General features: G+C 63.9%; 3 protein-coding genes across 6 annotated transcripts in view; 2 read left to right on the top strand and 1 right to left on the bottom strand.

Annotated features, from left to right (window-relative positions):
* The first annotated feature begins 11,289 nt into the window (after positions 1-11,289).
* GNA12 (G protein subunit alpha 12) lies at positions 11,290-48,295 on the top strand. Its single transcript, XM_084886192.1, has 4 exons — positions 11,290-11,728; positions 32,245-32,460; positions 42,883-42,933; positions 45,997-48,295. The coding sequence occupies exons 1-4, from the start codon at positions 11,417-11,419 to the stop codon at positions 46,564-46,566; spliced, it is 1,149 nt and encodes a 382-aa protein (XP_084742318.1). The 5' UTR covers positions 11,290-11,416; the 3' UTR covers positions 46,567-48,295.
* Positions 48,296-54,951: 6,656 nt separating this feature from the next.
* Positions 54,952-64,457, bottom strand: BRAT1 (BRCA1 associated ATM activator 1). Of its 2 annotated transcripts, none has more exons than XM_084883271.1 (14): positions 64,059-64,457; positions 63,502-63,644; positions 61,265-61,419; positions 60,766-60,913; positions 60,074-60,425; positions 59,769-59,885; positions 59,441-59,532; positions 58,815-58,933; positions 58,036-58,228; positions 57,805-57,878; positions 56,868-57,021; positions 56,668-56,826; positions 56,363-56,538; positions 54,952-56,159 (listed from the first exon to the last, which is right to left on the bottom strand). In XM_084883271.1, exons 2-14 carry the CDS (start codon positions 63,626-63,628, stop codon positions 55,470-55,472), a joined length of 2,556 nt encoding a protein of 851 aa, XP_084739397.1. In that variant the 5' UTR covers positions 63,629-63,644; positions 64,059-64,457; the 3' UTR covers positions 54,952-55,469. The 2 variants fall into 2 exon arrangements, with proteins under 2 accessions (XP_084739397.1, XP_084739398.1); XM_084883272.1 differs by having other exon boundaries at positions 54,953-56,159; positions 56,668-56,766; positions 56,919-57,021.
* Positions 64,458-66,466: 2,009 nt separating this feature from the next.
* IQCE (IQ motif containing E) overlaps positions 66,467-67,358 on the top strand; it is a 23,829-nt gene continuing 22,937 nt past the window's right edge. For 2 of the 3 annotated variants that reach the window (XM_084886167.1, XM_084886168.1), the window contains exon 1: positions 66,496-66,651. In XM_084886167.1, the coding sequence (XP_084742293.1) occupies positions 66,616-66,651 (36 nt within the window). In that variant the 5' untranslated portion in view covers positions 66,496-66,615. Of the gene's footprint in view, positions 66,652-67,358 lie in introns of all 3 variants that reach the window. The other variant, XM_084886169.1, reaches the window with a different exon arrangement.

The following is a 67,358-nucleotide window of genomic DNA, read 5'->3' as shown; positions in this document are numbered from 1 at the left end:
GGGGGCTGTTCTCCGGCTCCGGCTTTGTTCTCCGGCCGCCAGGCCCCACCACCTGCCCAGGCAGACACTCCCCAATGCAGGCCCCGGCCACCCGCCCAGGCAGACCCCCCACCATCCAGGCCCCGCCACCTGCCCCAGGCAGACAGACACCCCACCATCCAGGCCCCGGCCACCAGCCCCAACCAGACACCCCACCATCCAGGCCCCCAAACACCCCCCAGGCAGACAGACACCCCACCATCCAGGCCCCCAAACACCCACCCCAGGCAGACAAACACCCCACCATCCAGGCCCCGCCACCCGCCCAGGCAGAGGCCCGAAGCGGTGCCAACACCCAGCTGAAGGCACTGCCGTGTGATCCGTGAAGGAAGGCGTGCCAGAACCCATTTCACAGATGAGCTAACTGAGCCCGGGCCTGCGCACGCCAGGGCTCACAGCTCAGCCTCTGCAGCAGGAAGCACCCGCCCAGGTGCGGCCACTGTGGCCCGGCGCCTGGCAGGCAGCACCGCCTGCGCGGCCTCAGGTCAGAGCAAAAGAGCGGACGCACAGGCCTCAGCCAGAGCCGTGGTGGGGCCGGGCGCCGGGCTCCGGGCTGAGAGACAGACCAGCCGGCGGGTCCCCTGCCAAGCCGGCCAAGGTGCTGGGCGTGGCAGCCGCCCACCGGAGCAGGTGCGCAGAGCAGGCCCCGCGCACAGACGCTGGGGGGAGGGGGGAGGGGGAGAGGGGAGGGGGGAGGGGGAGAGGGGAGGGAAATAAGGAAGAGGGGGGAGGGGGAGGGGGGAGGGGGAGGGAGATAAGGAAGAGGGGGGAGGGGGCGCAGTGGGCAGGGCCCGGCAGGGACAGGGCCAAGGGCAGGCCTGGGCAGCACGGCCCCCTCCTTGCGAAAGGCGGCCCAGCCCCCCACCCCCCACCCCCACCCCCACCCCCGCTCCCGCCCCCACCCCCGCCCCCGCCCCCACCCCCACCCGCAGCCCCCCCGGCCCGCGGCCCCCCCGCCCGCAGCCTCCGGGAAATGGGTGGGCGGTGCCTCCGGGAGGGAGTTCCCAGAACCAGAGCGAAGTATGTGCCCTGCGCCGGGCAGGGCCGGGGCGAGGCAAGGGGACCCCTCCGCTCACGCCTCGTCAGCCCGTGTTTACCAGCAGTTCCGTCCGCGGGCTGCGGTGTCCAGACAGGAGCCCTGCCCTCCGGGCACTCGGCTCAGGGGACGCGGCCAAGTGCTGGGAGGGAGACCGGGACGGGGCGGCCGGGGGCGGGTCCGGCCGGGGAGCCCGGAGCCGGGAGGGTCGGGAGGGGAGGGCCGGGAGGGGCGGCGTGCTCAGGCCTCCGGCTCCATCGCTGGACACAGCTGGGGTCTCTGGGGAGGTCCTCTCTGCAGCAGACGGAACTTTCTAGTATGCACCGGTGTGGCCCGGTCCCTGCCCAGCGCAGACACCTCCGGGCACCCACTGCCCTCGGGGCAGAACCTGCCCTGCAGTCTGGTCTCCACTTCCTGCGCCAATTTGGTCAGCTCACCCTCTCTCTCTCTCTCTCTCTCTCTCTCTCTCTCTCACACACACACACACACACACACACACACGCACACGCACACGCACACGCACACACACACAGGCACACGCAGTCCCACGTGCACACACATGTACACACACTCCAGCCGTGCGAGCTTGGCCGGCCCCTCCCTGTCTGGCGGGTTCCACTCCCTTAAAGCTCAGGGGGCAGAGGCTGCCCTGCGCCCGCACGGCCCCCCCTGCCTCCACAGCTGCTCACGCCCCAGCTGGCCTTTGGCGCTGGCGGACGTCCGGGCGTGAGGGGCGCCCCTGCCCGACCCTGGGCCACCGCCCTCCCCGGAGCCGGCAGCTTCCAGACTCAGCCCGGAGCCGAGGGCGGAGTGGGCAGACCCTGGGCTCGAAGCTGAGGCCCTGGCAGGGGGAGGGCGCTCTGGAGCCGCGGGGGTGACGCTGCCCCCTCGGCCTGCAGCGTGGGGGCGGGCGCCTGGCGGGGCAGGCTGTGCAGCCGGCGCGGACCAGGCCTTGCAGACCCAGCTTTCCCGACGGCCACGGCCAAGGCGGGTGGGCAGGGCTGCTGGCGGGGTGGCACCCTGCCACAGGCCTCCCGGGCCTGGGCCCCAGCCTGCCACCACCTTCCCAGGCTGCCCGGGGCGGGGCTGGGGAGCCCGGAGGCGGTCACACCTGCCTGGTGCCGGGGAGGACACAGGAGCTGATGGGAACAAACAGCAGCTGGAAGCTCATGTGTGGCTCATGCATGAGATTCGCCAACACTCCCCTCCTCTCCCCAACAGGCCTCAGCAAGTGTTCTTGTGTGGTGAGAGCGACACCTGGTGGCTGCAGGTGGAATTTCAAGTCGTGGTCCGGATGCTGGGTTCACCCCCAGCAGGACCCGCCCTTCTCCGGCAAAGGGGAGACCACCCCTGAGCTTAGCGGTGGCCCAGCAGGTGCGGGAAGACTCAGGACAGCGGGACAGCGGCAGTGAGGGGCAGCTGTTGGGCCACACCTCCCAGCCCATCATTCATTCACTCACTCATTCATTCATTAATTCATTCATCCCCCAAACAGATATTAGGTGCATGCAGTGGGCGCCTAATGTTTGTTTGGGGGATGAATGAATTAATGAATGAATGGGATGAACACAGGGTCACGCGTGGGTTTCCGAGCTTACGCCCCAGTAGGGCGGCAGTAGCAGGAGTGTGAGGAATGGGACACTGAGTCCGTGCCCTGAGGATTCAGGAGTGGAGCCCACACCCTCCTCCTCAGGCCTTCCTTCTGTGAACCTGCTGTCAGCCTCGCCTCCCAGCACGCACCTGGACATGGGCCCTGAACCCCAGCCTCCCGGGGCGCCTGCAGGCCCTGGTCACAGGTGAGGGCCAGGCCTCAGGCTGTGCACCGGCTGTTCCCTCTGGCTGCGGTGCCCTCCCACCTCCTCCCGGGACAAGCCCCCTGGCCCTTTTATAGCAACATCCAGGACCACCTCTTCCCTGAAGCCTTCCCTGATACGCCACAGGCAGAGCCCGCCCCGTCCCCTGTCTGTGCCGTGTGCATGAGCCCTGACAAAGCCGGGACGTCCAATGATTGCAAACCCGGGCCTGGGAGCTGGGGGCCCAGACTCCGCTGCCTCCGGCCTGCGCGACCGCGGGCAGGCGTCTAACCCCCCGCAGCCCCCACTCCACCGGTGAAGACAGGACGTGCCATAACCCGCTCCTCCTCGCTGCAAGACTGCAGAGCGTGGAGGTCAGGGGAGGGCTCGCACGGGAGAACACGGGGCAGGGAGCCGGCCGGCTGCTGTGTCGCCGCCCAGAGGCCACGGGGTGCCATCCGCTCCCCACGAGACTCGGGTGTCTTGCTGTGTCTTGCACGGAGTGGGCCCATGAATTTTCCCGGGGCCCTGAATTGTGGTCTGGACCCCCAGCTGGAGGCAGAGGGGGTCAGGGTCCCGCCAGCAGCCAAAGGGGTGTCTTCTCAGAGCTGAAGAGGGGGCCGAAGGCTCCCCGCCACCCCCCACTCCCACACCCCCCCCCCCCCAGCCACACAACAGGAGGCCACCGGGAGGCAGAGGGGGCAGGAGCACGTGGGGTGGGCGGTGGAGAATGAAGAGACACTCGGTTTGGGGGTCCCCTGCCCTGCCCCCGCCCCCCAGGCCCAGCAGAGAGGGACAAAGGGGCGGAGGCGCTGGTCCCCGGTCCCCCCTCCTACGGGCTCGGGCCAGGCTGGCGGCTCTGCGGGCGGGGACAGGCGAGCGGGAAAGTGGATTTGAGGGGAAGTTTCAGACTCAGCCAGACCGGCTTTTACTGCCCCAAGTGCCGGGGAGGTGCCGAGCCGGCCTGCCCGGCGGGGAAGGGGCACGGCCTGGGCCGGGAATGGCAGGGAACACTGACCGCTTCCTGTGCGTCCGAGAGGCCAGGGGTCAGCAGCCGCCGCTGCTCCCCGCCGGGGCCTGAGCGCACAGCCTGGTCCTCCCTCTGCCCCTCCTCCGCCCGGAGTCCCTGCCCCAGACCCGCTGCCCCGAGGTCCGGGCCGGCCGCCCCCGCGCCAGGCTCTCGCAGGCGCTCTGTGCTCTGGCTCTGAGCTGCCATCTGGAGCTCACACCGCTCGACCAAGGGGCCCCCCAAATCCTGTAGCTGGTCCTTGGGGGACTCCTTGCTTCCCACGGGCACCGCCTGGGGTCTCTGATGGGGGCAGGCTCCCACTCTTGTCCTTCCCCAGGAGGCTCTGAGCCCCCCGGAGGCCCGGTGCCCGTGAGCTCTGAGGGCCTCAGGCTGCAGGGGCCAGGGGGCAGGGGCCAGGGGGCAGGGGCCCAGAGAGGGGTGGGGGGGCGTCAGCGCAGGTCTGCACACTCCAGGGGGAGAGGACAAGGGGCTGCGGCTCAGAAGGCTGAGGAAGGCAGGCAGGATTGCAGGCGGCTGCAGGGGGGAAGGCAGGGGGCAGCGGGACAGACCACACCAGAAATAGGGTCAGCAAAGCACCGAGCACCTCAGGGTCCCAGATGCATGCTAAGTCCCAGGCTCAGTGATTTCACCTGCAAGTCACAGAACAGGAGACGGAGGCAGAGAGAGGGACACACCTTGTTTGAGGGTCAGCCGCCGGGAGTGGCAGAGCCGGGCGAGGCCAGGCCGACACTGCAGCCTGGGTGTCCTCCCGATGCCGCCGCTAACCTTGGCGAGGGCTCCACGGGTCAGTAACACTGACCGACGCCGTGTGCCGCCCCGTGTGATGGTACCTCCGGCCCCTGCCAGAGGGGGCAGCGTGGCCTGTCTCAGCGTGGGGCTCTCAGAGCAGCAGAAATAGCAGCAGAGTGTGTGTCTGTGATGTTATGTAACATCCTAGAGAATCCGTGCAGGGTGCGGTCCCCGGCCCGGCCTGCCATCAACCATCTTCCCCAGCTGCCGGAGCCAGCCCTGCCCTCACCGTCACCCACCCCCGGCTCCCCATTGGCCATCGGGTGATGGGTGCCTCTGGCCGGGCAAGGGACCACAGGTGATCAGTGTGCCTCGCTGTGACCTCCATTAGGGTCACTTGCATATCACCTTTGATTAGATAGAATGGTGCACACCGGCTGTGGTGTATTATAGCAGTGGTACAGATCCGGACACTCAGGCCGCGTTTCCGTATGTCAAGAGATTAATTTCAGGACATCGGCTCCTGCGACTGTGGGGCTGGCCGTCAGGAACCTGGGGCCTCCGGCAGCCGGGGACGCGGACCGGACCTGCAGTCTCCAGGCGGGATGCTTCCTTCTCTGGAAACTTCCATTTTTGCTCGTAAGGCCCTTCCGCGGATTGGACGAGGCCCACCCACACCCCTGCGGTTATGTCCTTAAAGTCAGCCGATCGCCGTGGTGACCGCGTCCACGGGACACCCAGCGCCCCGGCGACGCGGACTGGTGTTTGATTCAGTCGCCAGGGACCTGAGCCCAGCCAGCCCCGCACAAAACCGACCAACTGGGGGCGTGACCCTGCACGGCGCTGGCCTGCCGTCGCCAGTGCCAGCCCTCCAGACTCCTGCCCTTCCCGCTGCTCAGTGGCCGCCATGTTCGAGGGAAGGGGGGGCCTGGGGCCTGGAGTGAGGTCACCGCCAAACAGCTGTGACAGACTAGGAGCCGGACGTCCATTCTGGGTCCGGGAGCCTTCTGCGAAGCTAAGCTTCAGCGAAATAAACAGGGTCCCTCTGCGTCACGTGCCTTTGTGTATCACTGGCGGACTGGCTGCTGCCGCCTGAGCGTCCCCCGGGCAGCCCGACCCTTGCGGGAGCCCACGGCCCAGGCAGGAGAGGCCCAGGCAGGAGAGGCCCAGGCAGGAGAGGCCCCGGCGCTGCTGCCAGGGATGGAACGGTAACACCCCCGCGATGTCTGAGCCCCGATCAGTCGGAGCCCGAGCTGGAGGCCCGCAGCTGCCGGCCCGCTGACCTGCTTCTCAGAACTGCTGACTGCTCGTCCCTCTGCATGCTCTCCCCGGGGGCTCGGGGGACAGAGAAGTGGATGCCAGGTCCAAGCAGGGAAGTGCCTCAGCCCGTGATCCTGGTCCCACGGCCACACTTCCTTAAAAACATGCTGACTTCGGGCGAGTAGTCAGTCAGCCCTGGCAGCACCCTGGAGGGTCCCCTTGTCCACTCAAGAGAGAAGTGACAAAGCTCATGCTAAAGAGAGGGCCCTCTGCATTGTTCCCAAGGTCCCTGGGGACTGTGCCTGCCACCCACCCACCATTCATCCGTCAACTCATTTTTCTAATCACCCACCCATCCACTCATCCACCCATCCACCCATCCATCTATCTACCCATCCATCCATCTACCCATCCACTCATCATCTATCCATCCATCCACTCATCCATCCACCAATACATCCATCCATCCACTCATCATCTATCCATCCATTCACTCATCCATCCACCCATCTACCCATCCACTCATTCACCCATCCACCCATCCATTCATCTACCCATTAACCCATCCATTCATCTATCCATTCATCCATTTATCCATCCATCATCCACCCGCCCATTTATCCACCCATCCACCCATCTATCCACCCAACTCTCCATCTATCCATCCATCCATCCATCTATCCAACCACTCATCCATCCATTCATCCATCATTCTTTCATCTCTCCTCACTCCCTTCTTCCCTTCCTCCCTTCCCCCCATCTACCCAGCACACAATGATTGAGTTCCTGCTGTGTACAGGTACAGGGGCTCCAGCCCTCTCTAAGAGACCACACTCTACCTCCTGTATCAGCATATAATCACACAAATGATTTCCAATGTGGTCTACAGTGGGAACAAAAAGGATGGGCCCTGAGAGAAGGCCATGGGGACGGGGCCTGGTTTTAGGGGGTGGGGTTGGGAAGTTTGGGGTGAACAAAGCCTTTCTGAGGAAGTACTATGTAAGCTTAGCGCTAAGGTGAGAGCCTGGGAGAGACTTGAGGGCAGTGCCCGGGCTGCGGGGACACGGGGAGCCAGGCCCCGAGGCAATAGGGATCTCTCCCTGGAATGTGACCCAGAGGGTGGGCTTGTGGGGACGCCGGAAGGAAGGGGTGTGACCTTATTCTTAGTCACCTCACGGGGGGTTGGGTGGGGAGCACGGGTGCCCAGTGAGGACGGAAGACCGGGACTCAGATCCTGGTGTTGCCACTTCTGTATGCTTTTGGGTGAAGACTTGACATTTCTGTGCGCTTGACTTCTGCACCATGAAGATAACAAAAGTGATAAAATAGTAATAATTACTATGGATTGATATCTGAATGTGTGTCGTGCTCCTTAGGGACTGTGCGTGCGACCTCATTCCGTGTTTACTGATTTCAACCTGGTTGTGCTGTCGTAGTGCCATTGTGACGCCCACTTTACAGATGAGGAAAAGTGAGGCGCCAAGAGTGAAGCAGCTCGCTCAGGGTCATCCACCCGCGGAGGACAGGCCGGGACTCCGCGCAGGTTGCCGGCCCAGGGGCCTGCTCGCACCGTCGGACCCGTTGCCGGAGGGCGGCCGTGCTGTGCGGGGAGGATAATCAGATCACGGGGCAGTGACACACCGCCAGGATCTTCTCACCGCGGTGCGGGAACACGCCATCTAACCAGCTGGCTGTTTACTTAGGAGGTGGATGCTTCATTTCCATAACTTTGGGCTTTGCAGGAGAAATATTTATGCTCCTGACAGCAAAGGTAATTGCCACACGGTCAGAGAATTTGGTCAGTATGCCATCGGTCCTTGAACATGCAGTCGCTTGCTTTGTGGCCCATTTTATGGTCATTGGTTGTTGTTGTTTGTTGTTACTCCTCACCTGAGGTTATTTCTCCGATGCTTTTCAGAGAGAGAGTGGACAGGAGGGTGTGAGGAGGGGGAGAGAGAGAAATAAAAACACCGATGTGAGAGAAACACATCCATCGGTCGCCTCCCACGCCTGGGGAGCGAGCCTGAAACCCAGGTACGTGCCCTGGACCAGGAATCAAACCTGTGGCCATTCAGTGCACAGGCTGGTGCTCTAACCATTTAGCTACACCAGCCAGGGCTCCTGTAGTCAGTTTTTTTTAAATGTCCCTTAGTAGATGTTTCTCTCATCGATGTTTCTTTTTTCTTTTCTTTAATATTTTATTTATTTTTTACAGAGAGGAAGAGAGAGGGATGGAGAGTTAGAAACATCAATTAGAGAATCATCGATCAGCTGCCTCCTGCATACCCCCCACTTGGGGTTGTGCCCACAACCAAGGTACATGCTCTTGACCGGAATCGAACCTGGGACCTTTCAGTCACAGGCCGACGCTCAATCCACTGAGCCAAACCAGTTTTGGCTCATCAATGTTTCTAACTCTCTATCCCAACTCTTCCTCTCTATAAAAAAAAAATCAATAAAATATATATTTTTAAAATATATATATTTATTCTCATGAGGACAATTATGTGATACCATAATCAATAAAGAAATTTTTTTTAATTAAAAAAATACACAAACACACACACATACCTAGTGGCCAGATTATTATGAGTTCAGAGATCATCATCATCTGGCCACTCGGTGTACATGTTAGAGATTCCTCCTCTAGCGTTCCTGTCTCGTAGCCTCTCTATCTCTGTATTGGATTCTGGGTAATTTTTTTCGGATCTGTATTTCAGTGCATTCTCTTCATCTGCGTCTGAGTCTGCGCCGTAACATATCTGTTCCGTTTCTCCTTCGATCATCACAGCTTTCATTCTCAGATGTGGTCTTCGGTTCTTCCTCGCCTCCCTGCTCAGCGTGTTCTCTGAATCCCCTTCACTTCTTTTCGCCGTGTGGGGGCTGACGCGGGTCCACTGCTGAGTCCCACGGGCCCCTCCTCGGTGGTTCCACATTCCCCTTTTCCGTCCTCGAAACGTGGCCTTCGGGGCCTCTGCACGCTCCCTCCTGTTCTCAGACAACTAGCATCTAACTTTCCTGTGGAAGGCCGTTTTCAGAAAGAAACCAAACTTTCCCATCGCTGCGAAGGATGACGAAGGACCGCCCAGAGCGTTGGCACGGACTCCCGGTTCTCGGGCAGGAAAGACCGACGGTGACCTGTGCGGCCTGGTGCCCGACGTGAGGGGCACGTTTCTTCCTTTCTGCCTGTTTCTGCTTCTCAATTGTCTCCCAAGGACATTTTCCCAATGATTTTCAGGAGAGTGGACAAGAGAGGGAAAGAGAGAGAGAAATATCCACGTGAGGAAGACACATTGACTGGCTGCCTCCTGCACCAGCCCTGACCGAGGCCCGGGCCGGGGTGGAGCCAGCAACCGAGGTCCATGCCCTTGACCGGAATCGACCCTGGGACCCTCCAGTCCGCAGGCCAGTGCTCTCTCCACGGAGCCACACTGGCTAGGGCTGAAATGTACGTTCCTTGATTTAAAGGTTGCATTTCATTTGTCTTCAGATTGCTCTCCCGAAGCCCTCAGCGCCTGGCATTGTCATAACTCTGCAAAAACCACCTGTAGAGCTGCGTGAGCCCCCGCCCACCCGCGAAGGCGTGCAGGGCGGAGAGGGCAGGTGGCACCTCGGCCAAGTCCTCTGTGGCTGGTCTTTACCTCACACCTGTTCCCGGCGAGGGGGGTGGTCAGGACGATCTTTCAGGCCGTTCCATTAATCCAACGCGGTGGCCCCGAGGCCGAGGCGGCCTTGGTAAGGAAACACGACTCTCAGCCTGCTTATGCCGCCAGCTTACAAGATCACAACGCGGACAGTCAGTCACGAACAGCCCACTCGTTTCCAAGCTACTGCCAATCCGACAACCGCCTTTCTCTGCCACGCCTCCTCCGGGAAGTCTTCCTCCTGCACCCAGCCTGGGGCAGAGTCCCTGTTCCGTTTGGCACTGCTGGACAGGAATCAATTTGTGCTCAAACTCCTAAAATTCTTAATAAGCCGCAGTTTACCTCTCAGCAGACCGAGTTTCCCCTGTCTAGCCAGTCACCTGGAGGTGAGGAGACTGGGTTTCTCGGGAGCTTGACTCACACTAAGACTCGGTCATCAGATGAGCCAACGTTTCGCAGAATCGAGCCTGGATCCGGGCACTGCGCTACGGGTTGTACAAGTTCACGTTCACAGCTTATAGCTTCAGGCCATGTGAGGGAGTTGCTATCTTCCCGGTGTAGCTCAGTTGGTTGAGTGTTAACCCATGAACCAAGAGGGGTCATGGTTCAATTCCCCGTCAGCGTACATGTGGGGGTTGCAGGCCTGGTCTCAGGTAGGGGGTGTGCAGAAGGCAGCCCATCAGTGATGTTTCTCTCATCATTGATGTTTCTGTTGCTCCCTTGCCCTTCCTCTCTCTCTAAAAAATCAATAAAGCCGAAACCAGTTTGGCTCAGTGGTTAGAGGGTCGGTCTGCTGACTGAAAGGTCCCAGGTTCGATTCCCATCAAGGGCATGTACCTTAGTTGTGGGCACATCCCCAGTGAGGGGTGTACAAGAGGCAGCTGGTCGATGTTTCTCACTCATCAATGTTTCTAGCTCTCTATCCTCCCTTCCTCTCTGCAAAAAATCAAATATATATATATATATATATATATATATATATATATATATATATATATATATATATATACACATATATATATATAATTAGAACATTAACTTTGGGGAAAAAAAACACAGATGGGGAAGAAGGAGGGACCGTTTAAGGGTTACTGGACTGGTAACTAGCACGTGGTCCAGTGCAGGTTCCAGCTCTGACCCAGCAGCGCCGGACCCGCTCTCATCGCTGCGCTGCAGAGGCTGGAGCTCGGTGACTGATGGTGCATTTGTCTGAAATGTGTGGCCCAGCCCCTCCGCCGTCCCTGGCAGAAACGTGGTTTAGGAACAGCCGTCTCTCCAGACGCAGGTCCAGCAGCAGGTGAGCCCCTCATCCGTCGGCACTCCCCAGCCTCCGGGCAGCCCGGAGCGCAGACTGCGGAGCTCCAGGTCGCCCAGGTCGGTCCCATCTGGGAGTCCAGGGCGACGTTCTGTACACCTGGCACTTCTGGTCCCGCCCCATTTCGCAAAACCCCCAATCCCAGGCACGTTCGCCGTGATTGACGTGATCCCGGAGCAATTACTATTGGTCATGGCGGACGGCCACTCCGCCTCCTCGGTGACCCCGCCTCCCTTTCATTCTGAAAGAAAGAACCTCAGCCCGGACGCCCAATGAGAAGCGCCGCCACCCCAAAGATCCCGCCTCTTTCGGCCCCGACCACGCCCCCCAAAGCCGGAGGGATGCCCGCCTTTCGGCGTGGCACGGGCCAATCGGAGGGCGCGTTCGTCCGTATGGGCGGCAGCCGGCCCAATCCCCGGGCCCCGGGCCGCGTCGCCCCGCCCCCTCCGCCGGGCCGAGCGGCGGCGAGAGCGGGCCTGCGGGCGGCGGCGGCGGACGGGCCTGAGGGAGCGGCCGGCTCCGCGCGGGGCTCGCCTCGCCTCGCCCAGCGGGTCCATGGCCTGAGCGGCCATGTCCGGCGTGGTGCGGACCCTCAGCCGCTGCCTGCTGCCGGCCGAGGCCGGCGGGGGCCGCGAGCGCAGGGCGGGCGGCGGCGGGGCCCGCGACGCGGAGCGCGAGGCGCGGCGGCGCAGCCGGGACATCGACGCGGGGCTGGCCCGCGAGCGGCGCGCCGTGCGGCGGCTCGTCAAGATCCTGCTGCTGGGCGCGGGCGAGAGCGGCAAGTCCACCTTCCTCAAGCAGATGCGCATCATCCACGGCCGCGAGTTCGACCAGAAGGCGCTGCTCGAGTTCCGCGACACCATCTTCGACAACATCCTCAAGGTGCGTGCGCCCCGCCCGCCCGCCGCCGCACACTGCACCCCGCTGGGCCCCGCTGTGCCTACCTGCGCCCCGGTGCGCCCAGGTGTGTCCCGGTGCGCCAGGTGTGCCCAGGAGCGCCCCGGTGTGTCCTGGTGTGCCCAGGTGTGCCCCGGTGTGTCCCGGTGCGCCAGGTGTGCCCAGATGTGTCCCGGTGTGTCCCTGTGCGCCCAGGTGTGCCAGGTGTGTCCGGTGTGCCCAGGTGTGCTCAGGAGCGCCCCGGTGTGTGCTGGTGTGCCCAGATGTGCCCCGGTGTGCCCAGGAGCGCTCCGGTGTGTCCTGGTGTGCCCAGATGTGTCCCGGTGTGCCCCGGTGTGTCCAGGTGCGGCTCCACAGACCGTGGCGCCCGGCTGGGACCACCGCCCGCCCCTGCCGGCCCCTGGGCTGCCCCCTGGCCTGGGCACAGCCCCCTCCTGCGGCCACGTGCCCCCCGATTCGGGGAGCTGGCCAAGGATGCACGCCCCCCCACCCCACCCCCGCGATGTCGGGGGGCCAGGTCCAGCCGGGAGCCGGCCTTCCTCTGCTGCGGTAACGTTTGTTTGTTTGTTTGTTTGTTTGTTTGGTGGGGACACAGCTGCGTCCCTGCGCGTCCGTTTTAATGCAGGCTCAGGTGCTGTGGGATCTCCAGTTCTTCCGCCTCAGGCCCCGATTCTATTCCTTACACTTACCTGAGGGGAAACACACACACACACACACACACACACACACACACACACCTGTGGGGTCCGCAGAGCGGTCTGGTGTCTCCCGAGCCGCGGCTGAAGGGCCCTGAAGCCCGGACCTGGAGGAGCCCGCTCAGGACCCCCGGGGTACGGCATTTCCCCTTTTCCAGTTTCTTATCCAGCCTGCCCGTCCCTCACCACCCTCCCCGGCCTGGCCTGGCGTGTGGGAACCAAATTACAGGGAGAGGGTGCCTGGGGCTGGGTTTGGAGGTGCCCCGGGGCGTGAATGTGAGCGAAGGGAGAGCCCCCTCCCGGCACATTTTCCCTCCGCTTCTGGCCTGGCTTCTGGGCTAGTGCCTCCTGGCCCGGGCCCGGGGCCGGGATCCTGGGACCCCGGCCCGCACACGCCCAGGCCCGCATCCGGAACCTCGCACCCGCATCCCCACGGTGCGTGCCTGCTGCTGGCATGTTTCCCTGTCGTAGGAACAGCCCTTTTCGGACCGGGAGGGGAAGGGACAAAGCCTCCCTTCCCTCTTCACCTCCTTCCGAAGCCTGTGTGAGTCAGCCGGCCCTCCCGGCTCCCCGGCTCCGCAGGCCGGGCGCCCGGGGCCATTCCCGGACCCTGCGTTTGAAGTTCCCCTCGCCTCCGTCCTCCGTCCTCCCTCCGGGGAGCAGCACACTTGGCTGCCTCGCTGGGCCCGGCCAGGCTTCCCTTCTGCCCTTCCGGCCTCCAAACCAGGCAGGGATTCGGCCACTGTCCCCTCGTCTCTGTCAACTCAGAGGCAGAGGAGATATTTTGCAAACAGACGCTGCCGTCTGGATGGGCGTTGAAATGTGTTTAGAAAACTCCGTGAGGCTTTTCCCGGTGCGTAGAAACATCAGCCTCACTGTCTGAGCAGCAGAAACGGCTGGGGAGCCAGCACCTCTCCCTCCCCCGTCTTTCCGGATTGTATGAAGCTCCTCTGCTGCCTGTGACTGTCTCAGTTACTCCTTAAGGTCGGCTCGCGTCCAAAAACCAGGTGACCCTCCCCCGCCCTGTGGGGACAGGTCCCTTTGGGAAGAGACTGGGGTGGCGTCATGGGGGGACAGTTGAGTGACGCTGTTCGGAATAGTGTCTCTGCCTCAGAACGGTCTCCAGCCACAGGCTGTTTGTCTTTAAAGCACTGACCGCGCCATGCTCACTGCCAGGCCCTCACTCAGGGCATGGACCGCCCGTAGCACTTCGGATGGCTTTGTCCCATCCAGGCAGGAGGATTTGGAGATGGGGGGAAATTCAAGGTCAGTTTCCTAATTAGTAGCTGGCATAGCTGGGAACCTGGGCTTGTTTTTGTTTTTTGTTTTTTTAACTTTTAGTTTTGAGATAATCACAGCGTCCTGTGCAGTTGTGAGGAATAACACAGAGACCCCGTGTCCCCTCCGCCGCGTCCGCCTCCGTGGCAGCGTCTTGCGAAACGCAGTGCAGTGTGCAGCCGGGAGGGCCAGTGCCGTGGGGAGAGGCACAGAACATTCCCTCACCTACAGGACGCCTCGTGGCCTGTCGGAGCCCCTCCCTGCCCTGGCACTGACCGCCCGCTCCGACTGTGTGCTCTGTTGCTTGAAGAATACTATCCACGTGACATCATGCAAAATGGCATCTTTTGGAATTGGCTTTTATCACTCAGCTTCACTCCCTGGGGCAGTGGCCGGCAAGCCACGGCTGGCGAGCCACATGTGGCTCTTTGGCCCCGTGAGTGTGGCTCTTCCACAGAATACCACAGCCTGGGCGAGTCTATTAAGAAGAAGTTAAGTTTAAAAATTATGGCTCTCAAAAGAAATGTCCATCGTTGCACTGTTGATATTTGGCTCTGTTGGCTAATGAGTTTGCCGACCACTGCCCTGGGGATTCACACAAGTTGTCTCATGTATCAATAATCAATCGTTCTGCTTTTTGATTGCTGAGCAGCAGCATGGCCCGGATTAGGCACGGTGCACCATTTCCTGTTGGGAACACCTGGGTCACCTCCCACCTCTGTGCCTGCTTCAGGGTGCACATCCGTTTCCCTGTGCCCGGGATAAAAGCGGTCAGTTGTACGGTAGCTCCATGTTCGGTTTTGTTTTTTAGTTTATAGTGATTTTCTTTTTATTTATTTATGTTTGTTAGTCCTCACCTGTGGATATTTTTCCATTGATTTTTAAGAGAAAAACTTTTTTTTTTTATTGATTTTAAAGAGGAAGGGAGAGGGAGAGAGAAACATTAATGATGAGAGAGTCATGGATGGGCTGCTCTCAGCACACTGTCCACTGGGGATCAAGCCCACAACCTGGGTGTGTACCCTGACTGGGAGCCTGACTGTGACTTCCTGGTTCCTAGGTCAGCGCTCAACCCCTGAGCCGTGCGGCCCGGCTGCCGGTTCAGTTTTGTGAGGACACTGTTTGCGAAGCGGCCGCACCATTGTATACTCAGCAGCCCTGCGGGAGCCAGCAGCTTCTCCGCACTGGCGGCAGCACTGGCCGTGTCGCTGCTTTAGCCCGGCGTGTGCAGGGGTGTGTGTGCCGCCGCGCTGCTGTCTGATCGCATGTCCCCGTGGGTAGCGGTGTTGAACCCCTTTCCGTGAGCTCGGTGCTACCCGGCACAGACACCGCATGTGGTTTGCACGTATTTCCTCCAGTCTGCGTAGGGTTATTTCTTATCCACTCGACTTTCTGGGAGCCAAGTTTTCATTTTAATGAGGTCCATTTCATCAGTTTTTCCCTTTGATGTCAAGTCTCAAAACACTTCGTCTAGCCACAGGTCCCAAAGATTTCCTATTTTTTTCTAAAGGTTTTATAGTTCTACATATTGCACTTAAGTCCCTGGTCCATTTTTTGAATTAATATTTGTATAAGGTGAAGAAGGTTTTTTTCCTTTCCTTTTCCTTTTATTTATTTATTAATTTAATTTTTTTTTTCTATGTATATTAAATTGTTCCAGCAGCATCTGTTGAAAAGACTGTCTTTCTTCCATTGCCTTGCGTTTTTGCACCTTAGTCAAAAGTCAGTGGGGTCGGCCCTGGCCTGGCAGCTCAGTTGGTTGGGAGAATTGTCCCGATAAGTCATGGTTGCTGGTTCAGTACCCAGGCCGGGCACATATAAGAATCAGCCAATGAAGGAATAAATGAGTGGAACAAAAAAATCAATGTTTCTTCACCCCTCCCTTCCTCCCCCTCTTCATCCCCCCCTCCCCCCCCTTCTCTCAAAAATCAATAACTTAATTTTTTTTAATCAGTATGGGTCTATTTCTGGGTTCTCTTTTCCACCCACTGCTCTATCTATCTCTCCTCTGCCAGCATCACACTGTGTTGATCACTGTAACCATATAGTAGGCCTTAATATAGATAAAAGCAATTCAAGATTTCTTAGTTATTCCCGGGACTCTGGCTTTCCTTATAAATTCTAGAATAAGTTTGTCTATGTCTATTTAAAAAAACAAAACAAAACAAAACACTTTGCTTGGATTTTAATAGCAATTGCATAAAAACTGCAGGTCAATTTGGAAAGACTAGGCATCTCTGTTGTGGTGAGTCTCACCGTCCATGAACATGGTATGTCTTCATTGAGAAGGTCATCTCTGATCAGCATTTTGTGATCGTCAGCCTATGGATCCTGCATGTGTTTCGTTACATTTGTACTAAAGTATTTCATCTCCTTTGGAGCCGTTTTAAAGAATACTCTGTGCTTTTCTTTTCCAATTCCAAATGCTCATCGTTAGTACAGCAATGGGACTGATGTTTGTGTCTCAGTCTTGTGTCCTGTGACCTTGGGGAGTATACTTATTGGTCCCAGGGCTTTTCTGTACATTCCTTGGGATTTTGTACATAAATCATCGTGTTATCCACAGACAGGGACAGCTCTATTTATTCTTGCCCCACAGGTATGCCTTCTATTTCTCTTTCTTGTCCGAATGTGAATGCAGCACTAGGACTTAGTGTTATGTTGAGCTGGAGTGGTGAGAGTAGCTTAGCTCTGTTCCTTTCCTGGGGTTGGTGCTGTGTCTTCTCTTTTCATTTCTGTCCATCTTCCTGGAGGTTTATCAGGTTTCTTGACACACACACACACCTCCCCTGAGGATCCAGCTTTTTATTTCATTGGTTCTTCTTTTATTTATTTATTTTTTTTATATTTTATTGATTTTTCACAGAGAGAAAGAGAGAGGGATAGAGAGTTAGAAACATTGATGAGAGAGAATCATCGATCAGCTGCTTCTTGCACACCCCCTACTGGGGATGTGCCCGCAACCAAGGTATATGCCCTTGACCGGAATTGAACCCGGGACCTTTCAGTCCGCAGGCCAATGCTCTATCCACTGAGCCAAACCGGTTTTGGCTCATTGGTTCTTCTTTATGTTTTTTTTTTTTCTTCCTATTTTCAATTGCATTTATTCCTACTCTTTATCATTTTCTTCCATCTACTTCCTTTGAGTTTATTTTGCTCCTTTTTTCCTAGTTTTTTGAGGTGGAGACTTGGCTTGCTTAGTTGAGACATTTCCTCTCTCCTGCTGTCAGCATCCTAAGTGCCATGACTCCTCCTCGGCACCGCTTTCGCCGCGCCCATGTGTTTGTACATGTGGTGTTTTCATTTTTTTATATATATTTTTTTATTGATTTTTTTACAGAGAGGAATAGAGAGTTAGAAATTCCGATGAGAGAAAAACATCCATCAGCTTCCTCCTGCACACCCCCTACTGGGGATTTGCCCGCAACCAAGGTACATGCCCTTGACCAGAATCGAACCCGGGACCTTTCAGTCCGCAGGCCAAACCGGTTTCGGCGGTGTTTTCATTTTTAGTGGATTCATGTGCTTGTTGATTTCCTTTTCGACGTCTTCTGTGACCCTCGGGTGCCTTAGAGGCGCGTCGTTGCTTCCGAGAGTTGGTGGGGCTTCCTGCCGCTTTTGTCACTAGTTCTCTGACTCCGTCATGGTCCGAGGACTCTGTGTGGCTTCGTTTCTTTTAAGTTTGTCGGGTCGGAATGTGGTCTGTGTTCTGTGCGCCTGTGTCTGGGAAAAAGCTTGTTACCTGGGGAAGCGCTCTCTGTCCGTGAGGTCCTGTTGGTGGGCTGGTGTTCCCCTGCGTCCTCGCCGATGGAGGGGTGGCAGCTGCTGGGTGTGCCGTGTCCACATCTCCGACTCTAACCGGGAACAACGCGGGGTGCCGGGTGCTGGCCCTCCACGCAGTCACTGCCTTTCTGCTGGCATGCACAGTCGATTCACACGTGTTTTGAGGTTACATGCATTATCTCCTGTATGCTAACAATGACGTGAGCTAGAGGAAAGCACGTGTGAAGAAAGCTACGGAAGAGAAGGCACGTTGCAGCACCTGTTGGAAAAAGTGCGTGTGGAATGGACCCGCAGAGTTCAAGGCCGTGTTGTTCAAGGTCACCCGTGAGGTGGGGATCTGCCATCTCTCCCTGTAGCTCCGACCTGTTTGCTCTGAGCAGTTTGAGCCTCTGTGAGTGGTGTGTAAACAGGATTATCTATGTCTTTGGGGGATGGATCCTTATGTCAATAGTGACGTTCCCCTTTTCTCCGGTGCTTTTCTTTGCTCTGACATCCGCTGTCTGAACACGGCCCCTGCTGCACTGAGTGCGGTGGGCGTATGTTTTCCTTCCGTGTGCTCGTCACCGGCCCACTGAGTCATATGAACTGCGTTTTATCGTCAGCCTGTTGTTACCTCGCGTCATCTTTATCTGCTCTGTTCATATCCGTCCGTTAGTCTGTCTGCTTAGACCATTTACACTTGAGGTAATGTACTTATTAATATGTTGGGGCATAAGTCTCATTTTATTGCTATTATTTTTTGATCCTCAGCTGATGATATTTTTCCCATTGATTTTTAGAGAGTAGAGGGGAGGGGGGAGTGAGAGACTCATCCACTGGGTGACCCCCACATGTGCCCCAACCAGGGCTTGGGATGGAGGGAGCCTGCAAGGTATGTGTCCCTGACAGGAATAGAACCCTTTATCCTTCAGTCAGCAGGCTGGTGCCCTAACCACCGAGCAAACCTGGCAAGGGCTCATTTTACTATTTTTTTTCCTCACCTTCTGTGGGTTATTTTTAATCCTCACCCAAGGATAATTTTTCCATTACTTTTTAGAGAGAGTAGAAGGGAGGGAGGGGGGAAAGAGAGGGAGGCACACTGACCAACCGCCCCAGCTGGGAATCGAACCCGAGACCCTTCGGTCTGAGAGTGACACGCCAACCACCGAGCAGCGGCCAGGGCCTCCCTGAGGGTTAGGTAAGGGTGCTTCTGTCTTTGACGACTGGCTGCGAGTGTGTCAGGCAGAGCTCTGTGTCGGCGTGTGGCTCTGGGCGAACCAGACGCACATCTCGCTGGTCCCCGCTGGAAGCTGTGTTCCGGCTTTAAGGGAAGTGGGGAAACTTCACCCCATCAGCCCCCCTGCCCTCCACACATCTCACACGCGAATGTCCGCGCGTTTTATTGTGCTTGGAGCATTGCCCCCGCTTTACTGCAGTCCTCTGCGGGATCAGCACCCCCGAGGGCAGGCTCGGCCTCGGCCCGCCGCCGGCTCCAGGGTCCCTTCCTGCGCTCCGCCTGGCGCCCTCCCTGTGGGAGCTTCCGCGGCCTTCTCTGCGTGGGAAGGCCGCAGTGCCCGCTCTCCTTCGCCCGACATCTGTGCCCGCCGAAGTCCTGCCCTCCCGTCCTCTGCTCGGGGGCGGCATTTGGGGGGGAGGGGGGGGAGGGAGCGTCCGGGAGGAAGCGGAAGTCTCCCTCCCGCCCGGCCCTTTGGTTCCAGGCCCTCCCTCCGGCCGGCGCAGGCCTGAGCGGGAGCCTGTGGCCCAGCGTCATCTCCTCCGGCCTGCCTGCCGCAGGCTCCGGAGTCCGCGAGTGCTCGGACTTCCTGTGAATACTGCCTGTCCCTCCTCCTGTTTCTGTAGCCTCAGAGGTGGATGTGCGCCGAGGCCTCCGCAGCCGGGCTCCTCCGCGGGCCCCTCCTCCCTGCGCTCCGGATGGAGCCTCGAACACTGAGGGTCACGGCCCCTGGAAGTGAATGAACCGGCGGCTGTGTGAGCTGGTTCGGGCCCTCGGTTAGCCTGGGAGCCAGCGTCACGCATGTGGTTTCCTGGGTGTCCCTTTCCCCACCCTGTATCCTCCCAGCCCCCTGTGCCCCGCCCCTGGGACCTGGCGAAGGACTAGAGCATTAAAATGAGTGGCCTCCTGTTGACCCTGGAACGAGGAATCAACTTGACAGACTTTGTTGGTCTGTACCCAAGGCCCTCTGCCAGGTGCTGGGGCTCCACGGTGGGCGCTGCCAGGCCCTGCCCCGGGCACGCTGACAGCTGAGGAGACAGGTGCCCGGTGCCCGGTGCCCGGTCGGGTGTGTGCCAGGTCAGGGCGCTGCAGCGGCGCACGGAGGGCATCTGGAAGGGCCTGCGGGGAGGGTGCCCACGCTGCCTTCGAAGTCCATGGGCTCGGCAGGTGGAGGGGACACAGTGCCCGAGCCGGCCCGTCTCTGCCCAGCATCCGTGTGGTCAGGCCGGGGATTCTGATCAGAGAAGGTTCTAGACGAGACCGAGTGGAGGACTGGATGGAACTTTCTAGTACACGGGGTGACGATGCTTGTAGCTGCAGACCGTGGTCTCAGTGCTTGCACTGAGGGACGCAGTGGGACCAGCGGAGGCGGCGCTGGGCTGGTGGGTGAGGTCTCTCCTCCCGGGATGGTGCTGGGCGTGCTCTCTCTGGCGGCGGCGAGGGGAAGCTCGCTGCTGTTCTGGGTTAAGCTCCGTGGCCGGCCCAGCCCCTGCCCGGTTCCACAGTATCCCCGCCTCCAGGCCGCAGCCCCTGCCCAGTTCTGGAGCATCCCCGCCTCCAGGCCGCAGCCCCTGCCCAGTTCTGGAGCATCCCCGCCTCCAGGCCGCAGCCCCTGCCCAGTTCTGGAGCATCCCCGCCTCCAGGCCGCAGGGGATGTGGGCCGGGAGCGCCGTGTGCCATGGGGTCCGGGAGAGCATCAGGATGGGTTGCCTGTTAGCAAGTCGCATTTCGGTGGGCAGGTCCACTGGGCACGCGGCTGGTCTCTGTCATGCACACCCACCCTTGCCATCGGTTAAAGCCCAGAGAGCCCCGCTGGCTGTTTGGTCTCCAGCTTTCGGGGTGACATGTTGATTGTTTCACCAAATCCGTCTTGGGGGGCAGGTTGCCCTCCCGCCGTCTGGCTAGCGCTGTGTGGAGGCTGGGAGCCCGTTCCTGCAGTGACGCAGCCGAGTGTCGACATGGCTCTTCCCGGTCTGGGTGGGACAGGACGTGCACAGGGTTTTCGGGAGGTAATTACAGGGCGGCCTCCAGCCCGGGAGGCCCGTGTTGTGCAACCACCTGCGCTGGGCCTGCGCCACCTGGAGGCAGTGCGGCCAGGACAGGCTGAGTCTGTTCTCTGCAGGTAAACAGCCCCGGGGCATCTGCGTCCTGGCCGGTGGGCGGGGCGGGGCTTCCCGCCCTGCCTGCCCAGGAGGGAGCCGAGCCCTGGGGTCGCTGGCTGCTGTGCGCCTGGCTTCTGGGCAGGGAGACGCTTGGGGCTCACACGGGCTCGATGCTCACACAGGCCCAGGCGCTCGGGCCCGGGGAGGGTGGAACCTTTACCTGCCCAGGCCGTTGGATGGTTGTAATGTCCAGGGCCATACAGAACTATCAGCCTGAGAATGAGGCGGCTGTCTGGTCAGGCGCTCAGTTACCTCGCCCCTGATGCCGTGGCGGGCCAGGCAACGATGTGGAGGCCTTAGGTGGCCGTGGGCCGCACGCCCACCCTGGTCCTGGGATGGAAAGCTTCTCTAGAGAGGCCACGCCCATCGCCCGTGGACTGAGTCACTCAGAACTCATGCTGGGAGTGCAGCGCACGGGGACAGGACGGGGACAGTGTGGCTGTGCGAGTATCGCAGGTGGATAGAGGGCAGCGGGTGCCCCGGGCCGAGAACATTCCGGGCCCGGGGACAGCCCCTGTCTCTGAGCTGGCATCTGTGTCACCATCTAGCCTGAACCAGGGCACCAGCATGGTCAGCCACCCTGTGCCATCCACTGGGCAGCCAGACTGACCTCCCTGGTGAGGGCCAGGTCTCAGGCCACCGGTCCACTAGACAGCTGAGCGGACACTAAGCCAGGGGACCCGGAGACTCAGAGGGCCTGTGTCCTCAGGGCTAGCGCTGTGGGCGAAGGGCGGAGGCCACGGAGCCCGGGCACAGGGGTGGGACAGGGTCACCGGGCGGGAGCTCAGGACTGTCCTGGGCCCCGGTGACTCAGGCTGCTGGGAACCCATGACGAGCAGTCCTGCTCAGTGCTGGTCAGCGTGAGGGCAGGCGTGGGCCGAGCACTTTGGGGTGCAAATTGAATTCATTTTCACGGTCGTGTTCCTCTTTGTAGACAAGATGCGGTGTTCCACGCAAGACACCTGACATTTCCCGACGGGAGAGGGAGGAATACCTCAGTCCTCTCCCTGCTGGCTTCCTGTGGGTGAGGGAGAGGCGTGGCCGTGCAAGCTTGCAGCACTGCGCTGGGCTCTTAGTGGATTTTACTTTAGAGAGAGGGAAGGAGGGAGAGCGGGGCATTGGTGTGCGAGCGGAGCATCGGCCAGCGGCCTCCTGACCCCAACACCGGGGACCGAACCTGCAGCCCCGCATGCGCCCTGACCGGGGATCGAACCTGCACCTGTTAGTGCTCGGGACGACACCCAACCAGCCGAGCCCCCGGGCATGCCGAGCAGGGCTGCCCGCTGGCACTCAGTGTCGCACCGGCATTGTGGCACACGTGCGTGGCCGGACTGTGTAGGCATCGGGTGGTCTCGAGGAGGCGAGGCCCATCACGGCCGTGGCACGTGCTGCTGCCCTCGCCCCGGGGAAGGGCCTGTCTTCCTGGGGCGATGGCCGGTCAGGCGAGCAGGTGTACCTGTGGGAGTGGAGGGGGTGGGGAGCTCCCGAGAGGCCAGTGGAGTGAGAGACAGACGCCATTTACCTCTTACGGCGCTCACGGACTGGCCGCAGCGTGCGGAGGCGGTGCAAGCCCGTTCCAGGGCCCCCTCCCGCACAGGCCGGGCCGACAGGCGTCTCAGCAAAGTCAGCGTCTCCGGAAGCCCGGTCAGCAAGCACCGTGTGGGCACATGTGCTGTGTGTGTGCATGTGTGTGCTGTGTGTGTGTATGTGTGATGTGTGTGTGAGAGTGCGGTGTGAGTGTGTGTGGGTAATGTGTGTGTGCTGTGTGTGTGTGTGTGTAATGTGTGTGTGCTGTGAGTGTGTGTGTGTGTGTTCTGAATACTCTCACTGTGAATAGAAAACCTCCCAGGAGCAGTCGGGGAGGAGCACCAGTGCGCAGGTTGAACCGTGTGAAATTCTCATGTGTGACCCTCTTGACCCAAAAAACGGCAGTTTTGTGCGGCCCAACCTCACCTTCCAGAGCCCTGTCCCTCGGGCGAAGGAAGGGGTCCCAGTGCTGCGGCCCATGGCGCATAGCAGCTCGCCGTGCGGTCACAGCTCTGCCCGTGCGCACATTCCCCGGCGGCTCCGTCTGGCGGAGCTGGTGGCACGGGCGTGGTCCGTCTCCTCAGGCTCAGCTCTGGGAGAAAAGGGAGTCTGGCCTTGGCTGGTTGCTCAGTGGTTAGAGCGCCAGCCCTGGGACTGAGGGTGTCAGGTTCAGTTCCAGTCAAGGGCGTGTACCTGGGCTGCAGGCTCGATCCCGCCCTCGTCAGGGTGTGTGGGAGGCAGCACATCCATGTGTCCCTCACATCAATGTTCCTCTCTCCCCCCTCCCTTCCGTTCTCTAAAAACCCCTGAGTGAGGAATAACAGAATTAAAAAGTAGGAGTAACAATCGGGAGCCTTGCTTAGGTGGGCACAGGCTCCCGGGCGGCTAGTTTCTCCTGCTCGGGGACGCCAGAAGTGGACTTGGGAACTGAGCTCGGAGAGTCATGCTTGCACGTGAGCAGAACCCCACGGAAACCCCGTGGCCCCGGTGCCACGCTCGGGGAGAAGCACACACGCCCTCGCGGTGCGGGACAGCGTGGCCCGGGCCTGTGTGACACCGGGAGGAGGGCAGGAGCCGCGGCCTCCGGGGCCTGCGTCTGGGGAGCAGGGTGGGGGTCTCGTTTTAATGCGTTTTCCGCCTGGGCGTGCCTCGGCGCTGCGTGGCGGTCGTGGCGTCACAGTGCGAGAGCCTGCAGTGGGTGTCATGGTCACAGCGACCCCGAGACCCTCTCCCTGCGGCACCCCCTGAGTCACGGTGTCCCACGGGGACTTGTAGGGCTGTGACTTCACTGTGGTCTGCGGCGTGCTCGGGGTTTTGTGGTCCTGAGTGTTCTGAGGGTGTGTCGATATTTGCTGGGCGGCCACGGCGTCTTCAGCGTATTTCTTAATTGGAAATGGGTCTTGTTTCTTAATTCTCGGTAACTTCAAGGGAAGCCCTCGTGCCAGCTCCCTCTCCTGTGCCCGCTGCAGCAGCCCCTTCCCGAGGGCGCCCTCCTCACCTCACTTCTGTTTTATTTTTATTTATATTTATATTTATACTTATAACATATATTGTTATTGATTTCAGAGAGGAAGAGAGAGGGGGAGAGAGGAACATCAATGATGAGAATCATTGATCTGCTGTTTCCTGCACGCCCCCTACTGGGGATCGGGCCCACAACCCAGGCCTGTGTCCTTGACCATGACCTTCTAATTCTTAGCTCTACACTCAACCACTGAGCCACGCCGGCTGGGCTCTCACTCGTGTTTTTATTTTTTTAAGTGATCTTTTTTAGATAGTGCTTTATTTGGGAATGGCTGCAACATCCTGTTACTTTATTTTTTTTTCTTTATTGATTAAGGCATTACATATGTATCTTTATCCCCTCATTGCCCCTCCCCACCCCCTCACTCATGTTTTTAAATGGCATTCTTAAATTATTGGGTAAAAGGAAAATGTTTTAAGTGTGTTTTTGAAGTAGATGAAAAGACTTAAATCTTGAATTAAGTCTTCTAAAAAAAGAACTTTGCCCCGTGTTTTTATTAGCAATATATTATAATAAATATACATGGATAGTCATTTTCCTTGTATATTGCTTTTGTGAATTTAGACTCAGGTGATTGTTTCTTTAATTATGGCTTTTATTCCCAAATGGTTTTGGTATTGATCCTGCCCTTTAACGTATCCTCCTAATGTACTCTAAATGCCGAGGAATATGCTAATTATCCGTTACACCTGAAGCATAACAACCAATGGTGCAGAGACCAGACCACAAGCAGGCAGTGAAGAGCTACAGGACAGACGGGGCAGGGCGGCCAGCTATGGGGGAGGGGCAGCGCACAGAGCTGCAGGAGGGCAGCAGTGACCTCCTGGTGCACAGACTCCTGCGCAGGGCTACTCGTGTTCTTTTGTTTTTTTAATATATTTTTTTTTATTTCAGAGAGGAAGGAAGAGGGAGAGAGATAGAAACATCAGTGATGAGATGGAATCATTGATCGGCTGCTCCTGCACGCCCCCCACTGGGGATCGAACTTGCAACCCGGGCCTGTGCCCTTGGTCTGTATCAAACCTGATACAGGAGTGCAGGTGACTTCAGTCCACAGCCGACGCCCTATCCACCAAGACAAGCCGGCTCCGGCAGGGCTGCTCATTTTATATAAAAGAGGAAGCACCCTCACTCAGCCACAGACACCCGCGAGTGAGAGCCGGCGTGGGGCCGGCGTGAGCTGGCGGTTCCCGGCGCAGTCATTCCCACTCCCGGCTGCAGCCCGGGGCGCCAGTGCCTATCGGTGACGCCGGCCGTGCGGGGCACTCCAGCCCGTCAGACACAGGAGAAAGGACATGAGGTGTACCCCCACCGCTGGGGTAAGAGAATCCAGCGTGCCCCCCAGAGGCGATGGGGTGAGAGGCGGTTTGGGGAGCTGGGTGCAGTGTGGGAGCTGGCGATGGGATGGGAGGCGGTTTGGGGAGCTGGGTGCAGTGTGAGCGGTGTGAAGCCTTTCCCTGGCAGGGCAGTGCCCCTCACACCGTGGCGCCGAGGAGAGAATGCCAGGAACAAGCGTGCATTGAGTATAAAACATACATCGGTGGTACCCGGCTGGTGTGGCTCAGTGGTTGTCCGCCCATGATTCCTGGTCAGGGCACATGCCCGGCTCCATCCCCAGGAGGGGTGTGCCTGTGGCAGACACCAATGATGTTCCTCTCTCATTGATGTTTCTCTCTCTTCCTCTCCTCTCCTCTAAAAAGTCAATGAAAACGTGTCTTTAAGAACCATAAGTGAATGTGGGGGCGGGCAGTGACCTTCCGCGGGTGGGAGGAGGGAGCCGGCTCCGTCTCCGGAGGAGCCCTCAGCGCCTCTCTCGGCGGCGGCTGCGTGTCCCCGCGGCGCACCGCCGCCTGCCGCCATCACCGGGGGTGCAGCGCTGCCCTGTGCTCACAGACGCTTCCGAAGCTCCATCTCCTCGGTAACTGGGCGTCCAGCCGACCGAACACAGGCCGCTTTGAGGTCCAGGTTTGCCTCGATGCCGCTCCGGGCGCTCCGGGCGCTGGTGGAGGGGTGGTGCTTGCGCTGTGTCCGGCGGCGGCGGTCGATGCGGGAGGAACAGTCACGGGGCGGGTGACTTCAGGGCGCTGCAGAGGCGGGTGCTCGCCCTGTGCTCCTCAGCGGCAGAGGTTTCTGTAGCTGACCCAGCCCAGAGGATCAGCGCCACCTCCCTCGTTCTCCTTTCTTCTCTGCTGTGCCCCCCGTTCCCCCCCGTCCTGCTCCCTCCCAGCACTCCCCCCAGCCCCCCAAACCAGCCGAGTTCTGACCTCAGCTGGGAGACCTTGGCTGGCTCAGAGGCACTGTCCTCAGCCCACACTTGTCCTTGGGGCCGAGACTTCCTGAGATAAGCGCCTTTTTATAGCAGCAGCTGCCTCTCCCTCTGCCTCCCGTCCCCGGGTAACTGCGGGGTAACTGCGTCGTACATGGAGGGAGGAGGCCGCCTGGGCCGGGCGCTGGCCCCTCCGGCTCCAGCAAAGCCCCTGCGATGTGTCAGGCGGCGCGGTGGTTGGGATGTGTCAGGCGGCGCGGTGGTTGGGATGCGGGAGGAACAACCACAGGAGTGCGGGTGACTTCAGGCTGCAGTAGAGGCGGGTGCTGTGCTCCTGAAGGATGGCTGCTTATAATCTCTGACCGACCTGGGGCCCGGGGAGTGTGAGGTCGGGCACGGTGGGGCCCTCGAGGGGCGTCTCCGAGGCAGGGCCTTCGGTGGAGGCACAGACCCTGCGTGGGGGCCGGCTTGTCTGCCGCCTTTGCAGGTCCCTGTCTTTCCTCTCCCCTGCGGCCTCGCTGACGGTGTGTGTGCGTGTGTGGCCAAGGTTCCGTGGGAAGCGTGGTCTCCGTGGGAAGCCGTGGTCTCCGTGGAAAGCCGTGGTTTCCGTGGGAAGCCGTTGTCTCCGTGGGAAGCCGTGGTTTCCGTGGGAAGCCGTGGTTTCCGCGGGAAGCCGTGGTTTCGTGGGAATCCGTGGTCTCCGTGGGAAGCGTGGTCTCCGTGGGAAGCCGTGGTCTCCGTGGGAAGCCGTGGTTTCCGTGGGAAGCCGTGGTTTTCGTGGGAAGCCGTGGTTTCCGCGGGAAGCCGTGGTTTCGTGGGAAGCCGTGGTCTCCGTGGGAAGCCGTGGTTTCCGTGGGAAGCCGTGGGCGATGGTGGTGTCGGCTTTGTCCGGTGGTTCCGTGGTGGCACCAAGCAGATCAGACTGTCGTGGTCCCACCTCTGCTGTCAGGAATCCTCACTGCAGCCTGAGAGGCAGAAGGAGAGGGTGGTCCCTGGGCCGCCCCCGAGGGACCGAGACCCAGGCCCCTTGTCCCTGAGTAGGTCACGTGCCGTGCAGGCCTGGGGCTGCGGGGAGAACAAGCCAGACCCGGAGCCACCCTCGGGCCTCCCGTTCCCGGGGACAGAGCGAGGACGAGTCAGGCTGCGCGGAGCTGGGGCGGAGGCCGGGGGCGCTCAGGCGCCACGCAGGCCCTCGCTGAGGCTGACCTTTGCGTGGCGGCTGTGGATGAGGGACGGGGGCATGGGGATCCTGGCAGCTGGTTTCAGGCACCAGGAGCCAGCAGGGCAGGCCCCGGGCAGACGCAGGGAGGCCCTGGCCCAGGGCAGGCAGGAGATGAGGAGGGCAGCGGGGGCAGGGGCCGCGGGCTGGGTGCGGGGTCGGGGCAGAGGGCCTCCGTGGAGACCGGAGCACCTACCCTCATGAGAGAGGGTCGGTGGGGCTTGCAGAGGAATGCGATGGTGGCTGGTTTGAGAATGACCGGAGGGGACAAGAGCTGACGTGAGGAGAGCAGCGAGAAGCTTTGCAGGAATCCAGGTGGGACGTGCTGGTGGCCAACCAGAGCCTGAGCACGCGAAAGGTAAATGTCACAGATTCCATCGGGAGCGAGACCAGCACATCTCAGATCTCAGATGTTCTCTCTAGATAGCGCTGTTTTTGAGAACAGACCCAGGCTGACACGCTGGGCGGGTGGGCCGGGTGAGAAGGGGAAGGGAGGGAGCCGTGCAGATCCGTGGCACGGAGCAGGCGTGGCGCCCTGTGCGGCGCGGGGCATCGTCGGGCATCGTCGGGCATCGTGCTCACTGCGGCCGGGGCTAACGCAGCGGGCTGCGCCCTCCGTGCCGCCACCTGGACCCAACGCGGAGGAACGTGAGTGTGAACTGTCATCGCAGGGAAAGAGACAACGTTCTCAGCTGTTAACACCAGTTCCCTCCAGCAGCGATGTTTGCGAGGCTCATTCGCTTCTCTGTATCGTTTCCTCTACTTCCTACAGTAAAAAATAGTGTTTTGCGCCAGGACCGGTTTGGCTCAGTGGATAGAGCGTCGGCCTGCGGACTGAAAGGTCCCAGGTTCGATTCCGGGCAAGGGCATGTACCTTGGTTGCGGGCACATCCCCAGTAGGGGGTGTGCAGGAGGCAGCTGGTTGATTTTCTCTCTCATCAATGTTTCTAGCTCTCTATCCCTTTCCCTTCCTCTCTGTAAAAAGTCAATAAAATATATTAAAAAAGAAAAGAGAACAAAAAGGAATAACAGTTTTAAAATGGAAAATAAGCAGGACATCTTAGTTCTTCCAACAAAACATAGGTCAGAGATGGTGAATGTTGAAAATAGATCAGGTCACTACTTGAAACCAAAAATTGTAGTGGATTATAATACAGGAAAAGCAGCAGTTGATATATCTGATCAAATGAGTGCCTATAATTATGGAATAAAAAGCTAGCCTTTGAGCTCCTACTAAATACTGCTGTTCCCAATGCTCATTTTTTAAAAATATATTTTATTGATTTTTCACAGAGAGGAATGGAGAGAGATAGAGATCTAGAAACATCGACCAGCTGCCTCTTGCACACCCCCTACTGGGGATGTGCCCGAAACCAATGTACATGCCCTTGACCGGAATCGAACCCAGGACCTTTCAGTCTGCAGACCGACGCTCTACCACTGAGCCAAACCGGTTTCGGCCCCAATGCTCATATTTTATTTAAAAAGATTAGCAAGAAGAATATGAGCATCACAGAATTTCGGGGGAAATTAGCTATCCATCTAACTAATTGTTGGGACAAAGAAATCTCAAGTAGCAGTACTGTAAATGTACCTCAAATTTCTCGTCACAAACTGCAACAGAAACTGGAAGTTCGAAGACATTGTAAAAAAATGCTATGAAGAGGATGCAGCACGATTTGGACGAGATATTGCCAGAAAGTTGACAAAACAATTTTAACGTTCTGTGAAACCTGCCCAGGACAGCCATTCGTGTACACGGTGTTTTAATAAGATCCATTAAACATTTTTTTTTGTGACAAGTAATATTTAGGTCCATTCTTTTATGATCTCCAAATTATTTAAAATTTATTAATAGAAGAATATGATAGAAGAATATAAATTGTATATTTCCAGACGGAAAGTATAGTGTCAGTCACCAGTGACTGACATGGCACTCAACGTGTTAAGAAATGTTCCCGAACAGCGGTGCAGTCCAACTGAAATGTAAAGTGAACCTCGTACATACTTGACCCACAATAAGCCCGGCTCAGTGGTGGAGCATTGACCCATGAACCAAGAGGTTGTGGGTTCGATCCCCAGTCAGGGCACTTGCCCGTGTTGCAGGCTCAATCCCCAGTAGGAGGCAGCCACTGGATGTTTGTGTGTCATGGATGTTCCTTTCTATCTCTCTATCCCTCTCCCTTCTTCTCTCTCTCAAATCATTGAAAAAAAACACGTATTTTGAATTGCCCACACTGAGAAAGGTAAAAGAAATAAGTAAAATGACGCATTTTAATAATGCAAAATATCCACAATATTATAATTTCAACACATAATCATATTTAAAAGTTGAAAATGCTTCCATTTATTTTTCGTGCTAAGTCTTTGCAGTGCACTGTGTGTTTCTAACACATCTCAGTGGGGACTGGCCCGCCCCGCCACCCACAGCCCCGGGGCGAGGTCTCAGCCACGCTGCTCCGACCGTGGTGAGGGAAGGCGTTCGCTGTTTGTAAAGCAGGGTCTGATCTCATCTCCGCTGAGTTCACCAGGCGTTCGGCATGTCCCTGCTCCTAGATCTAATTATTTTAAAACGCATTCTAGAAAGAACCGGAAATGTGTGTCCTCCGGCTCAGTTCAGATCTCCTTCGGAAGTCCATGCCTGCTCTGAGCCAGCCCCCTGCCCCTGCTCTGTCCCCCACACACCAGCGAGGTGCGGGAAGTGTGGTTAACACAGGCACTCCGAGGTCCTGAGCCACGTCCGGCTCACGGTGACCTTGGCACGGTACTGCGCCTCCCGCGGCCGAGGTGGAGCCAGCCGGAGGCGGTGGGCACCGAGCAGTGTTTTCTGGGGCGGGCGCAGTGTGACGGCGGTGACATGCGACTGGAGCGTCTCAAACCGCCTTTGGGATCCCTGCATCTGCCCGTTCCACACCTTGGTGGAAGCTCAAGGCCTGTGAGAGATGGCGTGTTCGCGACCTCCGAGCCTTGGTTTCCCATGACATGCCAGGCCCACGCCTGCAGGTGAAGCGTGGGGAGCTGGCCGAGCAGGCCCCTTCCCCGCAGGCTGCAGGTGGGCGGCCCCCAGGAGGGACTGGTGAGGAGCAGCCGGTCCATGGGAGGAGGCGAGGCCTTGTTCCCGAGAGGAATGGGGGGGGGGGGATCAGGAGGCCAGCAGGCCTGCCCTCGAGCTTGGGGACCCTCTGTCCGCGGCTGCTCTCCTATATCGCGTTGCGTGCGGCCTCTGCATAGGACCCAGGACCTGCTGTGTGGCTCCTGGCGCAGGTCTCCATCTGGGCCGGGCCGGCGGCCAGCCACCCCCTCGGGTCTCAGCAGAACCCGCTGTCCGAGGGCACACCCGGCCCGCTTCCTCGGTGTCCCTCCAGGCTCCGGAGCAGGCCTCAGGCGCCCGCCCCCGCCTATCGGCGCTCTCTGAGGGCAGCTCATCCGGGAAGACCGGCTCTGACAGAGTGGAATTAACACAGTGCATTGGGGAGTGAGGGCACAGCGTTTGCGATTTTTGGTGTCCGTCCAGTAAAACCAGAAACGCCCCCAAAATCTACGTCCCCAGCCGACAGGGAACCCGTTCCGTGACTGGGAGTGTGAGTCCTGCTTACAGACTGTCTTACAAATGTGTGCTCGGCCAGTTCCGGGTGCCGCATAGTCGTGAGATGAAGTCACCGCGGGCTCGGGCTTGGCTGTGTGTTTGGGGACCGGGTGACACGTGTCGCCGTGGGAACAGCCCTCCCTACTGAGCTGGCCCCAGGCTGTTCGCAGGGCAGTCAGCCGTCCTCGGCCCTCACCTCCCTCCCTGGGCTTTCTGTGAGGAATGGGTCTGTGGGCAGTGATCGGGAAGGGGCTCTCCTGTCGTGCCCGCTGTGCCATCGCGCGCGGCGGCGGCGGCTCTGCGCGGTGATGGTGACGGTGGTACCACTGTCCGCTCCGCTCCGGAGCCAGGCTCTCGCTGACAGGAAGCGGGCCGGAGGGGCGTGGGCGCAGACCCCAGCAGGAACCACCGGGCCGGTGTGGATGCTCAGGTTCCCCGCCAAGAACTGTAAAGGACAGAAGAGACATCTTTTCCTGGATGCCGCTGCCCTCCAGTGAGGAGACTACGTGGCAAGTGAGCGGTGGCGGCCTGGCGTTCCGGGCGGGGCAGCCTTGGGGAAGGGCCCCCTTCCCGTCGGTGTGGCTCCCGCCTCCATCCCCGGGCGGGAACCGAGCGGCCGAAGCAGAGGGTCCGGGTGACGTGTGAGTGAGGCTGGGCGCCGGAGGCTAACCTCTCGTGTGAAGAGTCTGGTGGTCTGACTGTGCGCTGTGAGCTGCGGGGCAGGGCGGGGGTTGGGGGGTCCGGAGCAGCGGCCTCAGCCAGGAGGCCTCTTTCTGGGGTTCTGGGTGGGGGGTCTGTTGAGATGTCGTCAGAGACAGTGGGGGATGGAGGCCCCAGGGGATGGGCCGGGACAGGAGCGCGGAGCACCTCTCTGCCTGTCCCCTCGCGACAGGCCTGACGCGCTGCTGCCACTGGGCATCGCCGCTTCCCTGGGGTCCCGGCAGCCCTCCTGCTGTGCGTGGGGCGGGCAGGCGCCGGCAGGGAGTGGCCCCGGGGAGTGCCCCCCGCTCCACCCGCTGTGGCCTCCTGCCGTGCCAGTTCAGTGCTGGCTCTGCTCGGGGTGGCCACGTCTTCCCCCGGTGAGGGGCAGCCAAGGGCACACGCCGCCTGGAGTGTGACTGCAGGCACAGCGTGTCCCCGGGGTACGGCACCCGCGCCCGAGGCCGGTGGGTGGCAGCGGACAGCGGGGTCCTGCTGTGGCGGTCTGGCCTCTGCAGCTCACTCCTCCTCTCCTCTCCTCTCCGCAGGGCTCCAAGGTCCTGGTGGACGCGCGGGACAAGCTGGGCATCCCGTGGCAGCACTCGGAGAACGAGAAGCACGGCATGTTCCTCATGGCCTTCGAGAACAAGGCCGGGCTGCCCGTGGAGCCCGCCACCTTCCAGCTGTACGTGCCCGCCCTGAGCGCCCTCTGGGGGGACTCGGGCATCCGGGAGGCCTTCAGCCGCAGGAGCGAGTTCCAGCTGGTGAGTGGGCCGGCGGGGGCGGGGGTCCTCGGGGTGGTGACCTGGGGCCATGTCCTTGGGTTCCGCACAGGCACAGGCAGGTGAGGCTGCCTTCCCCCACAGCTCGCCCGGCACCCAGCGGGCACCGCGTGGCCTCGGTGTCCGGGGAGCGGATGACGCGGGCTCAGCCGGGCCTGTAGGCTGGGAGGGCTCCGAAGGGTGAGAGAGGTCACTCGGAGGTCGGGTTTGGGTCTGTCTGTGGTGGGGTGATGCCCCTGGGACCGTGCCCGCTGGCGGGGTAGGGCCTGGGACACACTGCTCACCTGCTCCTGCAGCAGGTTCTGCTCAGCATCTTCCCCTTCGCTTTAAGCCTGAACCTTTCAAGACGCGTGTTCTCGTCACTTAGAGTCACGGAAATGTGAGTGCTCCCTGGAGAGGCGGGCAGGCCGCACAGAGCACAGCGGCGGGAGCAGGAGGGCACCGCAGGGCGGCCAGGAGCCCGTGGGAAGTGTGGGGAGGCCTGGGAACCCTCCGTCCCTATGCCACCTGAGCTGGCGTGCAGCGCGGGGACTGTGGCAGGGCGCCATGCTGGGCAATTGGAGTTCTGAGCAGAGAGCCTGGAGGTGCTGAAACACCAGGCGGCAGATCCGATCGCAGGTTTCCAGAAATCACTGCCGGTGTGCAGGGTGCGCTGAGGGAGGCGCGGGCCGGACACAGAGAGCTTGGACACGGGCGGAGTGGTTTGAGACTGGACCTCAAGTGTCACTGCTCCTGGGCTTTGCACAGCTTTTGCTTGTTGTCTCGGGCAGAGTCGCCAACCTTTAGGACCTCGAGGGCCACCCATTGGCGACCGCTGGTCTAGAGCCTCGTCGTCTTCAGTATTGGACCTCGAGCAGCTGGGGAGACACCAGGTGCCGAACTGCCTAGTGGTGGAGCGGGCGTACTCCCCGCCCGGCTCTGCCAGGGGCCCCAACCGGAGCAGCAGTGCCCGCGGCAGGGCGTCCACTCTGTCCGGCTCTGCAGCCCATCGCTCCGGGAGCAGCTCCGTCCCTGTGGGCTGGGGCGGTGACCCCGGAGCTCAGCTGGCAGCCTCTCACCTGCCCTCTGTTGCCGCTTGCTCAGGCGTGGGATGACATGGCCCAGGTGCGCCTCGGCCGCTGGCTTCGCTGCTCGGTGTCCGCGAGCCCGTTCTCATCCTCCGCTCTGTGGCCAGGGGCGGCCTGTGCTTTCTCGAGGCTTCGTCCTGGGGCTCTGGAGCCGGAGCTCCCAGAGAGGACGTTTCTGCTCAGAGCAGTGTCTTCACACCTGGAGTCCAGTGACACTGCTGTCAGTGCGTGTTCACAGGAATCGAGGCTGCGGAGTCCCGAGTGGAGGAAGGCCGGCCGTGCGGGCTGCCTTGTCGGCGTGGAGGAGAGGTGCCCGTCATGGGCAGCTGCTGCTGCCTCCTCAGGACCGAGGAGTGGGCAGCCCGGGGGTTGGCCTGAAGCTGGCTGCGCGGTGTGCTAACTGCGGAGGGGCCCTGGGGTTGGTGGCCTGGCTCCTAACACGCGCTGCCACCCGGGCGTCAGAGCCCTCGGATGCCACGTGCACCGCCCAGGCCTGACCCTCCTCCCACCCTCGCCCAGTGCACGTGGGCTCTTTTGGGGCCACACACCACAGGCCTGCTCAGGGCGGCGGGGTGGGGGGTTACTGCCTGCCCCTTTGCATTCCCGAGGCACCTGCCAGGTGCTGCATGCAGCTCCCGCTCCTCAGGTCGCTGCTCCTGCCCCTCTAGCAGGCCAGGCCCCCCCCCAGCAGGCCAGGGCCCTCCCAGCAGGCCAGGGCCCTCCCCCAGCAGGCCAGGGCCCCCCCCAGCAGGCCAGGGCCCTCCCAGCAGGCCAGGCCCCCCCCCCAGCAGGCCAGGCCCCCCCCCAGAAGGCCAGGCCCCCCCCCCCAGCAGGCCAGGGCCCTCCCAGCAGGCCAGGCCCCCCCCCCCAGCAGGCCAGGGCCCTCCCAGCAGGCCAGGCCCCCCCCCCCAGCAGGCCAGGGCCCTCCCAGCAGGCCAGGCCCCCCCCCAGCAGGCCAGGCCCCCCCCCAGCAGGCCAGGCCCCCCCCCCCCCCAGCAGGCCAGGGCCCTCCCAGCAGGCCAGCGCAGTTAGCCTTGCTGCCTTTGAAACGCATCTGTGCTTTTGCTGCTACTGTTTTCATCCAGTTTTGAAAACTCTTCCCAAACCTTCGAGACACTGGGGGCAGGGCTGGATGGGGACGGGCTGGATGGGGGCAGGGTGGTAGCAGTGACAGCATCTTTCTGTAAGTCCCTGGAGGCCCCGGAAAACAAAGAGCATGGTGCTAGGAGGCGGCCGCTCTCTAGCTGTCTCCAGCTGCTGGCAGTGCGGGGGTAGCTGGTGGATGGGGGAGACCGGACGCAGCAGCCTGCTGGCAAAGGACAGTCATGTTCCCGGGCTGGTGGGACGTAACTCTTCCGCTGTCCTGAGGGCCGCTACTAGTCCGCCGCCTCCTCACCCTGAGTCTCACCCAGGCCACCTGGCTGTGGCCGGAATCTCCCTCTTCTCCATAAAGACGACTTCCTAAAATACGGCCATCTGTTGAAACCAGTTTGGCTCAGTGGTAGAGGTCTGTCTGCAGACTGAAAGGTCCCAGGTTCGATTCCGGTCAAGGGCATGTATCTGGGTTGCGGGCACATCCCCAGTAGGGAGTATGCAAGAGGCAGCTGATGGATGACTCTCATCAGTGTTTCTCTCTCATTGACGTTTCTAGTTCTCTATCTCTCTCCCTTCCTCTCTATAAAAAATCAATAAAATATATATATATTTTTTAAATGGCAATCTGCGGGTGTAGCCTAGAGAAAACAGCGGACCCCGGGGAGGGTGGTGAGGGCAGTGCTTCATCGATGCTTCATGGGGTGCAGTCTGGAACATTCCAGAGACTCTGACTTAGAAAGAGTGGTGGCTGCTGCTGGCGGCAGGTAGAGCGTGTGCTGGGGAGGGTGTGCCATGAGGCAGTCACAGAGGGTTGCATGTGACTGTTTTCCGCGTGAGAAGCTCAGAGCCCACAGCCTGGGTGACAGGGTGAGTGACCTCCCAGGGCCCGGCCTGGTTCCGGCCACAGGCAGTGCTCGGAGTGCGTCAGACAGGAGGTGCGGGGGAGAGTCACCCCTCCTAGGGCGCCGCCTGGTGGCCTGGAGCACCGCGGCCAGCCACGAAGCTCACCGCGGAGCCGGTCACGTGGCCCTCCCAGAGCGGCTGCCCGCGCTGCAGGCTGCCCGGGGTGATGGATCCTCGGGGATCCCTGGGGGCACACGGGGTTTTGTGAGTCTCGCTCTCCTCGGAGTGAGGAGATACAGACAGACGCTCAGTGAAGTGTCACGTATGCTCATGGCGACACCTCGCAGCTGTGCTCCGCCTGTATGTCTTTAATTTCATGGAATCCATTCATTCAGCACATATTTGTGGAGCAGACACCATGTGTCCGGCGTGCTCACAATCCTGGGAAAGAGCGGCAAACGACACAAACAAGTCTGTGCCGGGGAGACAGCACCTACGTGAGCAGGGAGGGGTGTGCACATCCGTGACGTGTATTCTGTGCCGAGAGGAGAGGAGAGCAGGGAGTGGGGGGCTGTGGGCAGGCAGCCTGGCCGGGCCGGCGAGTGGCCGAGAGGGTCGTAGCAGAGCTCGGTGCTCCCACGTCGGCTCCCCTTCGCGGTGGTCGTGGGGCTGAGAGTGCGCCAGAGCCGGCCAGGCCTTCTGCTCTCGGGTGGGTCAGGGGAGAGGCTGGGCTCTGGGGAGGTTTGGTTTTATCCATTAGGGTCCCTGGGACAGTGCGTCAGGAACAGACGGAGGCCTGGGGTCGGCTTTGCAGTAAGCGAGGTGACAGTGTGGTGGCTCAGATCAGCGAGGCGGTGGGCGGTGAGAATGGGTCAGGTCTGCGTCCTTAGAACCCAAGGAGCTCCCCGCGTCTCACTGCCCCCCCCCCACCCCCATTGTTGCTCATGTCAGCCTCAACTGAGGCCCATCACCAGGATGCTGTTTGGGGTTAGGGCAATTTTAAAAAAATAAATCTATGCTTCTCAGTGAATGTTCCCTTTTTAAAAAATATATTATTTTATTGATTTCAGAGAAGGGAGAGGGAGAGAGAAATAGGAACGTCAGTGGTAAGAGAGAATCATCAGTCGGCTGCCTCTTGCATGCCCTCTGTTGGAGTTTGAGCCCACAGCCCTGACCGGGAATTGAACCAGCGAACTCTTGGTTCATGGGTCACCGCTCAGCCACTGAGCCACGCTGGTTGGCGTGAATGTTCCCTTTTGAATTTTTTTTTTTTTTTTTTTTTTTACAGAGAGGAAGGGAGAAGGATAGAGAGTTAGAAATATCGATGAGAAAGCAACATCGATCAGCTGCCTCCTGCACACCCCCTACTGGGGATGTGCCCGCAACCAAGGTACATGCCCTTGACCAGAATCGAACCTGGGACCTTTGAGTCCGCAGGCCGACGCTCTATCCACTGAGCCACACCGGTTTGGGCTGAATGTTCCCTTTTGAAGAGGAGCTTCACCTACCGGCTGTAGTGCAGCATGTGGTCAGATAGCTCAGGTTTGTGAAGGAGCCCCCTGCTTACTCCTGTCTGCTGAGCCTAAAGCCCGCTCCGGGAAACATCCCGAAGTCTCCACTGGAGACGGTGGAACATGCTGCTCTGAGAGGCCGTTCACTGACACCTTTCAGACGTGCTCTCTGTCCCGGCCGGCACCGGCTGCGGGTGCTCTGCTCCGGGCACGTCCGTGTGGCTCCGAGGCGGCTCCCGGGGCAGCGGGCTGGGCGCTCCGCCAGCAGCGTCTCCCTCGGTGTGACCCACTCAGGAGGGAGGAGGCTGCCCGTGCCCGGCAGAGAAGAGGACAGGGCGTCCCGCACAGTCCGGGCGCGGTGGCTCTGGGGGTCGGAGGCAGCTGGCCCCTGTGGCTCTCGGGAGGAGAGCAGTGAGCGAGGCCCCCTGCAGCCCTGGCTCGCCCAGGGGTGACTCAGCGCAGGTGGCCGGCCCGCCAGCCCTCCGTGCTGCGTGTCCTGAGCACGCGTGGAGCGGAGGCGGCACTGAGACCGGAGGCGCTGTGTGAGCTCCTCCCGCCCAAGGACCGCACAGGGGCCGCGGGCCGCGGGGCGTGCGGAGGGGCGTTGACCAGAGGAAGGATCCCTGCCGGCGGCCTGCTTCTCCGCCGGAGACGCAAACACACCGCCCGGGCGGGGGCAGCCTGCGCTCGGCTCCTTCCCACTCCCCGCTCCTGCTGGGCCGCGCCTGGCACTGGTGCCCCCCAGCCGGTGTCCGCTCTGAGCCCTCACTCGCACAGCAGAGCCTCCTTCGGCGCTGGTGGAGGGGGGGCCTCCGGGAGGTCGGGCCGGTGTCTGGAGGCCAGCAGCCAGGGCGGAGTCTGAGCACAAGCGCCCTTTATGCGCGTCTGCCCCCCCACTCCCCGCCGTGGCGGTCTCCCTCTGCGCCCGCCACAGCGCTGCCTGGCTCAGGCCCTGGCACAGGGAGAGCTCGGAGCCTCCTGCCCCCTTGTGCCCTGAGGAGGGGGAGGGGTGACAGGGAGCAGCCAGTGAGAAGCACCCTGACCTTGGCCCCGCTCTCCCCGGCGAGGGGGTGGGTCAGGCCCCCCCGGCAGCCAGGCCGCCTCGGGATGGTTGCCATCCTGGAGCCGACCCCGGCGTGTGGCCTCTCTGGTCCGTCCGCGTGCAGGGTGGCCGCTGCCCCGCACGTGGGCATGAGAGCGGCCTTCGGGGCTGCACGGCGGTCTGCCCTCAGGCAGGTCGATCCCAGGCCGTGGCTGCCCCCCGGGAGGCGGGATGGCGCACAGGTTGGGGGGATGTGGTAAAGCGAGTCAGGCGCATGGCGCAACCTGGCGGGACCTCCACGGAGAGGCTGCTCCTGGCGCGTGGTCTGTGCTGACGGCCCCGCCATCTTTCAGGAACCTGGTGGGGGCATGTCCCAGCTGGCACTGCGAGGCCCCATCATGCCTCCTGCACCGACCGTGTGCAGCCGGCTTTCAGCCTCCGCCAGAGCGTGCTGGCTTCGCACTGCTCCGTGCGGCTCGGCTGGCGGTGGGTGGGCCGCCGTGGGGAGGAGGGAGAGTGTGGGTGTGGTGTTTGTGGGTGGCCGGACAGCTGGACGTGCCCAGAGTCTCCACGTCCTGTCCCCATTGGCATGGCAGATGGGGACGGCGAGCAGGAATTGAACTGTGGTCTGCAGAGGGCCCCACCTGTCCACCAGCGGGGGGCAGTGTCCTAGTGCTGATGCTCACATGTACCAGTGCTGACACCTCATTCCCAGCCTGTGGGCAGCTGTGCCCGGGGCGGCGGTCAGCAGATCCCGGCCTGCAGAGGGGGGTCCCAGGAGTGTGAGCGGACGCATGTGTGCGGGGCTGGGAGCGTAGAGAAGTGATGATGGGAGACAGGCCCGGGGACCTCAGGGTGCTGTCACCCCTTCCTGTCACTGGGCACGCTCAGTGAAAAGCACCCTGCCCTGCGTGGGCCTCAGTGCTGCCCCACGCAGCTGCCCTCACCATCACCTCTTCTGGCCTGTCGTGTCCTCTGTCCGTGTCCCAGACAGCTCCTCTGTCCGTGTCCCAGCCTGGGGGCCTCTGACCGGCCACCTCCCAGCTTCTGGGCTGGGACTGTGTGGCCGTCTGCAGACGCCCTTCTCTTCCCTTCCCTCGGCTGTGCGGCTGGAGAGGGCTCCCACGGCGAGTCCCGGTGCCGGCAGAGGGGCGGCTGCTGAGGCCTGTGCTCCTGTGACTTGGTTTCAATTGTGTGGTTCTGGACCCAGAACCACCATCTGTCCCTGCGTGCAGCGTGGCTGTGCCAGGACCCGGCTGCCCTGCCGGAGCAGGAAGCCCATCTGCAGGCCCCCAGCAACTGTTATGGGGAGGGACCTGGGCCGGGGGCTGACAGCCCTTTGTCATCCGGGCCCTGCAGGCGAGGCCTGGCGGCCCTGGAGGGGGCGGGGTGGCAGCTAACTTACTCCCGGAGATGCTGCTGGAGGAAGGGCACCGGGCTGGAGGGAGGCGTGGGAAGACTTAAAGGGACAGTGTCCTGCTGGTACGTGCCGTGCTTGATGGACCTGCCAGGCTGGAGCACCCTCGGCCTTGCCGTGGCCACAGGTGTGCGTCCTGCTGTGGGGCTGACCGGCGTGGCCTGTGGCAGGTCCTCGTCCAGGCGGGTGAGGGGAGTGAACAAACGGTAAACGGGCCCACACGGGGCAGCACTACTGAGCGGCGGCCCGAGTGGCGGGTAAAGTGAGCTCGCGCCCTCAGGTCCCAGAGCTCAGGCACCCCACACCTCGTTCCCCCGGTTCCCCTGGTCCCCGAGGAAGCGCGGGGAGGCGGGAGAGAACAGCCAAGGGCTGGTGCCCGCACCCACAGGGTCCGGCCACACGCTCCCGGCCCCTGGCTTGCGGGCTTCCCTCTGGACAGCGGCCCGTGGACCGTGCTCTGGACTCAGCGCCTCCCCCAAAGCACAGGCTCTCCGTTGTGGCTGAGCCTGTAGGACTGCGTGCTGGTGTCACTGCTGTGTGTCCGGGTCTCAGGTGGAGCCCCTGCTGCTTCCCGGTGGCAGGAGGGAGGAGGGGCAGGGGCGCCCTGTCACCGGCTTTGAGAAGCGTGGCTCAAACTGTCAGTTGTTCAAAAGCCCCGAGCCGTCACCCTGCCCGCACCCCCCTCCCCGGGTCCTCTCGGCTGCCACCTGCACGGCCACCCGCTGGCGTGGGCTCGCCACTGGGTTCCCTTCCTGGGTGTCCCCGCCTGTCAGCCCTGACCGTGCCGAGGAGCCACACGCGTGCCCGTGGGCGGGTGCCGGGCCTGCCCCAGGTTCCGTGGAGGTTAACGCCCTGGGGGCAGTCGCTGCGCCCTGAGAGGCTGCAGGTCGCCTCGGACGCGTCTCGAGGTCACCGCTGTGTTTGGAGGGTCTCCGAGGGGTCTCAGGTGCTCAGCACACCCCACCCCACGTCTCACAGCGCCACCGTGTGTCGGTGCCCTGCGCCAGCTCAGCGTGGTCTCCCGGGTGGCCCCGGCCGTGGCCGGGATGCCGAGGCCTCCTCCCCTCCTTCCCTCGGGTGCGGTGCGCGTGGCTGCTGTCACCGCCGTGTCTGGCTGCAGACCGCTCGCATGGCCCGTGTTTTCTGATTCTCTCCGCTTTAACCTCTGCGTGGTGACTCGGGCGTGGGTGCTGCGTGCGTGCTGCGTGCGTGCGTGCGTGCGTGTGCGTGTGTGTGTGTGTGTGGAGGGGCTGCTCTGTGGAATGAGTGAGTGACACGCAGCGGCTGCCCCCACGGAGCTTCCGGCTTCCGACCCACCACCGAGGGAGGGGGCCGTGCCGCGGGCCCAGGCGGGAGGCCTCGGGCTCTGCCGGTGCGCCAGGCGGCGTCTCCTGAGTGCTGGTGAAGGAGTGCCTTTCTACGGCTCATCTGCCGTCCGTCCGCGGCTTTGTGCCGGTCCCTCTTTGGAGGAGTTTATTACGGTCCTGTTTCCCGCTGATTCCTGCCTTTCAGCGTGTCTTGTGATTTCCTGCCGAAAGCTGGACATCATGTGTCAGTTGCTCAGCCACATCTCTGGCCCCATAGGCCGTGACGCTGGCTTGCCTGTCTCTGTGGCGGGGCCCCGCCCGCCCGCCAGCTCTCAGGGATCCGGGGGAGGGGGGAGGGTCCGTGCTCAGCTCCGCCCTCGCGAGGCGCGGCCTCTCGGCAGACGGGACAGTGAGGTTCCCACGTCGCGTGCGCGAGCGCCCTGAGCACGGCTCTCTCCACATTTGCGTGTTTGGAGTTTGTGAGCTTCTTGAAATCTGTAAATGTGCCTCTTTCACCCAGTTAGGAAAGTGGTGTTTTTTATACAAAAACCATTCTTCCCGCCGGCTCTCCCATCCTGTTGGGTTCCAGTTACGGCGTGAGACCTTCTGCTGTGGTCTCCGGGGGCCAGGCTGCTGTCCTCTGTGTGAATCTTTTCATTTCTGTTATTCTCGTGTCAGAGCTCACTCATTCTTTCTGGCTCATCTCCAGTCTGGTAAGTTCGCCCACCCATTTCTCCCTTTAGATTCTGTACATTGAAGTCCCACAAGCTCTGGGCGGCGCGCTGTGTACCTGCGGAGGTTTTTGTGTCTTTGTCCCTGGGAAGCATGTTTCTGCCCAGTGAACTAACTGACAGCTGCCTCGAGCTTTGTCAGTGACCCGGTACCTGGTGATTGAGTGGCGGCTGCCGGCTTTTCTCCTGAGGACAGTGCTCCCCGGCTCTCCGCACAGGAGGGATGGGTGGGGTCCTGGACACTGCGAACGTGGTCGCGGGGGCTCCGGTGCCGTCTGTCCGCCAGCGAACGCGGGTGCTTTTGCTCTGGGGACAGTCGCCGAGGTGAGACCAGTGCCCGTCGGTCCTCTGGCGTGGGTGGCAGCTGAGCGCACGCCGCCCGTGGGAGGCCGCAGTCTGTGAGCGCCGAAGGCTGGGGGCAGGCAGGCGGGAGGGAGAGGACGTTGGGGAGGGGGCTCCACAGCTCTTCCCTCACAGCTGTTTCCTGTCCGCTCCTGTCCACGTGGGAGAGCAGGGGCTGAGACAAAGCAAGGACACGGACAGCAGCCAGCAGACGCGGGCGGGCCGGACGCACTGCCTCCCCATCCCAGACCCTGGCTTTCCCCTCCGAGTGGGAGGGGAGGGCCGGCGTCAGGTGACGGAGGCAGCTGCAGGGGGGGTGCCTTTCTCCCTGGAGCTGTGGGTGCCTTCCACACTGGCCAGGCCGCTGGGGGTCGGGGAGGGGGTCGTGGGGGGGGGCTGCTTTTGATCAGCGTGCTCCGTGTGCTGCCCTCAGACAGTCAGGCAGCCAGAGGCCTCCGCTGTGGGATGGGAGCTGGTCCTTCCGGAAAGGAAGTGGACGGGTGCTTCCTCCGGGCCGCTGGGACAAGTGGGAGGATCCCTCCGAGCTGGTGGGCTGTCCTCCAGCTCCTTTCCCCGGCCGTGACCTCGCTCCTCCCTTCGGTCTCTCCGAGGTCTCGATGGCCCTGCCATGGGTGTGGGTTGTGCCGCTGCTTTTCCCAAGGCAGCCCGCCTCCCACAGAGCCTCAGTGAAGGAGCGGAGCCCTGGGCCGCGAGAGCCTGGGCCGCGAGAGCCTGGGCCGCGAGAGCCTGGGCCGCGAGAGCCTGGGGTGAGAGCCTGGGGTGAGAGAGCCTGGGCCGCGAGAGCCTGGGGTGAGAGCCTGGGGTGAGAGCCTGGGGTGAGAGCCCGGGGTGAGAGAGTCGGGCTCCGTGGCCGCTCAGAGTGCCCATCCCTATGGGCCCGCCCTCCGGCCATCCTGCTTCTCAGGGAAACGTGTGCGGCTGTCACTGACCGCTCCTCCCGTGCCTCAGCCCCCGCCAGTGCCACTGCCCGTGGGGCCTGGCACACCGGCCCGCAGCTGGCACGCGCTCTGACTGTGTCCTCCTGACAGGGGGAGTCGGTGAAGTACTTCCTGGACAACCTGGACCGGATCGGCCAGCTGGTGAGTACAGGCCCACCCGCCCGCCCGAGGCTCCCGAGAGCACAGCTGCTCGGCGGCTCGGCTCCGCGGACTGAGGAGCCGTCGGCCGGGCCACGCAGGACGGAGGGCAAGGGCTCAGGAGGGTCACCCGTTCCCCGAGGGACTCCACTCCTGCTCACAGGCCGCCAGGCCTGCGGCGCCATGGGAGGCGGTGTTCCTGCAGAATCCCTCCGCCCCACCCCTGTGCTGTGGGAGTCACACAGGTGCCAGCAGAGCTGAGGAGCCGGCTGGTCGGCTCCGGACAGTCCCAGGTTCGATGCTGGTCAGGTGCAGCCAATCAATGTCTATCCCTGTTCCTTCCACTCTCTCTAAAAATCAATGGAAAAACATCCTCAGATGAGGATTAACAACAACTAATTAATTAATTTCAAAAAGAGAGCTGCTTAAAAAGAAGTCCGTGGAACCCCGGGTGGAGCAGTTATCCCTGTGGTCCGTCTTGTGGCCTCAGCCCCGCCCCCTCCCAGGAGCAGGTCCGTGGTTATATTAGTCCCTCAGTGATATCAGAGCCCGGCTCTGAGGTGAGACTCCAGAAGTCAGAACCACCGCCCTGTGGCTCCTGGGAAACTCCGCCATTGCTGATGCCAGCCAGCCGCCAGGCAGCCGGGCTTTCCCCAAGGGTGCCGCCACTCCCGCAGCCAGGCCACGCCGGCCCGGTCACTCAGACCTCCCCCTGCGCTCCCCCTCCGGCTCTCCGCTTCCCCTGCCAGCGTGCTGGGGGTCTCTGCCCTGGTCTCCCTCCGCCTGCAGCAGGTCCCGGCCGCCCTGCGCGTGGGGGGCTGGTCCTGAGGCGCTGCTGTCCCGGTTGGCTTTGGGGAGACTGCGCCTGAGCACCCACGTGGGGGCACGTAGGTCGCAAAGGGGTGGCTCGGGCTCTGAGACTTCAGCACCGCTGCTTCTACCAGCAGCGGGCCCTCAGTATTTGGTTCGACTTCTCCGAGCCCCTCGACTGTCTCTCCTACCCGTCCATTCCCTGCTCCCGCCCCCTCCCATCTCCCCACCCTCTCTGAGCTCCGCCCCCTCCCATCCCCCTTCCTCTCTGAGCTCCGCCCCCTCCCATCCCCCTTCCCTCTCTGAGTTCCGCCTCCTCCCATCCCCCTTCCCTCTCTGAGCTCCGCCCCCTCCCATCCCTCTTCCTCTCTGAGCTCCGCCCCCTCCCATCCCCCTTCCCTCTCTGAGCTCCGCCCCCTCCCATCCCCCTTCCCTCTCTGAGTTCCGCCTCCTCCCATCCCCCTTCCTCTCTGAGCTCCGCCCCCTCCCATCCCTCTTCCTCTCTGAGCTCCGCCCCCTCCCATCCCCCTTCCCTCTCTGAGCTCCGCCTCCTCCCATCCCCCTTCCCTCTCTGAGCTCCGCCTCCTCCCATCCCCCTTCCCTCTCTGAGCTCCGCCCCCTCCCATCCCCCTTCCCTCTCTGAGCTCCGCCCCCTCCCATCCCTCTTCCTCTCTGAGCTCCGCCCCCTCCCATCCCCCTTCCCTCTCTGAGCTCCGCCCCCTCCCATCCCCCTTCCCTCTCTGAGCTCCGCCCCCTCCCATCCCCCTTCCCTCTCTGAGCTCCGCCTCCTCCCATCCCCCTTCCCTCTCTGAGCTCCGCCTCCTCCCATCCCCCTTCCCTCTCTGAGTTCCGTCCCCTCCCATCCCCCTTCCCTCTCTGAGCTCCGCCCCCTCCCATCTCCCCGCCCTCTCAGCTCCGCCCCCTCCCATCCCCCTTCCCTCTCTGAGCTCCGCCTCCTCCCATCCCCCTTCCCTCTCTGAGTTCCGTCCCCTCCCATCCCCCTTCCCTCTCTGAGCTCCGCCCCCTCCCATCTCCCCTTCCTCTCTGAGCTCCGCCCCCTCCCATCTCCCTTCCCTCTCTGAGTTCCGCCCCTTTTCATCCCCCTTCCTTCTCTGAGCTCCGCCCCCTCCCATCCCCCTTCCCTCTCTGAGCTCCGCCTCCTCCCATTCCCCTTCCCTCTCTGAGTTCCGTCCCCTCCCATCCCCCTTCCCTCTCTGAGCTCCGCTTCCTCCCATCCCCCTTCCCTCTCTGAGTTCCGCCCCTTTTCATCCCCCTTCCTTCTCTGAGCTCCGCCCCCTCCCATCCCCCTTCCCTCTCTGAGCTCCGCCCCCTCCCATCCCCCTTCCCTCTCTGAGCTCCGCTTCCTCCCATCCCCCTTCCCTCTCTGAGCTCCGCCCCCTCCCATCCCCCTTCCCTCTCTGAGCTCCGCCCCCTCCCATTCCCCTTCCCTCTCTGAGCTCCGCCCCCTCCCATCCCCCTTCCCTCTCTGAGCTCCGCCCCCTCCCATCCCCCTTCCCTCTCTGAGCTCCGCCCCCTCCCATCTCCCCGCCCTCTCTGAGCTCCGCCCCCTCCCATCTCCCCGCCCTCTCTGAGCTCCGCCCCTCCCATCTCCCCGCCCTCTCTGAGCTCCGCCCCCTCCCATCTCCCCGCCCTCTCTGAGCTCCGCCCCCTCCCATCTCCCCGCCCTCTCTGAGCTCCGCCCCCTCCCATCCCCCTTCCCTCTCTGAGCTCCGCCCCCTCCCATCCCCCTTCCCTCTCTGAGCTCCGCCCCCTCCCATCCCCCTTCCCTCTCTGAGCTCCGCCTCCTCCCATCCCCCTTCCCTCTCTGAGCTCCGCCCCCTCCCATCCCCCTTCCCTCTCTGAGCTCCGCCTCCTCCCATCCCCCTTCCCTCTCTGAGCTCCGCCCCCTCCCATCCCCCTTCCCTCTCTGAGCTCCGCCCCCTCCCATCCCCCTTCCCTCTCTGAGCTCCGCCCCCTCCCATCTCCCCGCCCTCTCTGAGCTCCGCCCCCTCCCATCTCCCCGCCCTCTCTGAGCTCCGCCCCCTCCCATCTCCCCGCCCTCTCTGAGCTCCGCCCCCTCCCATCTCCCCGCCCTCTCTGAGCTCCGCCCCCTCCCATCTCCCCGCCCTCTCTGAGCTCCGCCCCCTCCCATCTCCCCGCCCTCTCTGAGCTCCGCCCCCTCCCATCTCCCCGCCCTCTCTGAGCTCCGCCCCCTCCCATCTCCCCGCCCTCTCTGAGCTCCGCCCTGTCTTGCAGAACTACTTCCCCAGCAAGCAGGACATCCTGCTGGCCAGGAAGGCCACCAAGGGCATCGTGGAGCACGACTTCGTGATCAAGAAGATCCCCTTCAAGATGGTGGACGTGGGCGGCCAGCGGTCCCAGCGCCAGAAGTGGTTCCAGTGCTTCGACGGGATCACGTCCATCCTGTTCATGGTGTCCTCCAGCGAGTACGACCAGGTGCTCATGGAGGACCGGCGCACCAACCGGCTGCTGGAGTCCATGAACATCTTCGAGACCATCGTCAACAACAAGCTCTTCGCCAACGTGTCCATCATCCTCTTCCTCAACAAGACGGACCTGCTGGTGGAGAAGGTGCGCAGCGTCGCCATCAGCAAGCACTTCCCCGACTTCCGCGGCGACCCGCACCGGCTGGAGGACGTGCAGCACTACCTGGTGCAGTGCTTCGACCGCCGGCGCCGCAACCGCAGCAAGGCGCTGTTCCACCACTTCACCACGGCCATCGACACCGAGAACATCCGCTTCGTCTTCCACGCCGTCAAGGACACCATCCTGCAGGAGAACCTCAAGGACATCATGCTGCAGTGAGGCCGGCCTCCGCCCGCCGGCCGCGCGCCCGCGAGGGCCGCCATGGCTACTGAATCGGGCGGTACACTACTGAGAGCCGGCGGCTGGGGCACTGCCGTGTGCGCGCCTGCGTGCCCCGGTGTGTGTCCGTGTGCCCGCGCGCTCTGACACCAGCACCGAGCGCCGGCCTGCCCGGCTCCCGCCCACCCGCAGGTCTCCCTGCCGCTAACGCAGAGCCCTGCCCCGTGTGGCGTGTGGGCGACCCCGTGCCAGGCAGGCGGGGTGGTCTCGGCGCCCCTCCCAGAGGGAGCGCGTTGCCTTTGAAAACTCCTGTGCCACGTCCCGGAGCCCCGGCTGGGGGGGGCTCCTGGAGTGTTGTGCCTTAGTGCCCAGGCGCTGCCTCCTCCCTGCCACCTTGTCCGTCGCACGGACAGGGCACGTCCCTCACGTAGCACTGGGCGGTGCTTATTCCTCCCGGCCGCCCCGCCCTGCCCTGCCCCCCTTCCCCACCCCTCCCCCGCGCAGTCACACCCGCCGCCTGCAGGTGGCCGCGGGGGCGCAGCGCAGGGTTAGCACAGCCGAGTCCAGCCGGCGGCCTGTGCTCCGCAGACACTGACCCTCAGGAAGCCCGACCCGCACACCCTGGGTCCCGCCGACTGCCGCCACCGAGTGCCTCTTACAGCCGTCCCTTCCCAGGGCTGTCCCTTCGCAGGCCGCCCTCCATCCGGTCCTTCCAGGCTCTGCCTCCTGAATGCCACCAGCACGCGCTCCCCACTCGGGGTGCTGGGCCCGTGGAGGCCGCCGGCAGGTGCACACTGTACGGAGCATGCATTCCACTGCCGCCGCGCCCTCCCTGCGGTCCGGGGTGGGGGGTGGGGGGGGGGTTCGCCTAGCACTTGAGAGAGGAGAGAGCTTCCTCTCTCGCCAGCACCAGAAGCCACTGGCTTAGCCACCCCCCGGCCTGGTCCTCGGGCCGCCCGGGCCCCTCCCTGTCCCGTGGCGCCTCCCTGGGCTCCCTGTCAGCAGGCCCGGCACACTGAGTCTGCGGCAGGGCTGACTGGGGGAAGGGAGGAGCCCGCTCCTGGGTCACCTCGGTACCTGTTTAGGAGGAGACCACAGCGTGCGAGCCCTCGGGGCGTGTGCTGAGGGCCGGCTGGATGAGAAAGAAGTTGCTGATTGGGTGCCGCCCCCTGTGGCTCTCCAGGAGCCGAGGCTGTGGCCTAGAGGGGAGGGCACAGGGCACTCAGGCAGGCGGTTCTGTGCCGGGGCGCCGGGTGTCAGGGGTGTGAGGAGTGGGCTGGTCCTCCCCGCCGGGAAATGGGGCTCGGAGAGGCCTCATCAGGCCGAGCCGTTTGCTCATCACTTTCGTGTGAGTGTGAGCACCGTGACCGCGCTGAGCGGGGCGGGAGGGCCCGGAGGCCGACCCCGGCCAGCTCGGCCGCCCCGCACCCTGTGGGCTCCTCGCCCGGCCGGGCGTCCCAGCCGAGGAGGGCGTCCTGGCGCTGCCCTAAGTCCTAGGGCGCCTAACCGGAGAAGAAGTTACACTTGTGAGGCTGAACTAAACCATTTACAACTTTCTACACATAGACTAGTCCTTCTTGTTTCTGAAGCCTCGGCTTTTGTAATTTTTTATCTTAATTTCACTGTCACCTTGATTATTGTCTTTTGTATTGAGATGTTGGAGGAGCAGGAGGTAGTGGTGCCTCATCTATTATTGCAACAATGTAACAATAAACTTCCTCAAATAAGACGCACTTCTCCGTATCTCCGCTCACACTGTTCACATGAGACAGGGGGTGGTGACGTGTTTTTTAACTGCTGTCTGTAGAGAATGTCCCGCGTGCTGGGTGGCAGCTCTGGATGATTGCGCTCCAGCGCATCTCTTTCCTTACGAGTCGGGTTATGAACTCCCGAGAGCAGGCACTGACTGGAGGCAGGATCCTCAGCGTGGCTGTGACCAGGGGGGCAGTCACTCTGCAGGTGAGCACAGCGTCAGGACGGGGTGTCCGTGTGGGCTCCGGGCGGCCCCGCACCGGGTTGGCGCAGCTGCGAGCACCTGGTTTGCACTGGACCACCTCCAGCCTCAGTGTTTCTTACAGTAAATCCCTTTTCTTTGCTCGGTGGAGAGCACCACTCAGCCCAACGGCGTGCTTAGGGGCCGAGCATCAACCCACAGACCAGGGGGTCACGGTTCGATTCTCAGGGCACATGCCCGGGTTGCAAGCTCAACCCCTGGTGTGGGCATGCAGGAGGCAGCTGACCAATGATTCTCTCTCATTGCTGATGTTTCTCTCCCCCTCTCAAATCAATAAAAATACATTTTTTTAAAAACCACTCGGCACTCAGAACCAACATTAAATTCCATTTCCAGACCCAAAAATTCAGGCAGGGACGCTGACACGGGTCTGCTCGCAGGCTCACTGTGATGAGAATCCCAGGTTCCACTCCATGCCTGCCTCGCGGGCACAGGTGTTGCGGAACGAAAGCTTCCGACGGGCAGGAGTGGCGAGACGCACCCAGCAGGTGACCGCCGGCTGCGCAGGATCCGCCGTGGAGCGAGGGCATGCCGGCCGTTTGCCCGCTGACAGACGGGCGGGAGCAGCGTGGAGGGGGTGGCCATGGTGCCTCCCGCCCTGCTGCCCCCTGGCCCTGCTGCCCCTGCCCCAGCAGCTCCTCCCAGCACCGGCTGAGCTGAGGGAGGCCTGCACTCGACGCTCATTTCAGACAGGTGATGCCTGAGGCAGATGGCGAGGACCGGGAGGGAGGGTGGGTCGCCCCTGTGCTCCAAGACAGTGCAGGGGAGAGGGCCGCCCGGGCACCTCCTGCTCTCTGGCCTCCTGTTGGCAGGTGAGTGTTCCCCAGGGGTTAGGACCAGGCCCCACTGACCACGGGCCACTGGGAGGCCACAAACATGGACACGCGGTGAGGACAGCTCGGTGCCGAGAATGTCCGTGAACCCACAGGGGTGCCGAGGGGGCCTCGCTGAGGTGGCATTGGCTCTGTGCTCTGGGCAGAAGCTGGTGCGGGTCGGGGGTGCTCGCAGGAGAGATGCGCTCGAGATGTGGGTGCTGTCTGGAGTCCAGGAGCCAGGGAGGCAGGGCCTGTGAGGGCCGAGGGGCCCCCAGGGGATGGGCCGAGAGCCTGGGTGCCAGGCCTGGCCCAGCGCCACATGACTCAGTGGATCCAGTGCTCGGGTGATGGCCTCACGCGGTTGGCTGGTTGAGAACCTGATGCCCTGAGGGGGCTGGGGGGACACAGCCGGCCTTGCGGCCTCTCCGGGCCGAGGAGGCGGACACTGTGTCCGGGCACCTCCACTGAGCCGGTCCTGGCCGCCTGGCCCTCATCACCGCGGGGAACGGGGTGGACACGGAGTGGACGTTTCTTGGAAACTGCTTTTTAAAATAGCCCTGCCCGAGCTTGTTTTCCTCTGCCTCTTCACCCGAGAAGCTGGTCTAAAAATAAACCTGTTATTCCAGGTCCTCGTTAATCAAGGTGCTCGGCCAGGGGCTGGCTGGCCGCTTCTCCTGATTTACGGGGTTTCCGCAGCCGGCGAGGCAGAGGGTCTCTGGCTCCTTCCCAGCGCTCTTTCCCGCCTTCGTTTGAGGGCCGTCAGCTGGCCAGAAGCTGGTTTCCTTGCGGTGGGCTCCTCTGTGCTCAGCGGCCCCACTGGAGCCAGGACTAACCCAGCTCCATAGGGCCCGCGGGCCGGGGCGGGGACAGCGGCCGGACCAGGCCAGTGCTGGCTCCCGGGCCCCCAGGCCACCCCCGGGTCCCTGCGCCTGCCCGGGGAAGCCCGGCTCCTCCCGGCTCCTCCCTCCGGCCGGCGGCCTCCGGGATAAAAATACTCCTGCCGGGACGCGCCCTCTCTGTGCACACAGGGCCTCGGAGCGGCAGCTGGGCCTGTTTAGGTTGGCATCTTCGCCCGAGGCCGGCCACCCACCCGGCCGCTGGGACCTCCCGGGTCTGGGGGAAGGAGCGGCAGCTGCTCTCAGGAGCAGGCCGGGCAGGCCCGAGCGGCCCCGGGAGCCAGCTGCGCCTCCCCCTGGCGCCTCCTCCTGCTCACACTGCCCAGGTGCTTCTCTAAGGAAGACCCAGAGCTCGGGCGGTGCCGACCAGGCCGGCTCAGCAGCCCCAGCTGTGCAGCCTCGGGAGCCCCCAGCCAGCGGGCCTCCTGGGCCACAGCAGGGCACCGCCTGGCCGGAGCTTCTGACTGAGGCTGATGGTGGCCGGGCTCCCGGGGAGGGGTTCCGGCAGCCGCCCAGCCCGGCGGGTCTGCAGAGCTGCTGCGAGGCCCGTGTTTGACCTTCTGTGTGCACCGTCCTGAGCCCCCGGAGCCTGTGGCCTCTCCTCTGAACGTGGTGGGTGTGGTTTGTACCTGGAGCTGTAACATTAGCCGGTGGCTAAGCCGGTGGGTGCCTGCTTTTTTCTCTAAGCCCTTCTGGAGATTTATTTCGCCCAGAAAAGGCTGAATCGGATAGCCCATGGGCTAGTAACAGCAAGGCCACATCCCTCCTCCCTGCCCCTCGCTCCCCAAGCTCCCCAACCAACCATGGGGCCCGAAGACAAGCTAACTTCACTGCCTGTCTGCTGGGGCTGTGGGTGGGCGGGGCTTTTTGGTGGGGCGTGGCCTCGGGACGTCGGGGCGGGGCTGAGGGCGGGCGGGGCTTAGGGGCGGGCTGGGGCTTGGGTTGGGCGGGGCGGGGTTGGGGCGGGAGGAAGGGTCCGGGATGGCTCTCCGGATTGGCTTTGGCCGTGGGAACAAAGAGGGAAACCCGGGCCGGGAATGGGGGAGGCAGGGGTGCGCGGAGGGTGTCCCCTGAGCCGGGGCCTGGCTGCTCGGCCCCTCCGTCAGGACGCGGTGGGCGTGCACGTGCTCGGGCCGGGCTGCTGGCCGCACCGCACACGGGGCAGCGGAGGGACTGGCGCGGCCCCCTCGCGGGCTCTGAGCCCCTGGCAGCGCGGGGCCGGGCCCTGAGCGTCATCCTCGTTCCCAGGACATCTCGTCCCTAACGTCCCTTCCAGCATGTCCCCCTGGGGGCCACCTGAGGCCGGAGGCTGTGCGGCCGGGGCCTCTTCTCCCAGGGGCAGCGCTTTGGGGCCACAGCTGAGAGCCAGGGCGGGGGCGGCGGGGGGCACAGACAGGCAGACGGACAGACAGGCGGACGGACGGACAGGCGGATAGACAGGCGGACGGACGGACAGGCGGACGGACGGACAGGCGGATAGACAGGCAGACAGACGGACAGGCAGGCGGACGGACGGACAAGCGGATAGACAGGCAGGCAGACGGACAGGCGGACGGACGGACAGGCGGATAGACAGGCAGACAGACGGACAGGCAGGCAGACGGACAGGCGGACGGACAGGCGGATAGACAGGCAGACAGACGGACAGGCAGGCAGACGGACAGGCAGACGGACAGACAGGCGGACGGACGGACAGGCGGATAGACAGGCAGACAGACGGACAGGCAGACGGACAGACAGGCAGACAGACGGACAGGCAGGCAGGCGGACGTGCCGGGGAGCGGCCATCCCGCGTGGCCCGCGGTGTGCGGCCCCGCTCCCTCCCTCGCTCCTGGACACTCAGGCCCAGGCCGTTTACACACAGGCACCCCCCGTGGCAGGACAGGGCTCCCCTCAGCCAGGACGATCGTCACCGGAACCCCCGCGGCTTCTGTCCACAGCGGCCCGCGGAGGCCCCTCTTCCCCGCTCGCCGGCCCCGCCCGGCCACGCGGAGCCGCCTGTGGCCCCGGAGAGCGTCAGCTCTGGCCCGGGGACAACCGTCCTCAGGAGGCAGGGACCGCGTTTTAATCAGAAATCCGGCGGCCTCGGGCCGGAGCAGGAGATGAGGCCCGGCCCGGGGTCACCGGCCGGAAGGGCGGTTGTCCCAATGTCTCCCATCTCCCCCGCGGGCGCCCCTGGCCTCCCCCCGGGCCCGGCGGGTCTGGCCGGACGGTGGCCACGCCTCCCGCCGCCGTCACCCGCCGCCGCCGGAGGCGCGCGTCCCGTCCGGTGGGAATCCCCGGGGACCACCCCGCGGGAGGAAGCGGGGCAGGGAGGGTGGGGGAGAGGCCCCGCCCCCTGGAGGCGGACCCGCTGCAGGCCCCGCCCACACCGCAGGCCCCGCCCACAGCGCCGGCTCCCGGGCTGGCGGCGCTGAGATCTTACAACTTCCGGGGACGGGATACCCTGCGGTGTCTCACGCCGCCGGCAGAGGGCAGCACGGCCACGGGCTGGAAGGACAGGAGCGCCTACGGGGGGCCTGTTGGGGCCGCCCTCCCTCTGGAGGCTGTGCCTGCGCCAAAGGGGGACACGGCATCACCACGCAGAGCCCTTGTGGACAGACAGACGCCTCTCGTCCCTCCTCCTCCTCTGCCTGCCCCAGGCTCAGACTCAGGATGCAGTGAGACCTTGGGGCTCGGCTCCCCGAGGTCCCACAGGGTAGACAGGGCCGAGGTCTGGGGCAGGTCCTCAGGCCCAGCAGGTGGAGAGTTCAGGGCATGTGACCCGAGGGGCAGCCCGTGGCTGTCCCTGACCTCTGCTGCCAAGCCGGCCCGGGCACCGGGCACCCCCCGGGTCACATGCGCCTGGGTGAGGCCAGATGGCCAGTGTGGTCTGAGTGGCGTCAGGAAGGAAGGGGACAGAAGTCGGGCCAGACCCGCCCCGACTTAACCTGGACTCTGAGGACTGTGCTTTAGGTAGAAGGGTCAGTTACACCCCTCCCCGCCCTGCGCCATGGCCGGGCGCGGTTCTCGGGCATCGAGCAGCTCCCGTGAAGGTGCCAGGACCGGTGGAAACGCACCACGGGGGCTGTGGAGCATAGAGGGCAGGGTCGGCCTGCTCGCCCTCCCGCACCCTCGGCCTCTGCACCGTTACCACCCGGTATACGCGCACCCCGTCTTGGCCGGGGACTGTAGGTGAGGTGTGTGACCGCTGAGCCTCCTGTAAGCCTCCCTGTTGCCCCAGGCCTCTTCCCCGGGGTCCTGGGCTGAGCCGGCCTCGCCTGCCTGAGCTAAACCCACTTGGCCGGGAGAGGGAATTTCACTGACGTCGCTGGAGTCCGTGTTTTGTGGAGAATTTTCACGTCTGTGTTCATGAGAGGCCTCGCTTTCTTGGACCGGCCCTGTCTGGATATGGTGTTTGGGTAAGGCACATGTCAAACACAAGGCCCGCGGGCCAAATCCGGCCGGCCAGGCCTTGCAATGTGGCCCGCACCGCGCTGTCATCACTGCACTCCGCTGTCAGTTTATGACATTGTCAGTTTATGACTGTTCAGTAAACCATTCGGCCCGCGATTTAGGCTGGATTTTAGATTTTGGCCCCTTCTCTGATTGAGTTCGACACCCCTAGGGTAAGGTGACCAGATGTCCCGATTTTTAACAATTTGTCCTGCGTCCTGAGGTGTTTTAAAAAAGTCCCGATTCTTTAAAGAATTCTTTCAAACACAGTGGGATGCCAAAAGTGGGACGTTGGTCACCTTATGTTTGGGTGACGCTGGCAGGAAGCCCCCGTTCTGCCCTCCAGAGGCTTTGTGGGGAACAGGTGGCCGTGACTGCGGCAGCCCCTGCCTGGGGGAGGGTGAGCTCGGAGTCCTGGAAGCTCAGGGCGATCCTGGGCAAGGTGTGTAGAACTCACCAGCGAACCGCCGGGCCGGGCTGTTTGGGAATGCCGGTGTGTTAGGCGCCCAGGTCTGCTTAATCAGTGGTCGGCAAACTCAGTAGTCCACAGAGCCAAATACCAACAGCACGACGATTGAAATTTCTTTGGAGAGCCACATTTTTTCAACTTAAACTTCTTCTAACGCCACTTCTTCAAAATAAGACTCGCCCAGGCCGTGGTGTTTTGTGGAAGAGCCACACTCAAGGGGCCAAAGAGCCGCATGTGGCTTGAGAGCCGCGGTTTGCTGACCACTGGCTTAAATGATCTCCTTCTTGTGTGGTCTCGCCGATCGTCCCGAGGAACTGGCCAGTCTCCGTCGTCCAGGCCATGGGCGTCGGGTGCTCACCGCACTCCCTCCCTCCCGTTTCCGACCGGTGACTCTGCCGCTTTTCTCCGTGTGGCTAGCGGCTGGCCAATGCATTGATCGCCGGCCCCAGAGCATGGCTGTGGTTTGGATAATGCCCTCTATTGGTTTCCTGTTTCCAACTGGATTTCTGCTTTTATTTCTCCTACTCACTTTGGGTTTGATTTGGCCGTTTTCCAGTTCTCCGGGGGGAGGGCCCTGTTTGTGGGTGTTCCCTAACGAGGCTATAAACGTGCCCCTGGCACTGCCCCCGCTGCACCGAGTTCACCATCTCGAGCTCCTCCGGACGGCCCTCTGGTGTTGGCGCAGGCCTGAGCACCGGGCCGCACCTCGGAGGACGGGCGGCCGGCTCGCCTGGTTCCGAACGGCGCCTGTCGGGCCAGCCTGGACCTCAGCTCCCCCAGACGGGACCATGGCAGCTCCCCCTGCCTGTGGGGGGCGTGAGCTGAGTCCCTGGAAGCTGAGGGCGATTCTGGGGGGTGCGGCTGGAGGCCCGGCCGTGGCTGGATGGGGGCCTCAGGAGGAGCCAGGGCCCAGCACCAGGCCCATCCAGGCGGAGCTCTGTGCTGACCGGAGTCACCCCGGAGGCCTGGGCCCAGGGCAGACCGCTGGCCAGAGGCAGGTGGCTGCCCGGGAGGTCCCTCCCCGCCCCTGCTCCTGGCGGCGTCTCAGACACGGCACGGACTCAGTGGCCGTCACAGGTGTTTATTTTTAGTGGGAAATAAGCCACTTCAATGACACTCCCAACACCTGACTGACCGCTGGTCTTCCCGGCCTGGCTCCCGAGGGCCCCTGTGCAGCCGGCCGAGATGGACAGGGAGGAAGGTCGCTGGGGGAGGGGAGGTCACGGGGGGCAGGGAGGTCACCGGGGGCAGGGAGGTCAGAGGTCGCCGGGCCCTCAGTAGCAGTCGGCCTCGTTGTCCCCCCGCAGGCCCGCGGTGGCCAGCATGTCCTGCAGGAGCGACTGGGGGCTGCGCTCCACGTGGTCGCTGCCCTCGGCCAGCGCCCCCCGCAGGCCCTCCAGGTCCAGGGAGCGCAGCACGGCCAGCACGGCCTCGGGCTCCAGGGGCCCCGGGGGCTGGGCCTGCTCGCCCGCCCGCCACCGCTGCAGGGCGGCCTCCAGGGCGGCCAGGGCGGGCCCCGCCTCCGGCAGGCCGTGCCCGGGGGCCGCCTGGTCCCGCAGGAGCAGGAGGAGGGCGCAGGCCTCGCGGGCCACGGGCCGGTCGCAGTCGAACAGGGCGCGCAGCGCGAACTCGGGGAGCCCCACGCGGCAGGCGGCGCGCAGGGCCTGGGCGGCGGGCTCCGGGGCGGCGGGCTCCGGGGCGGCCACCGCGTAGGGGCAGGGCGGGCCGGGCCGGCCCAGCGCCCGCTCCAGGAACACCCGGCCCAGCTCCAGGCCCTGCGCCCGCACCTCCCAGTCCAGGTCCCGGCCGGCCGCCTGCAGCACGCCGGCCACGAAGCACTCGGGGTCCGCAGCCTCGGCGTGGCCGTCCCGCAGCCAGCGCGCGAAGACCTGCATGGCCGCCCGGCGCGGGAAGCCCTCGGGGTCGGCGGCCAGCACGCCCAGCAGCTCTGGGAGCGCGCCCTTCTGCGGACGGAGGGCGGGCGCAGGGTGAGTGCCCGCCCAGGTGCAGGCACCCAGAACCCGCCCGCGGGCCTCAGGCCGAGCACGTGCCCCGCCCCCGCCCCGCCCCCGCCCCGTGTGTGCTCATCGGCCACGCAACGGGGTGCTGGGAGCCGAGGGACCCGGGACGTGCCGGACAGAGCCCCCCAGGCCATGCCCACACCCACCTGCGGGCCTCCCGGGCGCTCGGGGCCGGCGGGGGTGGCGTGCAGCCCCCGACTGGCCAGCTGGCCCACGGCGGTCACCGCGCTGGCTCGGACGTAGCTCTCAGGGTCCTGCAGGAGCTGCCGCGCGAGCTCGGGCACCTCGGACGCCAGGAGCGCGTGTCGGAAGCCGGCCTGTCCTGCGGGTGGAGCGCCCGGCCGCTGTGACCGAGCTGCCCGCAGCCTCGCCCTCTCCCGGCAGCCGCTCCGGGCCCGGCTCCAGAGCCCCCCGGGGACCAGCGCCGGTGCCACAGGCCCGCCGCACTCACCTGCCCAGTGTCCGGCCAGCTGGGTCAGGAACTCGAGGCTCGAGTCCCTCACCTCCCAGCAGGGGCTGCACAGGCGCCTCTGCAGCACAGGGAGAAGCTCTGGGGCGGGAGGGGGGTCAGAGAGGCCCGCGCCCCGCCCCTCCTCCCGGCCGCCCCCTCCTCCCGGCCGCCCCGCCCCACCCCTCCTCCCGGCCGCCCACCGGCCCCGTGGCTCCCGGTGCCCTGTGTGTGCCCAGGGGAGGCCCGGTTACCTCTGAGGAACGGCTGGGCGGGGGGGTCCGGGGCGCAGCCGCCGGGGGGCGTGGGGGCGCTCAGGAGCCACTGCAGCGTGGCCTGGAAGGCCTTCTTCAGCACCTGGGGAGGGCGGGGCTGCAGGCCGGAGGGGGGGTGCCTCTGCCCCGTCCACCCCCCGCACTGCCCCGTCCACCCCCTGCCCTGCCCACCCCGTGCCCTGTCCACCACCTACCCCGTCCACCCCCCGCACTGCCCCGTCCACCCCATGCCCTGCCCACCCCGTGCCCTGTCCACCACCTACCCCGTCCACTCCCCGCACTGCCCCGTCCACCCCATGCCCTACCCACCCTCTTCCCTGCCCCGTCCACCCCCCGCTCTGCCCTGTCCACCCCATACCCTGCCCACGCCACCCCACCCCGCCCCGCCGGTCAGAAGGCTGGCTGTGGGGCACACGGCCCGTTCCCAGGAGGCCCGGCTTCAGGAGGCAGAGGGGCCTCCAGGTGAGCGAGGAGGGGAGGGGAGGGCGAGGCAGCCTCGGGGACCTCACTCCTGGGGAGACGCCATTTCTGCCCAGGACACAGACTAGCAGGTGCCTCTGCCTCCAGCCGGGGGCCTGGGCCTCGCCCACTCCACTGCCGCTCGGTGCACGGGTGGGCCGCTCAGTGGTGGGGCTGAGAACGGTGCGTCTGCAGCAAACTCCAGGCACCGCGCAGGGTCCCCGGCTCTGGGCCATTCTCCCGGCGAGAACCCGTGCACACCCGCCTCTCCCGCCCTCCTGCCTCCCCGCCCCGCGAGGCCGGCCAGACCGGCAGCCGCCTGCCCCGGGAACCCCTGGGGAAGCACAGGGCCCCCACCTCTGCCCCCGCCCCCAGGCCTGCCCCCCCCCCCCCCCCCCCCCCGTACCGTGGGGCTGGAGTCGGGGCTCCGGAGGTAGTCCAGGAGGACGGCAAACACCTGCGTCACCAGCTCCGGGGGCCCTGGGACAGACGTGGTGGGTGGCACCCGCCGCCCACCGTCCGCCTGCCCGCCCGCCCGCCGGGGACTCCAGACCGGCCCGGGGAGTGCCCCCCGGGGAGCAGGCCCAGGAGGTCCGAGCAGGGGGAAGGGCGGCCTGAGAGGCAGCGCCTCGCTCACCTGCGTCCTCGGACAGCGCCCCCAGGAGGCCGAGGGCGGCGCGCTGGACGCGGGAGCAGCCGGCCAGTACGGCACAGAGACGGCCGCCCAGGTCGGAGCCGGGGGCGGGCACCGCAGAGCCATTGCAGAACCGCAGGACCGTCAGCGCGGCCCCCAGCAGGGGCGCCTGGGGCCAGGGCGCGGGGCGCTGGGGCTGCGGGAGGAGGGGTCAGCGGGAGGAGGGGTCAGCGGGAGGAGGGGTCAGCGGGGACGGGGCTGCGGGAGGAGGGGTCAGCGGGAGGAGGGGTCAGCGGGAGGAGGGGGTTAGCGGGAGGAGGGGCTGCGGAAGGAGGGATCATCAGGAGGAGAGGTCAGCGGAAGGAGGGGTCAGCGGGAGGAGGGGTCAGCGGAGACGGGGCTGCGGGAGGAGGGGTCAGCGGGAGGAGGGGTCAGCGGAGGAGGGGTCAGCGGAGGAGGGGTCAGCGGGAGGAGGGGTCAGCGGGAGGAGGGGTCAGCGGGAGGAGGGGTCAGCGGGAGGAGGGGTCAGAGGAGGAGGGGTCAGCGGGAGGAGGGGTCAGCGGGAGGAGGGGTCAGCGGGAGGAGGGGTCAGAGGAGGAGGGGTCAGCGGGAGGAGGGGTCAGCGGGAGGAGGGGTCAGCGGGAGGAGGGGTCAGTGGGAGGAGGGGTCAGCGGGACGAGGGGTCAGAGGAGGAGGGGTCAGCGGGAGGAGGGGTCAGCGGGAGGAGGGGTCAGCGGGAGGAGGGGTCAGCGGGGCGGGGACGCGGGCCGGGCCACACCCACCAGCGGCTGCAGCAGCTCCAGGTGGGCCAGGGTCTGGCACAGGAGCCCCACGCAGGCCGCCCGCGAGGACAGGAGCGTGGCCACTGCCGCCGGGTCGCCCTCGGGCCCGGCCGGCCAGCCTGCGGGACCACGAACAGCCCCCTCAGCGGCGCGTCCTGCCGGCCGCATGGGCCGCGCCCCCGGCCACCACCCCGGCCACCCCCACGCCGGCGACTGGAGGGAGGCTCCCATCAGGCTGTCAGGTGACGCAGCCGGCCAGGCTGGGCCTGAGCCCGTCCAGGGCTCCCCAGGCCGAGGCCCGGCCCTCCACCGCCCGTCCTGGGGCGGCTTCTGTACCAGGAGCTCCTCTCTGTGCGGCCACGGCCACAGGGCGCCTGGCCCTTCTCTGCCCCACGCCCACCCCCACCCCCACCCCCACCCCCACCCCCACCCCCACCGTCCTGAGGCCGAAGGGCCAGCCCCGGAGCCCGGGAGGGCGGGCCAGGCGGCTGCTCTGGCCACGAGGTGCCCACGGACGCGGGCGGGACGGGAAGACAGGAGCAGCAGGGCTGGTGGCCCCCCCGCCCTTCACCCGCCTCCCTGACTGCGGTCCCGTCCCCCCTCGGGGTGCCCCCGCCCGGCGGTACCTGGGGGCGCGGGGGCCTGCGTGGCCGCCTTCAGGACGCAGGCCAGGGGCTGGAGGAGGACTGCGAAGGCCTGGGCGCTCAGGGCCTGGGGGCTGAGGACGGAGGGCGGTGAGCCCTGCTCCACCGCGGGCGGGCGGCTCCTCCCCGCGGGGCCCCGGACACACCGAGAGGCAGCTGCCCACGGGCACCGTGGCAGGGCCCAGGCCCCGGGCGGCGGGGGCGGCAGGAGCAGCTAGGAAATGCCCACGGCCCGGCCCCCCCTCCCGGACAGAGCTGCCCAGACCGGGGACAGCGAGGCCCCCTGCCCGCCCCCCGGGGCCGCACTCACCAGTCCTGCAGGGTCAGCAGCCCCAGAGCCAGGGGCCCGGCGTGAGAGGGCCCGAGGCGGCCCAGCGCCCGCGCCGCCGTCTCCCACCGGCCGTGGTCGGAGCTCAGCGCGGGGCACCTGCAGGGAAGGCCCGGCAGCACGGTGAGCCCGGTGCCCGAGGCCGCCAGGGCCCAGCCGGCTGCCACTCCCGTGGCCCGTGCCCAGCGGAGACGCAGGTCCCTCCCGGGTGCAGGCGTCCAGACCCTCCGGTGACCCCTGTCCTCCCGGGAAAACCACCCCCACGGCCCCCGGGCCCCGGGGCTGACCGGGCCACGCTGAGGAGGAGGTCCACCAGCGAGTGGGCGGCCGGCACCGGGTCCTTCTCGAGCAGACGGGCCACCAGGGGGCGCAGCCGCGCCCACAGGCCCTGCGTCCACGGGCGATGGCAGTGCCCGAACGTGGTGGTCAGCACGTGGAGGGCCTGTGTGACCCGCGGGGCGGCGGGGGCGCTCAGGGCCTCCTCCAGGTGGCCCACGACCGCCTGGGCGCTGGCCGGCCAGTCGCACGCCGGGGGGCCCCCCAGAGCCAGGCCCAGGATGTGCGCCAGCAGCTGCCCGGCCGCCGAGGCCACGAACAGGCTGGAGTCCCCCTGCAGGGCGACCACGGTGTCCAGGGCACCTGCGGGGACATGGCTCAGCGGACGGGGTGCCCGTGGGGACCCGCAGCGCCCACAGCTCCCTCGGCAGCGGGGGCACCTCGGGGAGAACCGGGCCCACGGCCGAGGGCCCACAGAGGCCAGGCGTCCTCTGCTCAGGAGCCCGTCCCTCCTCTCAGTCCCAAAGCCGCCCGCTGGGCCCCGGCCCAGAGCAAGGACACCGCTCCCTCTCTCGAGGGGCCTCCCGCCCCGGTCGCCCCAGTGCTCCTCACACAGCCCGCCACGCCCCCGCCGCCCCAGGCCGGGCGCAGCGGCCCCCGGAGGCCACGCGGGCAGACGGAGGGAGGGCAGGCGGGCACTCACCGAGCTCGGCCAGGAAGGGCAGGGCGCCGGGGTGCTGGGCCAGGGAGCGCAGGCCCTGGATCCAGCCGCTGCGCACCGTGGGCACCGTCCAGGCCGCCCCGCCGAGGGGGCCCGCCTCCCCGAAGAGCCCGGACAGCAGCTCCCCCTGCTGGAGGGAGAGGAATGGCCCTGGGCAGCCGCGCTGGGAGGGGCAGGCGGCCGGAGCCCCGTCTAAATGAAGGCTGGTCTATCCTGTTCGTTCATTGTCTCAGGAATCCTCCCCAGCAGCACCCCAGCACCACCCCCAGGGGCCCCTCTGTCCGGGACATCCTGGTGTAAGGGCCCCGTGGTCTCCGAGCTCCCGGCCCCGGCCCGGGGGACCATCGGGGCACACCCACCTCAGTGTCCCCACCGGGATGCCCCCTGCCCCCGCCATCCCTTACCAGACAGGCTGCGCTGCGGAGACGTGGGGTGGGGGGGGGGCGGCCCCCTCTCTGCACCACGGGAAGGGCTCACTCACCTGCAGGAACTGGAAGCAGTCCTCCTGGGCGGCGAGCAGGCCCGCGAGGCGGAGCGCGAAGGCCAGCACGCGGGGGCTCAGGCCCGGGGCCTGCGGCACCTGCAGCAGCAGCTCCACCAGGCAGGGGCTGTCCCGCAGCAGCTGCAGGCTGGACCCTGGACAAGGCCCGGGCGTCACGCACCGCCGGCGTGCCCGAGGGCCGCTCTCCCTCCCGGCCGGCGCCCCCCGCCCCAGGCCTTGGGGGGAGCAGCTGGTGGAGGACACGAAGGTCCCTCGCGTCACTCGGCACAGGGGACACACTGGGAGGCCAGCACCTCCGCCCAGGCCGGGCGCAGACAGGAAGTGCGGGGCCGGAACCTCACCAGCCTGGCCGGGCTCCGCCGCGCTGACCGTGACAGGTGCCGGTTCCAGCGGGACCGCCTGCCCTCAGCGGACACTTTCTCTCACACGGAGAGAGCCGATGCCGGAAGCCCGATGCCGGGAAGCACGGCAGGACGGCCAGGCCTGCCGACCCCGCACCGAGCTCTGCCCTCCCCTACGCCCGGTCCCTGCCGGTCACCGCCCCCACGGGGGAGGCAACTCGGAGGAGGGCGGGTCCCCACGAGGCCCCAGCGAGGCCCCGGACACGGAGCTCCGGGGAGACGGAACGGACAGAGCGAGGAGGGGGGACCCACGGACACCGGGAAATGGGAAGGCGCCCGGCTAAGGGACAGGGTGGCTTCGGAAGGACGAAGTAAGACAAAGCACCGGGGCCCGGGGCCCGTCTGCCGAGTCCCCGCGGGGGGCCCAGCGCGCAGGGGGATGCGTGTGCGCGGGCGGTGGCCGCTGAGAACGGGCGTGGGACACGCAGCTTAGAAGCCGGAGACGGGGGTGAAAAGACGGAAAGCTCTATCCGCCCATGGAGGGCAGGACCGGGAGGAAAAGGGGCAAACACAGGAAAACGGAAGGCAGGTTCAAAGGTCACAGGGAGCACATGAAGCAGGCCCGCCGTGCTAACGGAGCGGCTCGGCCCCGGCGAGAGCCACGGGCCGGCGGCTGAGCGGCGAATCCTAACGGAAAAAGCCGGCTTCGGTGGGAAGCCGTTCCCGAGGAGACAGGACCACGGGAGCGGCTCGCTCCAACGCCAAGGCTCACGGAGGGACAGGAGTCCCAGGGGGAAGTGGGGCCCACAGTCTCCGAGGAAGGTGTTCACACGCCTCGCAGGAACCACCGAGCCACGTGAGCAGGAGCACAAACAGGTGACAGAGGAACCAGCATGGAGCATGTACACGGAACAGAGGGAAGATGGGGGGGAGGCACGGGGCCAGGCCTCTGGGGATAAAAATGCTGCACAATGAGGTTGTGCGATGGCTGCAGAGCCTGTGAGTGCCCCAAAAGCCCTGGAGCTGCGCGTCAACTCCATCTCAACAAAGCTGCTCAAAGCCATGCTTTAAATGTGACCACAGCCCTGGCCCGTATGGCTCAGCGGATAGAGCAGTGGCCTGCAGACTGAAGGGCACATGCCTGGGTTGTGGGCTTGATTTACAGAGGATCGCTGATCAGCTGCCTCCTGCACGCCCCACACTGGGGATAGAGCCCACAACCTGGACATGTGCCCTGACCAGGAATCGAACCCTGACCTCCTGGTTCATTGGTCGATGCTCAACCATTGAACCGCCAGCCAGGCATGTGGTTGAAATTTTATATAAGGAATATGTATTACGCCCCTGGCTGGTGTGGTCCGTGGTTAGAGTGTTGGCCTTGCATGGGAGGGTCTCGGGTTCAATTCCCGGTCAAGGAATGCCTGGGCTGCAGGTTTGATCCCAGCCCCGGTCTGGGCATGTGCAGGAGGCAACCACATGGATGTTTCTCTCTCCCCCTCTCTCCCTTCAATCTTCTCTAAAAACCAACGGGGGAAAAAATATCAGATTTTTTTTTAAGTTTTACTTTCATATTCAGAGAGAAAACAAAACTGACTTCTTAAGAAAGAAAAACAATGCATTGAGAACAGGAAAAGGAGGCCGGCGCCCGCCCTCGGCAGGCACCTAGCACAGACCGAGCTGCGGGGCCTGAATCCGGCTGGAACCCCAGCACTTCCAGCTGCAGCTCTGGCTCCTGACCTCTCCCTCACCCCGAGGTGTCCCCAGGCAGCCAGGGGGCTCCTCAGGATGCGAAGGAAGGGCACGGACCAGATGGGGATCCCTCCTCCAGGACAGGGGAGCCCTGCGCCTCGAGAAAGCCAATCCCAGCGCCCTTACCTGCTTCGGTGACGGACTTAAACCAGTCCAGCAGCTTCTCCAGGCAGGTGTCGTCCGCCACGGGCTGCCCGGGGTCCGCCAGAGCCGCACAGAGAGCCGGGAGGAGCCGGGAGCACTCGGGGTCCATGATGAGGCTGGGGGTCCTGCAAAGGGAACGTCAGGGCCGGCCCCTCCAGCCCTGATCGCCAGCAGCCCCCACGCCTGCCCAGGACTCCAGACAGCGGGCATCACGAAGATCACCGCCCTGGGGTGATGCAGGCGCCCGTGCAAAGCCTCAGCCTGGGGGGGTGAGAGGGGCTGAATGGAGGCCTGGAGCAAGCCCGCCCTAGGGCCGGAGCATGCTGCTCACCTGGGCTGCAGGGGGGCCAGCGCCGGGTGCTCACGTGCATCTGAGTCTGGACTGGGTCAGTCCGGGGTCAGCGCGTCTGAGTCCGGAAACGGCGACCAGCGGGGTGTCCACACGGCCTGTCCCTCCCGAGCCGCCTGTGCACCTGCGTGTGGGGCCGGGCGAGGCGGGGCGAGGGGGGGGGGGGCCGTGTGCACGCGGTAACACGCACTCCGAGTGCGATCCGTAACCTCTAGCCAGCCGGGGTCAGGAGGGCCTACGGCGGGCGTGGGGCAGGGTGGCTGGTGGCTCTGTCGGGATCAGGAGGTCCGCCCGGGCCGGGGTGTCCGTCTCCGGGTGTCCGTCTCCACCGGAGCGCGGCTGGGTCCCTGCAGACCAGCCCTCCGCAGCCGGAGTCAGTCTGAGGCCCGTGGAACCCGCGCGGGCGCCGGCCGGGCAGCCAGGAAGGGCCACAGGAACCGGGGGACCCAGCCGGGCTGCGCACGCCAAGCCCGGCGGCTCCCGCCTTCGCCCGAGGTCCCGATCCCGCCGACCGGCACGGAGACCGCAACCCTTCCGCCAGTTCACCGGCTCCGGTCCGGCCCCGCCGAGGCCCCGCCCCGCCAGCAGGCCCCGCCCCCACATGGCCCGCCCCGCCCGCAGGCCCCGCCCCGGACCACGCCACCTGCCAATCCTGGAGGGGGGAGTTCGGGGACGGCGGGCACGGGAACGAGCTCCCGCGAGACCGCTCCGGAGCCCAGAGGGCCAGTGAGGGAGCAGAGTCGCCGTGAAGGGCGTTAGATGCAGGCCAGCGCCAAACCGGACGCCCCTACCGAGAACGCGCCCCCCGATGAGGCACTCAGTGGTACGTGCCAGAGCGTCCGACGGGCAGGGCGCCAGGAAGGCGGGGCTCCAGGAAGGGGCGGGACTATTCCCGGAAGGGGCGGGCCCTACCCGTGTCGGGGACTTCCTGTCTGGAATGGGGGAGGAACGCGTGCCCCAGAGGAGCGTCTTCTCCCCGGAGGCAGAGTCCGCGGTCACTGGCCTCCCAGCCGGGCCCTCCGCGGCCCGAGGGCCTCCGGCCAGCGGGTAAACAACAAGGCCCCGCTGTGCAGAGTCCGTGTTTGAGCATCCTCCGGGGAAATGTCTGGTCTGCAGTGTAAGGAAGTGGAAAGCAGGATTCCTGAGTATTAAGGTTAAATAAAAAGGGGGCTTTAAACACGTTCCTTTTTTAAAAAATCTATTTTATTAATTTTTCTTACAGAGAGGCAGGGAGAGGGATAGAGAACTAGAAAGGTCGATGAGAGAGAAACATCGATCAGCTGCCTCCTGCACACCCCCTATTGGGGATGTGTCCACAACCAATGTACATGCCCTTGACCAGAATCGAACCCGGGACCCCTCAGTCCGCAGACCGACGCTCTACCGCTGAGCCAAACCGGTTTCGGCTAAACACGTTCCTTTTGATGGGGGAACCACTTCGGACCACGCCCTGCTTTGTCCTCAGAACTCCTTGGGTGAAGAGGTTAACCACAAAACAAAACATTGAAACCTGTAGAGAATTTGTGTGAGTTTATTTGAGCCAAACTGCCGACATCTGCTGGGAAGCAGAACCTCAATGAGGTGAGAACGGTTGGAGAATGGAGGGTTACATCGGTATTTACACATTGTAATCACAGGAGAGGGCGTGGGTGAGTTACCTGAAATCCATTGGTGATGGGTTAAGGGGGTGGGACAAACAGAGCGGGGGAGACCTGGGATTGGGTGAGAAGTGACAGATGGACAGGTGCTTCTCTTACAGAGACGGATACAGGATGCTTTAACCTAATTAACAGCTGACAATTAACTTGATAATTAATTGTCATTGGCTGTGCCCTGAGGGGTCCGGGGTAAAAAGGAAGTTACAAGTTACCCCGACTTCTCACAGATAGGTTATAGAGTAAGGTGACCGGACGTCCCGCTTTTGGCGGGACAGTCCCGATTGTTAACAATTTGTCCCGAGTCCCGCGGCGTTTTAAAAACGTCCCGATTGTCCCGGCAAAAGTGGGACGTCTGGTCACCTTATCTTAGAGGCAAAAAGACAAATGGGCTCAGGAAAGATCTAAGTGGATCTTTGTCACTAGCCTAGGACGTAACTGCCCACCCTAACCTGTTTGTAGTTAAATATTTCATTTTCAAACCATCCTTTGTGGCGATTTTAGGTCTCTGAGTTTGCAAGACCTCCACGCAGGCTCCCCGGAGCTGGCAGACCAGCAGTGGCTCCCTCCGTCCGCGGTGTGAGCCCCCAGTGGCTCCCTGAACGGGGCTCAGTGGGAAACGGGGTGTAAACCTTCGCCGGCTGCGGTAGTCGGGGGGGGCCCTTAGGTGGCGCTGTGCGAGGGGCTCCCCTCGCTGTGAGCTCGTGTTCCGCAGCGCCTGCAGGCGGCGCTCTTGCCGCCCTCGGGGAGGAACTGACGCTCGGAGGTTCTCTCCCGCCCCGCGACCCGCTCCCGCCTTCTCGCGGGAGGACGGCGACGCCGGCGGAAGGACCGTAGAGCCCCGAGGCCGGGCCCCGCCCCGCCCGCCGGGCGCGCTTCCGGTCGGCCCGCCCGCGGGGTGGGGGATAGGGGCTAGGAGGCGGGGCCGCGCACGCGCACTGTGGGCCGGCGCGCCAGGCGCCACATCCGGGGCCCGCGCGGTTGCCATGGCAGCGGGGTCGCGGCGGGCGCGCGCACGGGTCTTGGGGTTGCGGGCGGACAGGCGGCCCGCGGCGCCTCGGAACCGGACCGCCGCGCCGCAGCGCCGCAGCCATGTCGCTGGGCACCGGGGACCCGGCCTCGGAGACGGTAAGCCGGGGCGGGCGCCCGCTCCCTCCCGCGCGCGGTGCGAGGGGGACGCGGGCCGGGAGGGCGCCCGCCGCTGCCGTGACAGCTGCGTGATTGTTACCGCACAAGCGCGGCCGCGGCCCCGCCCGGCCTCCGCACCCGGACCGCCGCCCTGCACAGGCCGCCGCCTCCAGGAAGCCCTCCTGGACGCAGCGCCCGGGAGGCAGGCGTGTGCGGTGCCCGCGGCCCGCGGGGGACGGAGCTCGCGGGGTAAGTGTTCGCCCGCCCCGCGCCCACCCGGGGCTCGGGCCTCTGGGGCCACGGCGGGGCGAGCGCCGAGCCCTCCGTCCCGGTGGAGCCCTGGACCCCGCCCGGCACTGGCCCCGAGGCGGGGCCGCCCGCTCTGCTCCCGGGATGGAGACCCGGCTCTCACACCGCCTTCCGGGGCTCCGGCCCGGCTGCCTGAGGCTGCCTGGGAGCGGGGGTTCCAGCGGGGAGCCAGGCCGGCAGGTCCTGAGCTGCAGGCTGCGGGGGTCAGGCTGCAGGGTCAGGCTGCAGGGTCAGGCTGCGGGGGTCAGGCTGCGGGGGTCAGGCTGCGGGGGGGCGGGGTCAGGAGCAGGTGCTCTGAGGGTGCAGGCGCCCTGGGACCTGGAGCAGACGGGCAGCCAGTGCCAGGTCCTGAGCGGGAGCTGCAGGGGCTCCAGGCTGGGGGGGTGGGGGGGGCTGTA

Source organism: Pipistrellus hanaki (assembly GCF_964339955.1).
Source record: "Pipistrellus hanaki genome assembly, chromosome: 5".
In the NCBI taxonomy this organism is placed as follows: Eukaryota; Metazoa; Chordata; class Mammalia; order Chiroptera; family Vespertilionidae; genus Pipistrellus; species Pipistrellus hanaki.
This window is presented reverse-complemented; position numbering and strand designations above follow the sequence as displayed.

Coding starts and splice junctions, on each gene's coding strand:
- GNA12 (XM_084886192.1), top strand. CDS start 11,417: ATGTCCGGCGTGGTGCGGACCCTCAGCCGCTGCCTGCTGCCGGCCGAG. Junction 11,729..32,244: donor TCTTCGACAACATCCTCAAG/GTGCGTGCGCCC, acceptor TCCTCTCCGCAG/GGCTCCAAGGTCCTGGTGGA. Junction 42,934..45,996: donor TGGACCGGATCGGCCAGCTG/GTGAGTACAGGC, acceptor CCTGTCTTGCAG/AACTACTTCCCCAGCAAGCA.
- BRAT1 (XM_084883271.1), bottom strand. CDS start 63,628: ATGGACCCCGAGTGCTCCCGGCTCCTCCCGGCTCTCTGTGCGGCTCTG. Junction 58,934..59,440: donor GCAGGCCCCCGCGCCCCCAG/GTACCGCCGGGC, acceptor GTGGTCCCGCAG/GCTGGCCGGCCGGGCCCGAG. Junction 58,229..58,814: donor TGGAGCTGCTGCAGCCGCTG/GTGGGTGTGGCC, acceptor CTCCTCCCGCAG/CCCCAGCGCCCCGCGCCCTG.